Genomic DNA, 72,089 nt, shown 5'->3' on the forward strand with positions numbered 1-72,089 from the left:
GTTAGGGTATTTGATAAGATGTTAAGAAAAGGAGGAAGCAAAGTATGAACTTGGAATGACAAGTTTCTAGAAAGCAGTGGGACATCAGTCAGACAGCAGTCAGTATAGACACAGGAGAGGGAGAAAAACAGCAGGAAGGTAAGGCATCCTTCAGGAAATTGCCTTAGCTCCTCAACAGCTGTTATCTCCCTGGGAGTATGTTGACAGGAAAAGGAGACAGACACATCCAAGTGAAGAGGAGAAAAAGGATAGAAGTAATAAAAAAAATAAAAAGTAATAAAAATCATAGCTCTTATTTTGACTACAGAGGTTGGGAAATATCATCCTCATAGTAAGACCCTTTCCTACATTCTGTGTCAGTACTCTCTTCCTTATTTATACCCCACTTTAAGAGTGGGCAATATTTATGTGAATGACTATTAAATTCTGGAGTATCTCCTACGCTCTAGTGACATCGCCATATGCATTTACAATAGCTTTTTCTTCGGTTAGAGCTCAACCTTTTGCATGTGTGTTAATTCTAGAGAAAAAAAAATATGTGTAAGATTATATAAACACACACATAGACACTCATGCACATCTAATTATCTACTGACCAGCTAAGTAAAACACAACAGAGTAAAACAAGAAGATTCAAACCTTTAGCAGAACATGCTCATGAATTTCATTTGTTTACTTTAAAAATAAACCCATGACATATCAATACTCTCTAACTATAATAAGAGCTGTTTACAGAGTACATGTTTTATAGTTTAAGTTTGATTGAGAATGAAAAGATAGTCAAAAAAATGAATAGAAAATATTTCTCTCTCTTCCCAAGTCAGCTTCTCTATCAATTATGACCACTTTATATCTATTTTTGCAAATATTCTCCACACTCCTACAAAGTATAATTGCTAACAAAATTTTTCATTACAGAAATTTTATTATGGAAAAGTTTATTTAGTTCTCACAATATGCATGACATTCAGTCAAATTCTATTGAATATTGAGTGAAGTTCCTTATTCGTGTCTTAATAGTTTAGGATGCATGTACCCTGGCTAACATTGAGAAAACAAATTCTAGAGTCCTAGGTCTGCAAATGTCAGGTAAAGGAAAAAACCCAATAAACATATTGGGAGTGGCAAATTAATTATGGTACATGAACTGCCCAGATATGGAGGTGACGCCTCAGCTGGGAATTTCTCAGTTCAAAGGTGCCAAGAAAACTGCCCAGTTGTAGAGCGACACTCTGTTCAAAGGGAAATTCTGTGGTTATCATGGAGTTTATCAATTCTTGACTTAAGCTTCAAATGCCAGCGACCTGGGGGTGGAGAATTGTGGGCACAAAGTAATGAATGTTATTGGGCTTTTCAAACTTTTGACGAACTTGGTTCTGTTTTAAAGTAACTTTCTTACAATGAATCCCTTTGATGTTGAAACCTATACCATAAACATGCTAAGCCTGCTTCTGGCCATTAGGAATTTGATTGGTCCAGGAAGTCCTGCTTTATATTTGAGTCTGTCTTTCCTTTTTTTTCCAATCCTCTCACCACTCTGTTTGGAAACTGAATAAACGTTTCACAGACAGCAGCATAAACTTACACCTTGATATCATGTTTTCAGTAGCAAACAATAAGTTTATTAATACAAATGTTTTCTTTTTTGCATTGATTAATGATTTATCATCTCTGTGCCCAAATCCCTACATTTTTCTTGTTATTTGAGAGTAGGCCTAACCTCTTTAAAAAACACATAATAATTATATTTTAAGGTGCATAATGTCATAACTCACTATTATGTCTATATCATATGATGATTAATTCAAGCCAATTATAATTTATCACTCAAATATTTATCATTTCTTTGTGTTGGAAACTCATAAATTCCCCTCTCATTTCTTTATAAAGTATATGATAAATCATTGTAAACTATAGTCACACTAGTGGTCTGTAGAACTTATCTCCTTATGTAATTGTATTTTAGTACCTGTTACCCAAGCTCCCTCTATTCTACCACTCTTTCCTCTGCCTGTCTTTCAGGGACCACTATTTTAGTCTTTCTTGTATGAAAACAACTTTTTTAGTTTCAATTTCTTCTCTTCAGATTACTATGTGGTTTCTGTTTCCTCTTTAGACCAAGATTGATAGCTTTCTATGATACAATTGTGTAAAGCCTGGTTTGGAGTGATTGATTTCCCTTACAAGAGAGATTGTTCAGTATTCCCTGACAAACCATCCATAGTATCTTTATGAAGAGACACAAGTGTTCAATCTGTCTTTATCTGGTAAGTTCATTTCTTTGAGATCCAGTGTTGGCTCTTGGCTTATAAACATTTGAATTCCTTGCTGCTTCTTAATTCAGAATTAATGGAAGCACAGTATTTTTATGTAATCCTGACTCTGCTGTGCATAGTCATGTACTTAAGTAGCTATGTTTTCTTCCTACCATTCAGACAAATACCACTTAATAAAAGTGTTAAGTAGGAGAATAAAGGAGCAGGACAATTAATGGGTGAAAAACATTAATTTACCCTAGTGGTAGCAATTTAGAAGAGAATTGCCAAGAGACAATTACTCAGAGAAAAGGTGATAGCAAGTATATACAAGTCGCAGTAAGGAGTGTTCAAGATTAAACAGCTGTGATTATCTGTCATCCCAACCTATAGTCAGCTACCTTGATAACTAGGCATGTCAACCACCCATGCTACTTGTAGATGCAGAGCAATACTAGTCAGAAAATGAGAACCCTCATGTTACACAATGCATATTAAAGGACAATAATAACTCTATACATTATTACACTGAAAACACGCTAAATTATAACTTCTTTATTGAATTGGCAATATATGTTACTTTAATCACCAAGGCCACAAAAATATGTAATTGAGAATCAGACATTTACAAGGCAGTGGTGTTCAAAACAGTTTAAATTAAGATTTAGATAAATGAAAAATATAAAACAAATGTCTTAAGTCAAACTGTGAAAAACTAGAGATCAGTTGTCCTTTAAAGAAATATGTGAAATCATGAACCTTGAGTTGCTTCCTCAGTACGAAATCTGTGGTACCATTAACCAGAGTCATGCTACCCATAAAAGACAGATTGGACAACCAATAGGCATTTGTCAGTTACATTTTTTGGATTCTCGATGGATTCTCTGTCATGGTTGTTATTTGGTTTGTTGGTTAATTAATTTTTAGGTTCTTTTTTTCTTTTTCCTGGTACTGGGGATTAAACCCTGGGATGCAGATGACCTATGACTAAATTACACAGACATTTTTATTTTCATTTTGAGATAGGATCTCACTATGTTACTTCCTCCTTTTTAAAAAAAATGGGCATGGGCTACTGTGCCCAGCATGGTTGTTTTTCTCTAATGTGATCTATCAATGAGTGTAATTGTTATGAGATAATTTCTCATGTAAATTGCATTTATCTGTATGTCTGGTTAAGTTATAGGATACTTTGACTAACTTTAGGGCTTTGAAGTGTTACAAGACTAGCTTTGAGTCCATGGTCTATCATTTCCTAGGTGTTTGAACTTGTTCAAATCATAAAACTTTCCTTATTTTTACTTGCAAAAGAACAATAAAACGAACATTAATTTATGTTGCATAGATTAAAGGAGAGTAGTTGTAAAATCTTACATTAAGTTCAGCCATTCCTGTGTCACACAATCACAACAAATGATTTTAATGACTGCCAATAATGTCATTAGTTAGCATTACTTAACTTAAGTACATGGTATCTTTATTACATTCAGAATCACTCTTGATTTTCAACCTTTCTCTGTGGATTTTATCTTTTTGCAAAACCACTTATGCTTAATTTTTCTGTCCAGTTTGATAAGATATTCTTATTTTATTTTTATTGTCATGTATATTTTTGCATTCCCCATATTAGTCTTAATATTAATATATTATTTTGCTTCACTTATTGCATAGGGCATGGCATTAGGTGTTTGAGGGGATATATTTTTCATAGTGATATTTATATTTGAAATAACTTTTTATTACAACAGATCTATTTGTCTCTAAATTAGTTATTTTATTTTATGCTCCTTTAATAAATATACCTCCATCAGTTAAATTTTAATGGTTATAGTTCATTCAGTTTTTAATATTCTGGAATGCTTTTCTTTTATTATTTTTTATTTTATTATTTAAAAAGTAATATTTATAAAATCTTCCTAAAGAAAATTTACACTTAAAATAATTATATTTGATTCTTCTGTATTGTTTCATGAGGGAAACTGTACATTAGGATAGGGTATAAATTCTATTCTCACCATCCTCCACCACCACATAAACATCTAAATATCTAAAAATATGTACAGATACATATATACTTATTTCACGTGATTTAAATCCTCTATTTTGCTTAACTATTACATTGTAGAATCTATATTCTTTTGATTTTTATATTGTCATATTTCTCAATACATCAACACAAGTCTTTGAACAACAACAAAAAAAAAATACAATACTTGTGCAGATATAATATTTCCTAAAGAAAAAATGTTCTTAGGTAATAATTTCTTATGTTGATACCCAGTAATCCTTAGACATATAAACAGTGACTGTCTTGATTACATTTCATTAATTAATAGCCTCTTGGAATGAAACTCTGGGTACATTTATCTAGATTCTATTTCATGTAATCTACTTGAACAATGATAAATATTAAAAATTAGAAATAATATATTAAAATATTCCCCAGCGACCAGTTCTGTAACATCACCTAGTTCACTAAAACTTTGCATGATATTGGATGACAGTAAATCCAAAACCAGACTCTAGAATGAGTACCTATATGGCATGCTTGCAGATTGTCAGGGTTTTCATTTAAAAAGAGTTCTACTAAATATGAAATTCAGAATGATTTACTTGTCTCATAGAGGGATATGCACAAATATTTCAGAGCTATTAGTAATGGTCAAAGATTTACCATTTGGTAAAATCACAATACAGGGTAAATTAAATAAATAAGTTTAACAGTTTCAAGTAGACACTTGAGGGATACTGATATTTAGCAATTACAGGCAAAAGAACAAAAAGTAAATCCGTCAAAGAGCTAATCTTAAATGATGTCATAGAAACAAGAGCCTTGTGCTGCAAATATCCAAGAATTCAACAGATGTCATCAAACAGTTTAGGAAAAAACTAGGATTGAGAAATAAATTTTTGGTGATTATTCTACTGAGATAATTCCCTAAAAATTTAAAATACAACTTGATGTGAACTAAAGTTGGCAATGGTTATAAGTAACACTCTGGGTCTTTGGTGGTGCAGAAAAACATATTCATGGGATTCTTACAATTAGAGAAACTTTTAAAGAGAGTCTTAGAGATTCAAAAATGTTTAAGGTTTTATGCTAAGGGATATAAACAAGTTTTAAGGAAATTTGGAATTAGGAAAAAAAATACTGGATGCCACCAATGGAAAATTATGCAGTGTTTTTCATTCTTCTATATTGTTGATTCCAGAATTTCATTGCTTGGAGCTATGTTACTATTTTGGAAGTTTACTATAAATTAATTTTGTATGATATGCAAATAAATAATCTCCAATGGAGGTTCTATTGATTTTTCTTCCTTAATATAAATTATTCCAATTTTTGATTGACTCACACACTTCTTTCATAGTTTTAACATACTTTTGTTAGAATTATCCTTTGAATTTGTTGTAACACCTTACTATTTTCTTCAGTAATTGTGAATGAAATAAAATCTTCTCCACATACTTAATCTGCATAAATCTCATGATCTTATCTTTTTTACAGTTATGATTTAAAAATGGAAAATTAACAATTCAAGAGTGATGAAGAGCTATCCCCTCCGCTGTGGTTGTATGAACATATTCCTTACATTCCAAATGAAACTTTACAAGGAATCTCTGCCAGCTCTTTATTCAGGTGAACTTTAGATAAGTCAATTGTCTCAAGTCATTTTCACCATGATTTGCCTTGAATAAGGGCCAGTATTTTCTTTGCACTGAACTCCCAACTGGAACATCACAACTTGCTAGGGTTGTAGATATTTCCCAGAATAAAATATAGACAGGCCAAAGATTTAACAAGAAATAAAGAGAGGAAATGAAAATGAATATAAGAAATATATGCCAGGCATGGTGGTGCACATTTGTAATTCCAGCGAATCAGGAAGCTAAAGTAGGAGGATCAGAAGTTTGAGGCCAGATTCCATAATACAGCAAGACCACATCTCAAAATAAAACAAAAAATGGTAGGGATCCAGCTTAATGGTGGAGAATGCTTGAGTTCAATAATATGGTACAAGTATATTACATATTCAATAATATATATTTTATTTTACTCTGTGTTATATTGTATGTATTTTTATTTTATATGTTTTTATTTTTATATATTTATATATATTTTTATTGTATATATTTTACTCTATGTGTCATATTGTAAAGGAGCCTCAAAAAAAGTGCTACATGTTAGTCCTCTTTGCTAAACCATCACTGGATCATGAGAATGTTGAAGAGGAGGTTGCTTGAGCCCAGTGAATTATCATTTCTTATTTAAATATTCTTAAATTACTACTCCCCTATATAAATGATCCTAGTTCCTTTAAATATAAAAATTATAGGACTGAATTCTTATTTCAATTCTGTAAGCTGCTTTTGAGATAGTAATATATTGTTAGGAAAATTACATAAAGTATGATAGAATTAATTACATGATATCTTTTCCTCATTTCCTCCCAAAGTCTGCATTGCCTGTCTGAAGTACCATTCATTATTTTATGGAAGTTGAAGAAAAATTCAATGTTTTATTATGCATTCTGATATGTGAATAAGAAATGCACTTTATCTCTCTCAGTGTTTGTTGAAATAAACCTTGGGAAATACTCTTCAACAAAGTTTTAATAGTATTTCTTAGAAAAGTATGGGATGCTACATTATGAACAAAAATAGAAGACTTCTGATGTATATATCAAGGTTCAAGGAAAAAAGAACTCTTTACATGCTCACTAAAAATAGTTAAGAACTTACTTGATTTCAATTTGAAACCATAAATTTAATACATATAGGAAAATGTAAGTTGGAAAAGAAATGATTTGACATCCAAGAAAATTTATATTTTTATTAGCACATACTAATTTTTACCAATTCCTGGGATTCACTGTTACATTTTTGTCTGTGGATACACTACATTGATCATGTCCATCTCCCTGATGGATTAATCTGACACAACTTTCTTATGTACAGAAATGAATTTACCACAATGCATCTAAACATTGTGCACATCCACAAGACTGGGATCTTAATTAGAATAAGGCATATTCCGTGCTTGTGTAAATATAGCAAAGTAGATTCTACTGTCATGTAAAAAAAAAAAAAAAAGAAAGAAAAGGTAAAAATATAATAGTGGCAAATCTTGATTAAAAACTATTCTATGTTTAATCATGCACAAAGTAAAATATACTTTAAAAATATCCTTTTTCTTCTGTTAGATATGAGCATTTGTTTGTTCATTTGTAGAACAGCAATGATATTGTGCACATGTGGTACAGAATCCCAGTTCTTCCCTTTATTGGAAGTATTACCTAATTCATTTCACTTAACCTTACCAAGTCTTATTTTTTCTCATCTGACATCAGACTAATAGAATCTTCCACCCTCACTTGCCCAGTCTACCTGAGAGTCAAGAAAATAATTAACATAAAAATGTATTTTAATATTAAACCTTCTTTCTTTTGGATTCATAAAAAATATTTATTCATTTAACACTCATGAACCAAAAGTTTGATTTAGACATAAACTACAGTTTACAGAGTAAATAAAAAACTGGAGACAGCCTTTATTCCAAGTCAGGAGTGTTACAAGGGAAGATCACTATTTTTTTTTTCTGTTTACATAAAAGGCTTCTTACAGAGCACAGTCTTAAATAATAAACGTGCCAGTCACAAATGTTGCATGATTGTGCTAGGAGTGGGGTAGTGTCCTTATTTCTAATCTGCTTCTAAGGACAAACACACAGGTATTGAAATCTTCATCCATAAAAGAATATTCTCCAGGAAATATTTTCTAGGATTAATGGTGAGCATGGAAAAGAAGAGATTCATCACCCCCACTGAGTAGATTGCATAGGTATATGTCTTCCATGTAAAGACATCTTTCTATGTGATTCTTTAGGTAGAGCAGTGAGTTCATATTTAGGGGAAACATAGACATTGAAGAAAATATTTAAAGAATTGTGAAGGATATTTGCTCTACCAGGCAGCCAAATAGAGATATCTGTAGTATGTAGGTGATAAAAGAAAGAATAAAATTAATGAAACAGGTGAAAAGAACCAAAATGATAATCAAGTGTACATCTGAACAGCAGCATAAAGGTGCATTTAAAAACAGCAGCTAAAAGACTAATGTAGTACATGGTGTTGAGGTACGTAGTTAATTATTTAGATATAAAAATATATTTTTTTTCAGAATATAAAACAACATAAATACAAAGTAAACAAAAAAGTTATAAAAAATAAAATATAAGAAGCAATAAAAGGCTTTTATAAATTTTGTAGGGAAATAATAAAACAAAGATGAAATTAGTACAATATAAAATATAAAGATCTTATATCAGAATAATAAAAATATTAAAATAATAAACTAACATTTTTATCACATATTAGGTTTTAGTTATTCTCATTAAGTAGGGATTCAATTTGTTAGTATTTATAAGTCAAATTTTTTAATTGATTTTTTTTATTGTGGTAAGAACATTTAATACAGTTTCCTCCCTGTTTAAAATTTTCTAAATGCCCAATGCTGCACTGCTATCTACAGACACAAAGTTGTACTTCGGGTCCTGAAAACAGAACTTACACATCTTGATCATTGAAACTCTAATCCTGTTGAGCAGCAGCCCACCATTTTTCTGTCCTCCCAGCCCAAGGTAAGCACCACTCTACCTTATGTTTCTCTGAGTCTGGATGTTTTAATATCTTCCTACTGGTAGAATCTTGTAGCGTTGGAACTTTTGCAACTGGCTTGCTTCACTTTTCTTACTGTCTTCTAGGTTCATCTGTGATGTCACATGGGGCAGAATTTACTTGTTTATTTAAGGTTGAGTAATATTCCATTGTAGTCACGTGCATGCACATGTGTGTACATACAACATTTTCTTTATCCATTTATTCATTGATTGGAGTTATTTTTCATAAATTTACTATTGTGACAAATACTAAAATAAACACAGTACCTTCTCAAAGTCATGAGTTCAGATCTTTCAAGGAAATATCCAGAAATGGGATTAATAATCACATGTGGTTCTATTTTATTATTATTATTATTTGAGAAATTGTTGTATGACTTTTTATAGTACTATCATCACTTTACATATTTATATTTCCATCAATGGGCAATGGTTCCAGTTCTTTTGTTATTAGTTCTTTTTAATTATACATAATAGTGGAATATATTTGGACATATTATACATGGATGGAGTATACCTTCCCATTATGGTGGTTGTATATGTGTGGACTTACACTGGTCAGGCATACATAAACATAAGAAAGTTATGTCTGATACATTCTACTGTCTTTCCTATTGCCATAATCCCCTCACTTTCTTTCAATCCTCTTTGTCTAATATATGAACTTCTGTTCTTCCCCTCCTCCATTGTGTATTAGTGTCTGCATATCTGAGAGAACATTCAGCCTTTGGTATGCTGTGATTGGTTTATTTCACTTAACATGATTGTCTCCAGTTCCATCCATTTATCACAAATGCCAATATTTTATTCTTCTTTATGGCTTAGTAATATTCCTTTGTGTATATGTACCACATTTTCTTTATCCATTCATTTGTTGAAGGGCATCTCCATTGGTTCTACAGCTTAGTAATTGTGAATTGAGCTGCTATGAAAATTGATATAGCTACGTCAAAATTGTATGCTGATTTTAAGTCCTTTGGGTATATGCTAAGGCATGGAATGACAGGGTAAAATGGTGGTTCTATTCCAAGTTTTCTGAAGAATCTCCATACTACTTTCCAAGTGGTTGCACCAATTTGCAATCCCACCAGCAATGTGTACATGTACCTTTCCCCCCACATTTTCACCAACATTTATTATCACTTGTATTCTTGGTTGTTGCTATGCTGGAGTAAGATGAAATATCAGTGTAGTTTTAATTTGCATTTCAATATTGATAGTGATGTTGAATATTTTTCTATATATTTATTGACCAATTGTATTTTTTCATCTGTAACGTGTCTGTTCAGTTTCTTTGTGCATTTATTGATATGCTTATTTATTTATTTTTTTGGTGTTAAGTTTTTTGAGTTCTTTGTATATCCTAGAGATCAATATTCTGAGATGCAAGTGGCAAAGATTTTCTCTCATTCTGTAGGCTCTCTTTTTACATTTTTGATTGTTTTCTTTGCTGTGAAGAAGCTTTTTTTAGTTTGATACCATCCCATTTCTTAATTATTGATTTTACTTCTTGCACTTTAGGAGTCTTTTTGATGAATTCAGTACCTAAGTCAACATGATAGATATCTGGATCTACTTGAACCACTTTCAGTTTTGTGCAGGTTGAGAGATAGGGGTTTTATTTTATTTTGCTATATATGGATTTCCAGTTTTCCCAGCACCATTTGTTTTTGGCACCATTGTATACTGTGGGATAAATGTATTTATTTGGGTTTGTTTCTGTGTTTTCTATTATGTACCATTGGCCTACATGTTGGTTCTGGTGCCAGTATCATGCCATTTTTGTTACTAGGGCTCTGTAATATAACTTTAGGACCCGTATTGGGATGTCCCCCACTTCAGTTTTCTTGCTGAGAATTGCTCTGGCTATTCTAGGCCTTTTATTTTTCCAAGTGGATTTTATGACTATTTTTTCAACTTCTAGGAATAACATCATTGGAATTTTAATAGTAATTTCATTAAGTCTGTATAGCACTTTTAGTAGTTTGGCCATTTTGACAGTATTAATCCTGCCTATCCAAGAACATGGGAACTCATTCCATTATGTAAGGTCTTCTTCAGTTTTTTTTTTCTTCAATGTTCTGTATTTTTCATTGTAGACACCATTCACCTCTTTTGTTAGTTTAATTCCCAAACGTTTTATTTTCTTTGAGGCTATTATGAATGGGATGGGTTTCTTAATTACTCTTTCACTTGATTCATGAGTGATATATAGGAGCACATTTAATTTATAGGTGTTAAATTTATATCCTGCTACTTTACTGAATTAATTTCTGAGTCCTAGAAGTTTACTGTTGAAGTATTTTTGGGTCTTCTAAATATGGAATTGGAAATAGTGATAGTTTGAGTTCTTCTTTTCGTGTTCATATCCTTTTAATTTCATTCCTCGGTCTAATTGCTTCATATAGAATTTCAAGGGTTATGTTGAGTAGCAGTGGTGTCTTGATCTAGTTTTTAGAAGGAATGCTTTCATTTTTCTCCACTTAGAATGATGCTAAGTGGCCTTGGGTTTAGCATAGACAGCTTTTACAATGTTGAGGTATTTTTTCTACTTTTCCTAGTGTTTCTAATGTTTTAAACATGAAGGGGTCCTTTATTTTGTCAAATGCTTTTTCTGAATCTATTGAGATGATTATGGTTCTTGCTTTTAAGTCTATTGATGTGATGAATTACATTTACTGATTACAGAAGTATATTGAACCAAACTTGCATCCCAGGGATAAAGCCCACTTGATGATGGTACACCATCTTTTTAAAATATGATTTTGTATGAGATTTGCCATTATTTTATTAAAAATTTTTGCATTTATGTTTATGAGGGATATTGGTCTGAAATTTTCTTTCCTTGATGTGTCTTTGTCTGGTTTTGGTATCAGGGTGACATTAGTTTCATAGGATGAGTTTGGAATGATTGTATATCCCCAGCCCTGAAATGTCTTTATCTCTTCTGATTAAATTTGACTCACAGTTCTCTTTATCTGATATAAGTATAGAAATTCCTGCTTGTTTGTGAGATCCATGTGAATGATATATTTTTAACTATCCATTTACTTTCAGTCTGTGAGTGTTTTTCCTTTGAGGTGAGTCTCTTGTAGACAGCATACTGATGTGTCTTGTATTTTAATCTCATCTGCCAGTCTATGTCTTTTGATTGAAGAAGTTAGTCCATTTACATTCAATGTTATTATTTAGAAATGATTTTTATTCCCTGTCATTTCTATTTATTTATCATTTTTTCTTTCAATTTGTTTCTCCTTTGATTGACAAATTTTCTAGTGTAGTGTAATTTCTCATTTCTGTTTTTCACTTTTATTTTTCATGTGTTCATCATAATGTATTTTATTGAGAAATGTTATGTAGTGTAGGGTTTCTGGTTGTGAATTCTTTTAACTTTTGTTTTTCATGGAAGATTTCTGTTTCATCATCAATTCTGAAGCTTAATTTTGCTGGGTATAGTATTTTTGGCTGGCATCCATTTTCTTTCAGAACTTGGTATATATTATTTGAAGCCCTCCTAACTTTGAAGGTCTGAGTTGAGAAATCAGCTGAGATCTAGACTGCTCTCCCTATAATGTGACCTGTTGATTTTCTCTGAAAGCCTTTTAAATTACATTTTTATTCTGTATCTTAAGCATTCTCATAATAATGTGTCTTGGAGAGAGCCTACAGAATGGTAGAAAATCTTTACCATATGCACCTCAGATAGAGCATTAATCTCTAGGATATATAAGGAACTCAAAAAAACATAACACCAATAAATATATAAATAACCCAATCAATAAATGGGCTAAAGAACAACTGAACAGACACTTCACAGAAGAAGAAATACAACTCATCAACAAATATATGAAAAAAAAATGTTCAACATCTCTAGTAATTATAGAAATACCAATTAAAATTACCCTGAGATTCCATCTCACTCTAGTCAGAATGGTAATTATCAAGAATATAAGCAAAAAAGAAATGTTGGTGAAGATGTGGGGGAAAGGGACATGCATACACTGATGGTGGGATTGCAAATTGGTGCAACTACTTTGGAAAGCAGTATGGAGATTGCTCAGAAAAGATGGAATGGAACTACCATTTGATCCAGTTATCCCACTCCTTGGTTTATCCCCAAAGGACTTAAAATCAGAACACTACAGTGATACAGCCATATCAAATGTTTACAGTAGCTTAATTCACAATAGCTAAACTATGGAACCAACCCAGGGTCCCTTCAACAAATGAATTCATAGAGACATTATGGTATATATGCACAATTGAATATTACTTAGCCTTAAAGAAGAATGAAATTATGGCATTTGCCAGTTAATGAAAGGAATAGGAGAATATCATGCTAGGGAAAATAAACCAATATGCGGAAGCTAATTCCCAATAAGTGGGGGAGGGGTAGAGTAGTGCTAGTTTGGAACAGACAGAGGGGTGTTAAGGAAGGGTTGGGGTTGTGGGGGTAGGAATGATAGTAGAATTAATCAGACATTGTTACCCTAAGTGCATATATTATTACATGACCTGTGCAACTCTGTCATGTACAACCAGAAGAATGAGAAGTTATACTCCATTTATGATGTGTCAGAATATATTCTACTGTCATGTATAACTAATTAGAACAAATTTTAAAAATATATGTCTTGGTGTGTGTCTTTTGTAATTTTGTATACTAGTGAACCTCAAGCTTCTGTATTTATTTATCTTTTCATTCTTTAGGATTGGGAAAATTTTTCATAATATTTCATTGAAAGAGTTGTGCATACCTTTAGTTTGTGTCTCTGAGCCTTTATTAATCTTGATAAATTTGGTCCTTTCAGGTTATCTCTTATTTAGTGGATGTTCTGTTCATGGTGTCTTAACATCTTTTTTCCAAGGTCAACTTTATTTTCAAGACTATATTTTGTCTTCATTGCCTAAAACTCTGTCTTTCAAGTGGTCTAGTCTGTTGGTGGTGCTTTCCATTGGAAAAAATATGGAATGTTTCATGAATTTGCATGTCATCTTTACACAGGGGCCATGCTAATCTTCTCTATATTATTCCAATTTTAGTATATGTGCTGCCGCAGCAAACACAGGGTACCAGTTCTCTGCTTCCTTGCCAACACTTGTTCCTCCTCCTCCTCCTCCTTCTTCTTTTTCCTCCTCCTCCTCCTTCTCCTCCTCCTCCTTCTTCCTCCTCCTCCTCCTCCTCCTCCTTCTTCTCCTCCTCCTTCCTCCTCCTCCTTCTTCTCCTCCTCATCCTTCCTCCTCCTCCTTCTTCTCCTCCTTCCTCCTCCTCCCCTCCTCCTCCTCTACCTCCTCCTCCTCCTCCTCCTCCTCCTCCTCCTCCTCCTTCTTCTTCTTCTTCTTCTTCTTCTTCTTCTTCTTCTTCTTCTTCTTCCTCTTCTCCTTCTCCTCCTTCCTCCTCCTCCTTCTTCTCCTCCTCCTCCTCCTCCACCACCTTCTTCTTCTTCTTCTTCTTCTTCTTCTTCTTCTTCTTCTTCTTCTTCTTCTTCTTCTTCTTCCTCCTCCTCCTCCTCCTCCTCCTCCTCTTCTTCTTCTTTCTTCTTCCTCTCCTCCTCCTCCTCCTTCTTCAACTTCATCTTCTCCTCTTCCTCTTCTTCTTTGTCTTCTTTAGCATCTTCTTCTTCATTGTCACCTTCTTCTCCTCCTCCTCCTTCTTTTTCTCCTTTTCCTCCTCCTCCATTTGATAATACCTAGGCTAACAGGATTGCAGTGATATCTCAGTAAAGTTTTGGTTTGTATCTCCATGAATGATTATTAATGTTTTGCATATTTTTATATATTTGTCATCCTTTTTATGTCTTCTTTGGAAAAATGTGTATTTAAATTCTTTGCTTACTTTTTAAGCAGGTTACTGTTTGTTTGTTTTCCTCATGTGTTAGTAGAGTTCCTTAAATATTTTAAGAGGTAATAAGATATATGGCAACATTCTTCAGCAAAAATGTACCAATCAATGTAAAATCAATACAGAAAAGATGATTCATTTTTTTCAAAAAGAGGGTGGAATGAAGGAAGGGAACAAAAAAAAGGCAAATGTACCAAAATGGCTTTTTAAAAATATTATCATATATTTTTGAATGGGAGATACCCATGAAAACTAACATGTTTGATTTGAATGAGTTTTATGATACAAGATTTCAGGAAAAATAGAAATTAGAGATATAATAGGGATGATTTTGATTCAGTTATTCTGATTTAAGAGTTTTAGCCACAGTTTATCACAGATCTGCTCTGTTGAATATGAGTTTTTATTCAGGTTTTTTTTCTCTAATATACAAAAATAGAAAACAACTTACATGTTTGTGTCTTGCAGAGTTAGAATATATCCTTAAGTTTGTATCTGAATATCTATGTACAAAGGAATAATATGATAATGTTAGTAGAGAAGAAGGATATTTAATTTACTTTTTAGAATTGATTTGGATTTACTAAGATAGTAAAGATAGACAAAAATTTATATATATAAAGGGCTAGTAGTAAAACTTAGTATGAAGTGTTGTTGTATATTATCTATTAATTAACATACATATTAACTCTATTGATGTTCATATAAAATTTAGTAGAGATAATATTTAACTAGATCCAATAATATATTTAGTAACCTTTTTTAATCTGTGATGAATTTTGCCATATTGATGATTAAAACCTTTATGGTAGATAGAATTCTATAATAAGGCATGCATTATGAAAAGAAAAAACATCCCAATAGAAAGAAAATCAGCTCATGGAATTTTTTTTAACCAAATTCATCTATCTGAAATGCATCACCATAGCAACAAATGAACCTAGCCTGTCCACTGTTGGCTTTGTTGACTTAGAAATATTTACAAATGTGACATTTTCCTTTGCCAAATTAGGCAAACACTAATCATCCTGACATAATTCATATGACTATAGTACTTTAACAATTGCAAGTGTATGCAGGAATTATCTATTGTTATTCTCACAAAAATTCCTGTGTCATGGGCTGGGTTGATGGCCCTACTCCTACTCAAACATAAATAAATGTTCAGAGTACATAGTAGACAACTGATATCACAGTGATAAAAAATGGTAAAAAATTGAACATCTCCCTTTTCCATTAATCATGCCAATTCCATTAATCATGGAACATTTTTCAAGATAATTCTTCATCATTTTCTACTGTGTAAAACAATAGACAAAAATGTGTGCATGCTTGCACGTGTTTGTGTGTGTGTGTGTGTGTGTGTGTGTGTATGTGTATCTATGTTGGTTTACCACAAAGCGCTTTTAATCTAGCTGAATTCAATTGAACAAATTTTAATGAGCATGCAAATCACTTGGGAATTGTTACATTGAGTATAATCTGTTCACAGATTCTTGAAAGAAGTAGGTTCTGTCTTGCTTGTGATAATGAATGTCATCTATTGACTAACTTAATTCTTTCTAGTCTTCAGTTCAAGTGAGGTTTGATGTTATATAGTTGCTTTTACTTTAATCATGCCAGGATATTACATTAGCCTACAACCCCCACACATGTTATTTAGAATAATTCAAGTGAATTTATCTCTCTATATATAAGCGTTAGGTTCTATTCTCCCAACCTTTTTTGTTCTAATAGTAACCACTGAGATGAATTGGCCTTTTCCTTAGGTTCTTCTGTGAAGACTACATTCCACCTGATAATTCATGTAAGTTACTATGATTTGAGCAGTATAGAATCCTGAACTGCTCCCCACCTTTTGTTGTTTGTTCCTGCTAGTGTCTTTCACTATGACTGCCTGCTCTTACCATATTACTAAGTCACACCATACTGGACTCCTTTTCAGTAGGTTTTGCAATGATGTTGAAGAACCATCAATCATAGCACTCACTTGATATGACCTTGGAACTCAAGTTAATGAGTGAAGAGAAGAAAACTGCAGCAGTGTTTTCTTGAACATAATAGTTGGGACTTGAGGTCCTAGGCTCTGTATGATGAATAAGATGGTATGATATTTGAGTTACTGATTCCTGTAGCAACTGAGTTGGATCAGAAAGAGCAGTTTCCTTGTGAGCTTGCCAGTTTGGTTTTGTGAAGTCATTCCTAGGGTTTGACCCAGAACCAGTTCCTTCAGCCCTTAAAATAATTGTGTTAGTTCTTAAATGCGTCACTATATATTAAACAACCCAACATCTTTAAGAACATTCAATAATAAGTATTTATTTTCTATGTGTCTGTGATCCAGCCAGATCTGCTGATTAAGACTGGGATCTTCTCCAGGTGAATCACATGGAAGTCACTTCCTCTTTGGAGTAACCATTTAGTTGAGACATTTTCTTTTCATAACAGTGTCAGGAGGGTAAAAGAACAAACCTAACTACAGAAACATAAGTCAGGCCAATGATTGTGTTTTATCTGCTAACATCTTGTTGTCCACCAACATCAAAGAATAACTGCAAGAAATATCATGGCAGAGGGTCATTCTTTTAGGGGGTAGGAATGATACCCAGCCCTGTTTTGTATTTGATTTAGAAACAGGGTCTCCCCACGTTGCTAGAGCCCCACTGTTGATGCGGCTTGTTTTGAACTCACAATGCTCTGCCTCAGCCTCCTGAACCAGTGTGATTACAGTTGTGTGCCACTGCACTGGCAGAGAGGGTCCATCTTTATAACCCATTATGAAACAGAGAGTGAAGGGTCCATCATGTAGTCCTGTCATTCTATGTAAATTTATTTTAATGACCTGGGTAGAGTGGTTTAAATCTCTGTAACAGAGCCTTAAATAAGGAACACTTTATGACCTCTTGTAAGTTCACCATGTATTGAAGATTCTATTATAACTCCATTCTCATCAATTTACACGTAAAATAATGTGCCTTTTTGAGTAAGAGATACAAGAGTGGATTTAACACCAAGAACAAAGAAAATGTATTTGGAGACACATTGTATTCATGGAAAACATTTAGGATCCCTTCAATGGGAGCCCTTGGGTAACTAATGCAGCAAGTATAAGTTTGACATCTTGGTCTTCTTTCTTGATGATTTGAGCTACTAACCCCTGACAGCACGAAAATGTACTGAAAATTTTGTTTCCTAGGTCCTAACCCCATCTGTATCTGGCTATTTCCAGCTTTCTTGCTGGATTACTCCCAGCATACCACCCAGTCAGGAATACACTGATTGCAGCAGGCTAATTGAATAGTAAAATGTTAGAAGGCCACTTAAATGTCAATTTTTATGCCTTTTAGGGGTTAAGGACTGCCACTGTTGATACAGTTTCGTGTGTGTCATGAGAAAGTGGTTGAGTAGGCAGCCAGGAGAAATTACTTCTAAGGAAAATGGTATTGTCTTTCCTCTCTGAAAAAAAAAAAAAATATATATATATATATATATATATATATATATATATATATATATATATAAATGTGAACAGAGTGGCAAAAAGGGAAATAATACAAAGGAGATATGTGTCATATAAAAAAAGTTTTGAGGGTCTTTGTCTTTTGTTACCTAGGAGTACACAGAGATGACATCTATCACAATTCCTTCTCTCTTATCTCTCTTTCTTCACCCTTTTCATTTCAATTTTTAAAAGGCATTCTACACAATGATAAAGGCCGACAAACAGCAAGATACACAAATCTCCAAAAGATTCTGATCCTTTTGCTCTCTGTAGTTACTTTTGACAAATATTTCTGTTCAAAGAAGAACTGAAAATATTTATCTGAATATTTATTCAGAAAAACATTATTGGAAATTAGTGATTCTTTCAGTATATTTTGAAATCTTTTTATTATAGTTTGATTTAGCATTCTTGATTATAGATCTTTTTAAGTACAGAGATATATATTTTTTAGTTAACTTGGAGATTTAAGAATATTTTCCTTAAGAATCACATTTTTTTCTTTGTGCATCTTTTCTACAACTTCTCTTTCATGGATTCTCCAAAATAGAAATTAATAGCATATCATATGTCCCTGCTTACTACTTAACAATAATTATTCCATGTTTTTTGAATTGCCAGTGTTTGGAGTTCTTTGACTATATTGACTATAGGTTGGTTTGGATATTGTTTTAATCGTCACTGCATATCCAGGTATTATTTTTACCTTTTGGGCTGATGTGCTTGATAAAGCATTGAAACACAGACTTCAAAATACATTATTAGTCTCTTAGAAGTAGCCAAAATAATATCAATCTGTAAATCTTAAAAATTAAGGTAAACATTTTAAGTAAAAAATTAGTTGAACTAAAGATTCAGCAACAATGCAGGAACTCTTAAAATTTGGGGGTAGTCTTATTAAACATAAGATCCCAAAATTAATTATTATAGTTTGACCTTTACCTAAAAAATGAAGCACACATCAAAATGAGAATCATTTCTCAAAAAAGTATTTCTAGCTATTTACTTACTATCATCTTAGTTTTCTCCTCCATCTGATATTATCAAGAAGATAAGACTTGATTTTTAAATAATTATTATTCTTTATGATTTTTGTATAATGCTTTCCCCTAAGTCTTGCAAATCTTATACTTTACTTGAATTATACAAATACTACTATAAAGAGGTGGCTGTAGATATGAAGAGGCTATTAGAGATTAGTAGTCTTATTTAACTATGTTTTTGTATGTGTGTGGCTATGTGTGGGGAGACTTTTAACCTAATTCTCCAATTCCCAGTCTGGTTCTGAAACCTGCCCAACATGCAAACCCCTATGAGTAATGCTCCTATGAATCCATTCATCAGCATCAAAGGCCAAAGGGATAAAGTTACCAGATGATATTGGTCATAATAAACCTTCTCTTTTTCATTAATGTTTTCATTTAAGATCCTATTCTTAATAGGGTTTTTTTTTTAAAAATAGATTCTCCCACCTTGAAGTGTTAGGACCTAGCAAAAGACTCTAATATTTTGATTCTGTGATTCCATTTAAAAATAGGATACATATCAGGAAAAGAAAGACAAATTACATAACGCTAGATGTTAAATAATATGTAGTATCCAACTGTTACTATTTGGATATGAGGGTTCCCCCAAAAGCTCCTGTGTTAATGCAGAAGGTAAAATGGTTAGACTTTGCAAGCTGTAAACCTAATTAGTGGATTAATCCATTTGATGGATTGATAATTTTAGTGGACTAACTGGCAGTTAGTTTGTGGCTGGAGGGAGTAGGTTCCTGGGGGCTGACCCTAGGTGTTCACTTTTCTTTTCCTGTGCCTTGCTTGCTTTCCCTGTGTTTTCACGCTGCCATGACTTGAGTAGGTTTTCTCCTCCATGTTCTTCCACCATGATCTTCTGCTTCAACTTGGGCCCAGAGCAATGGAGTGGGCTGTTCGTGGACTCTGAAACATTGAGCCCAAAATAATCTTTTCTTCCTCTAAGTCATTTTTATCAGGTATTTTGGTCACAATGGCAAATCATTGACTAACCCAACAATATCAATAGCAGTTACTGTTTACAGTGTATTCTTTGTGCCAAATATCATGCTAACAATATAATTATATGTAACTATCATAATTAGTGTATACAAGAGTCATATCATCTATTTTCTGGAAGGCAAGAGGAAGACATCAACATTTTTCTTAGGGAAACACATTAGAAAGGAGTGTTTTTTGGCTTAAGTTTTAATTATCCCCGATTTTTCTTTTTCTCTTTTTTTTTTAATAAGGCAAACCTAAGAGAAAAAATTAATAAATGGAAAGAGGTTACAGTTTGTCTAATTAAAATCCTTCTCTGGTACTAAGAAAGCTTTATAGCAAATATGCATGGCTGTGCAATCACTGTGCAAGCAACATACTAACTGAACTAATAAAATGTATTTTATCCTGTCAGCTCAGCTTCAGGTGTGGGGACTAGGATATCCACTCAGACCTGTTCATGATTTAATAAAAATACCTGTCCTGTTCTCGAAGAACTTAACTAACCAGGGAGTGAACTCTGTCTTTGCCTGCTGGGATCATGGATTGCAAATCAGATTTCTCTGCCTAAAAGCAATCACCTAAGCCAGTGGTGATGTGAGACTAGGGTAAAGAGAAAAAGCCATAAAAATTAATGAGCCTACCTGATGTCCAGGCTTTCAGACCATAATTCTGGGCATGAGAGAATTGAAGTCTTACTTGGCACTGGCTCAGGTGGGTACAGAGTCTAGTGTACACTAGTGGTTTTAAGACTTTTCCTCTATGTGTATTACTTTTGAAAAACACTTCTACATCTTCTTGCAAAACCAAATTAAACAAGGATGAAATAAAATGCTCCATTAGCAAAACTAAAGTGAGATATCTTTTGGATATAAATAATAGAAAACTTTCTCAGACTGAACTAGGCAATAATGTTGGCTTATGTAACTGAAAAAGTTCAGTTATAGATATTAGTCTTAAGATTTAACGGAGAGATGATACAAGGCTCAGGTTATTACAACTTCTGTTATGCTCAAATTCAGGACCCCTAAAGACCACCAGAGACCCAAGATCAATGTAAGCAGCAAAGAGGTGTTTATTGCGAGCTAGCTCGGTCCTCTGCGTGCACACACAGCAAGTGGTGACGCTGAGATGCCCCAAGCCCAGGGTTTGCAGCAGTTTTATACATTCTTTGGAGAGGGCAGGGACTTCACATACATCATAGCATCCCTTAGCAAATCATCACACACCGCGGGAAAATCAAATAACAACTCTAAAACATGATTAGCACATTCACTGGCGGGAACAAGTTGGGTAAGGGTGATTGGTCAGTACAAAAGGGGTATTCATTTGAACTGATTGATTTGAGCCAAGAGGGGTGTAGTGCTGGACTACATGGTTTCCCAACTTGTTATCAACCACCATAAACCACTGGCATCCCAGGTATTTCCCTGTCTCATGCTGATTGGTGGCTGCTAGGGGGCTGTTATGGATCCCCACCTAGCCTGACTGAGTCAGGGACACCTGGCACAGGAGATCTCTCCTGCTATTGGTAGATAAACAACTCAGCAGGGTGGGAGTGTGCTTAGGAGTGCTCTGTGGGTCTTTCCAAGGACAAAGGCCATGTCCCTTCCTTGGACAGGCTTTGCTCTGAGATAGAGGCTGGTTTTTCACTTCTTTCTCCCCTTCTCACCCACAATCCACACCCATCCCTCAGTCTCATCTTTGCCTTTTTCTGGGATCTTCTCACTGACATCTATGGTGTTTGCCTTGCAGAATGAGAGCTACGCCACTCTGTGAGATGTCTGCCAGGAACTTCTGGAGATACCCTTAGTCTTTCTCTGGAGTCCCTTCTGAATATCAAGGAAATTTTTCTTTTAAAAAGACAATACTAAACCAGGCCTTTTGGCATATGCCTGTAACCCCAGTGGCTCAGGAAGCTAACACAGGAGGATTGAGAGTTCAAAGTCAGCCTCAGCAAAAGTGAGGGCCTAAGAAACTCAGTGAGACCCTGTTTCTAAATAAAATATAAAATACAAAATAGGGCTGGGGGTGTGGCTCAGTGGTCAAATGCCCTAAGTTCAACCCTTGATACCAAAAAAAAACCCCAAAAAAACTAAACATTTATTAATGCCCTTAAGTGGACCATATGCCCTGAACCAATCTAGTGGCTATTTTATGAAGCCAACTTCCATCCTTCCTAGAGGGTAGGTTAGGAATGGAATGTGGTCTTAATGATGGTGTCATGAACTCCCAAACTCATTTTCTTTTCTACTAAGCATTTATAAGTCTCTTTCTGAGCACTCTTAATTTTACAACACAGATTTTGATAAGTTATATTTTTATAGTTGTTCCGTTAAAATATTTTGCATCTCTCTTTTTACTTCTTTTTTGATCTATGGATTATTGAGAAGTGTGTTGCTTAATTTCCAAATGTTCTGTGTCTTAATGTCTTACTATTGTTGATTTCTGTTATGCACTGAAACACTGTTTTAGGTTTAATGAGACTCATGAGAGCTTAGCTGAACCTGTCTAAATGAATGCTGTTCATGGGAAAGGAAGGTTGGCTCCCAGTTGTTAGCATAGTGCTTTCTAATCATCAAATAAGTCTAGGTTTGCAAGGGTTAGAGTTATATCAGTTCAGCCTTTCAGTTGCTTTTTATCTAATTTTACCATTTGTGGAGAGGGTTTGAGATTTCATACTATGATTATTGTCTCTTTCATGTGTTTTGTGGCTATTACAAGGTAAATACATATTATGATTTCTAAATCCCTAATGAAAAGAATAAATTTCCAGCTTTATATTTATGAATTTGTCTTTGTCTAATAATAATATTTATCTTAAAGTCTATTTTATTGGATATAAGTGTAGGTACCAATTTGTGTTTTTATACTTACTTTTCATATGAAACTTTTTTTTTTTTTACCAATTTACTCCATTTCCATCTTTATTGTAACATATAAAGTTCATTTCTTGTAGATAGCATTCCATTATGGTCCTGCTTTTTGAAATCTATTCTGATTAACTCTACCTTTCATTTGGTATGTTTGGTTCAATGATATTTGATGTAATTATAATTTTTTATTAATTTGTGGTGTGTACTGGGAATTGGACCCAGAAGTACTTTATCACTGAGTCATCCCCAGCCCTTTATACCTAGAGTTATATTTAAGATAAGGTCTCACTGAGTTGCTAAAGTCCTTGCTAAATTGCTGAGGCTGTCCTCAAAATTGCTATCCTCCTGCCTCATCCTCCCAAGCTGCTAATGTAATTATTGATACAGTTGGATTTAGGTATAAAACATTTGTTTTGTTGTCTCTTTTTTGTATATTTTCATTTTCTTACCTTCTTTGGGATTATTTCTATAATTTTCAATTCCAATTCATTTATTCCCTTCTTATCTCTTTTTCTTGTTTATTTTTTAAATTGCTTTATTGTGAATATACACCATGTAAATTAATTTTCCACAGTATATCTGAAGTTACTATTAACCGGGCTCAGTGGCACATGCCTATAATCTGGCAACTCAGAGGGCTTACGCAGGAAGATTGCAACTTTGAAGCCAGCCTCAACAACGTAGCAAGAACCTGTCTCAAAATTTTAAAAAAAGGACTAAGGATGTAAGGTCAGTGTTAAACTATCCCTGGATTCAATCCCCAGTACCTAAATAAATAAATAAATATTACTATTATAATACTTTACGAGAGATCATGTACAAATTTACAGTAAACAATTTTGACACCCAACTGCAACCCTTTTTACTATATTTGTTATATGTAGTGGATCTACCTATGATTTAAGCCCCTTGAGATATTGTTTTGCTATTAATGATTATAAACTTGCAAGAAATTAATGGAAAATGAAGTATTTTACATGTGCCCATCAGTAAACCATATTCAATGTGATATATTCTTACTTAAGATTCTGAGTTTAGCTCAGAATCTTCAGTTTATTTAGTTTATTTCATCGCTTAGACGTATATAAACAAAAAAACAAGCAAACAAAAAAGAATTGACAAGAGAAAAAGTGCAACAAAAATTTTTAACTAAAGTCTTACATGACACAGGAACCTTCAGAAATGAAGACCCAAAGAGGCAGGGAAGTATTTTTAAGGGCAAAAAGAGTACAATCCAATGGCAAAAATGTGGGTGTTGTAAAACAAAACAAAACTTTTTTCTTCTGATTCTTGGTTCATGGAACAGAACACCTGACATTCAAGGTGTTGAATGTCTCTCTTCAGAAGACAGGATTTGGCAGATGGTTAGAAATACCTTTCTGCTTCAATTGTGTTCTGAAGTTCCTTCAGTTTAACATAGTATCCCACACTGACATTTTGGGGTAGTCATTGCTGCACACCACCACTACATTCAAGATGTTCTGTTTGCTTTTAAGTAGTGTGACTTTGAAATGTCTAGTCACAGCTTTCTTCATATTTGTCCACTTGGAATTTGCTGAAGTGCATTAATCCACAAATCCATGCCTTTCATGAATTTTGGGAAAATATTGGCCATTATTTCTTTTAAAATTTTAAAATTTAATTCTTTCTGTCTCTGTCTCTCTTGATGGTTCTCTTTGACATTTTCCTAAATGTCCCTGTGTAAGAGTAAAAGAAATTGAAGTTAAAAAGTGAAGGACCAGGTATTGTTAAATTCCTCTGCTACACCCTGAGGCAGTTAAGACAACGCCCTACTAGGCTATTTTGCTGATTCATAGCCTAGAGCATACAGGGCCTGAACCAATCAGTTTGAATGTGTACCCGCTTAGGAATAACCAATCACCCCTGCCCAATCTGTTCCCGCTAATGAATGTACTAATCATGTCTCAGATTTTTTGTTCAATTTTCCCGCGCCTCATGCTGATTTGTTCTGGTGTATGCAAAGCCCCCGCCCTCCCCAAGAAGTGTACTTAAGCTCTGCTCAACCCCTGCTTGGGGCTCTTGGCTGCTCACCCTTCTTGAGTGGGCCGGGAGCCCCAGCGCGTTGGAATGGATCCCCAATAAACCCCCTTCTGCAATTGCATGAGTCAGTCTCTTGGTGGTCTCTTCCTCCGACGTTTCGCCAGACCCTTACATTTGGTGCGTTGGCCGGGAAATGCGCATCGCCGGACAGGGAGACCCCAACGGACTCCTTTTAGGGGGTAAATAAGTAAGGCGCCTCTTCTTCTTCTTCTTCCTCCTCTTCTTCTTCTCCTTCTTCTCTTTCTTGTTTTTCCTTTGCGATCGCTCAGGGCTTGGTTTTTGGCTCAGTGGAGTGAGTGAGCTCTCAGAGCTTTTCTGGTTTTTCGGTTTGGGTTGGCAGGGTGGCTGCCAGCGGAGAGCGTAAGTTCTCCCTGGCGGTGGTGGACAGACGTGTCCTGAAGCCACAGGCCACGTTCTCCAAGGGACGCCTTGGAGGACTCGGGGAGGGACGGAAGAGCCCTCATCTGGTAAAGGGACGGAAGTGCCCTTAGAGGGACGGAGGCGCCCTCGTCAGGTGTTCTGCTGCCAACCCGTCTGGCTTTGCCGGCTATTCTTTTTTTTCAGGTTAAGTTGACTGTCTGTCTTTAATTTTTGCTTCTGAACTTGTGTTAAACGTTTACTGTGTGTCTGTGTCACGTTTGTATTGTCTCTGTTTGAGCAACATCCAGTATGGGACAAAACCATACCACGCCTGTCTCTGACTCTTGAACATTGGACTGACGTCCATTCAAGGGCCCAGAATCTTTCTTTTTCAGTGAAACACCAGACCTGGCAGACACTCTGCACTTCAGAATGGCCCACCCTCGGAGTTAAATGGCCCCCAGGAGGGTCCTTCTACCTCCCTCTAATCTGCAAAGTCAGGGATATTGTCTTTCGGCCGGGGCCGCGTGGCCATCCAGATCAACAGCCATATATTTTAACCTTGCAGGACCTCTGTGAATTTCCTCCCACGTGGGTGAAGCCTTTTCTTGTCCCAGCTCCCATTCCAACCCCCTGCCCCATGATCCAATCACTCAAACCTTCCGCTCCTCCCCCTGGTCCCTTCATTCTCCCTGAGTCACAGGACTCTTCTCCCCCTCCTTATCCTCTACCCATGCTCCCAAACCCCCAACCCATCCTAGATGACCCTCCCGCCGCTGACTCGATTACCCCGCCGCTAGAGGTAATTGGGTCAGACCCAAGCCCTCCCAAGGATTTCCCCGTGGCAGCAGCGGCAGCAGCCCCTCCCCCACCGGAGGAACCTGAACCAGCTAAAGGAACCTGCAGGCGGCGGATAATGGAGAACTTGGAAGCCCTGGTGATGCTTCCTCTTCGTCCCTATGGGCCCACAATAGATGATGGGCGTGGGGGAGAAATGCAGGCTTACCAATACTGGCCTTTCTCCTCCTCAGATCTATACAACTGGAAAAATAACAATCCCCCTTTTTCTGAGGACCCCAGCCGACTTACAGGTTTAGTCGAGTCGCTGATGTTCTCACACCAGCCCACATGGGATGACTGCCAACAGCTTCTGGGGACTCTCTTTACAACAGAGGAACGGGAGAGAATCCTCTTGGAAGCCCGAAAGAATATTCTTGGACCAGATGGGAGACCAACTCAACTCCCTAACATCATAGAAGCTGGCTTCCCCTTAAACCGACCCAACTGGGACCCTAACACCTTTGAAGGTAGGGAGCATCTGTCCACTTATCGCCGGGCTCTTGTAGTTTGTTTTTGAGTGGCCGCTAGGCGGCCAACTAATTTGGCCAAGGTAAGAGAGATAATTCAGGGACTCAATGAATCTCCCTCCATGTTTCTGGAGAGAATTATGGAAACATAGGAGATACACTCCCTTTAATCCTCAGGCAGAGGACCAAAAGGCATCTGTTGCAATGGCTTTTATTGGGCAGGCTGCCCTAGATATTAAAAAAAAGTTACAATGTTTAGATGGACTACAAGATATGACCTTAAGAGATTTAGTCAGAGAGGCTGAGAAAATATATTATAAGAGAGAAACTGAGGAAGAGAAGGAACAGAGGAGGGAGAAGGAAAGGGAACGCAAGGAAGATGAGAAAAACATAAGGCAGACTAAAGCATTGGCTAAGGTCCTGGTCACAGCCGCAGACAGGCCAGAAGTTAGAAAGCAGGGAGACAGGAAGGGATACCTGGGCCCACGCCAAAGGCTGTCCCTGGCCTCAGATCAATGTGCCTACTGTAAAAAAAAAAAAAAAAGGACACTGGGCCAAAGAGGGCCCAAAAAGAGGCAATCACGTCAGCCCGCCATGCTGACTCTAGAAGATGATTAGGAAAGTCAGGGCTCGGATCCCCTCCCCGAGCTCAAAGTAACTTTTGAGGTGGAGGGGACCCCAGTGAACTTTGAAGTAGATACAGGAGCCGTATATTCAGCCCTCAAGGCCCCACTGGGCCCTCTATCTAATAAAAGATCCTTAGCTCAAGGGGCTAATGGCAGTAAATATCGGGCTTGGACAACAAAGAGGACTATGGACCTGGGAAGGGGAAAAGTTCACCACTCTTTCCTAGTAATCCCAGAATGCCCAGCCCCATTAATGGGCAGGGACCTACTCACCAAGCTCAGGGCTAAAATAACCTTTAACCTCGATGGTCCCCAAGTGGAGTTTCTAAACCCTTCAGTAAAGACCCCCATAGTCACAGCTCTGACTATGTCAGTAGAAGATAAACATCAACTCTTCACGGCCCCTGGGACCGATCAAACAGGTAGACTACCCCAGAGATGGATAAAAGATTATCCTAATGCCTGGGCAGAAACTTCTGGGTTAGGTCTAGCCATAAAACAACCTCCAGTAGTAGTAAAATTAAAAGCCTCTGCCTCTCCAATCAGTGTTAAACAATACCCTCTAAGCAAAGAAGCTAGGGATGGGATAAGACCCCATATTCAGAAATACCTGGCTCTTGGGGTCCTAAGGCCCTGTCAATCGGCCTGGAATACCCCCCTGTTACCAGTAAGAAAGCCAGGAATTGGGGACTACCGTCCTGTTCAAGACTTAAGAGAGATCAACAACAGAGTGCAGGACATTCACCCCACGGTGCCTAATCCATATAATTTGCTTAGCACTCTGAATCCGGAGCAGAAATGGCACACTGTGCTGGACTTAAAAGATGCTTTCTTCTGCTTGCCCCTGCATAAGGACAGTCAGTTGTTGTTTGCTTTCGAATGGATAGACCCAGAAATAGGAACATCTGGCCAACTAACCTGGACTAGACTCCCACAGGGGTTCAAAAACTCCCCCACTCTCTTTGATGAAGCTCTCCACAGGGACCTCAACGACTTCAGAACTGCACACCCCGAAGTCACCCTACTCCAATATGTGGATGATCTGCTGCTGGCAGCCAACACCAAGGAGAACTGTGAGTCTGGGACCCAAGCACTATTATCCGAGCTTGCTCAGCTCGGATACAGGGCTTCTGCCAAAAAGGCCCAAATTTGTCAACAAGAAGTAATCTTCCTGGGTTATTCACTTAGGGGTGGCAAACGATGGCTTACTGAACCCAGAAAACGAACTGTTGTGCAGATACCGCCCTCATCTGATAAGAGACAGCTCAGAGAGTTTCTTGGGACTGCCGGCTTTTGTAGGTTATGGATTCCTGGGTTTGTGTCTTTGGCTGCCCCTTTATACCCGCTGATAAAGGGGGATGCCCAATTCCAATGGACCCCTGAACACCAACAGGCTTTTGATAATATCAAAAAGGTGCTGCTATCCGCCCCAGCCTTAGCTCTCCCAGATGTAGAAAAACCCTTCACTCTCTACATCGAGGAAAAGAAAGGAATAGCACGAGGAGTGCTCACTCAGACTTTGGGACCTTGGAAAAGGCTGGTAGCATACTTATCAAAAAAAATGGACCCAGTTGCTAGCGGGTGGCCCCATTGCCTAAGGGCTATAGCAGCAGCAGCCCTTCTAACAAAGGATGCTGATAAGTTAACACTGGGGCAGAAGCTAACCATCATAGCCCCCCATGCCCTGGAGAGCATCATCCGTCAGCCTCCAGACAGGTGGCTATCAAACTCCAGAATAACCCATTACCAGAGCCTCTTGCTTGACAAGGACAGAATAACGCTGGGACCCCCTGCTCCACTCAACCCGGCTACACTGCTGCCAGAAGAATCATCAGGACCCGTCGCTCATGATTGTCAACACATACTGGCAGAGGAGACCAATGTACGACGAGACTTAAAGGATCAGCCACTGCCCCGCCCTGAGGTCCTATGGTTTATGGATGGGAGCAGCTTCCTCCAAGACGGTAAGCGGCAGGCTGGAGCAGCAGTAGTTAGCAAAACTAATGTTATCTGGTCTTCTGGTCTTCCAGAAGGAACATCAGCTCAAAAAGCAGAGCTAATTGCCCTTACAAAAGCATTGGAGCTAGCATCAGGCAAAAGAGCCACCATATACACTGATAGCCACTATGCATTCGCCACTGCTCATGTGCATGGGGCTACTTACCAGCAAAGGGGGCTATTAACTTCCCCTGGGAAGGAAATAAAGAACAAAGATGAGATCCTCCACCTTCTCTCGGCAGTAAAAGGCCCTAAAGAACTAGCTATAGTGCACTGTCGGGGCACCAGAAGGGGAATGACCCCGTGGCAGTTGGAAACAGACGGGCAGATGAGAAAGCTAAGCTGGCAGCCCTAAACGGAGTGACCCTGTTAACTGTTTCCACGCCGGGGGAACAACAACCAGGAAACTTGGCTGCGTGGGAACATTCAGGCAACTTATGGCCTGAGGACATGGACACCAAACTGCGGGATCCTACAGAGCCAAGTTCACAATTCCAAAAAGCCCAACTTTACATCAAAGATGTTCACCAGCTCACCCATTTAGGCTCAAAGAAGTTACAGGCACTCTTGAAGGACAAAAGAAAGGACTTATTGTTGACTGGCTCACAAAGAAAAAAAATAGCTGAGCAGGTGACCAGAGCTTGTCAAGTCTGCCAATTAGTTAATGCATACCCATCCAAGCTTCCTGTAGGAAAGCACTTATGAGGGACCAGACCCGGACAGTTCTGGGAAGTGGACTTTACTGAAATCAAGCCAGCAAGGTATGGACTTAAGTATCTCCTAGTCTTTGTAGATACTTTTTCAGGATGGGTCGAAGCCTTCCCCCACGAAGAAAGAAACTGCTCAGATGGTGGTCAAAAAGATTCTGGAAGACATCTTTCCAAGATTTGGACTGCCTAAGGTAATGGGCTCCGATAACAGACCGGCATTTGTGGCCCAGGTAAGTCAGGGATTGGCCAGGACCCTGGGGATAATTGGAAGTTACATTGTGCCTATAGACCCCAGAGCTCAGGACAGGTAGAAAGGATGAATAGAACCATCAAAGAGACCTTAACGAAATTAAGCTTGGAGACCGGCATAAAAGATTGGACTATGCTCCTACCTTATGCACTGTTTCGTGCAAGAAATACCCCCTCCATCTCTTTGTGTAACCTTACCCCCTATAAAATTCTCTATGGTGCCCCTCCTCCAATCAGGGACTTGACCCCAACCCTGAGACTTAACGATTCCTTTCACACCCCCTTGCTTAACAGACTTAAAGCCCTTGAACACACCCAGCGATACCTGTGGAAACAGTTGGCCACTGCTTATCAGCCCGGAGACAAGGGAACCCCACACCGATATCAAGTGGGAGACTTCGTCTTCGTGAGACGACATCAGGTGTCATCCCTGGAACCCCGCTGGAAAGGACCATACCAGGTGCTGCTTATAACGCCTACAGCGGTAAAAGTAGATGGGATCACTCCCTGGATCCATGCCTTCCATCTCAAGCCTGTGCCCTGTCCAGACTCCGGCTGGAAACTGGAACAGACTGGTAACCCTCTCAAGTTGTGTGTCCGTCGTGTGGGTAGGGCTATGGATTCTTCCCCTGATCACCTGCAGCCCTAATCCCCATCAGCCTGTTCAACAACACTGGCAGATTATAAATCCCACTGGACAAGTAGTATGGTCTATTTCACATATAGCCCCCCTATGGACTTGGTGGCTATCTCTCCATCCGGACATTTGTCAACTGGCCATAGGCCTCTCTGACTGGGACCTCCATGACATAGAGGACCCCACACAGATCCCGTTTGACCCCAAGCCAGGGCAACATTCCCCACACCATATGTATCATGGATGTCATTGCCCCTATCATAGGTGTAGACTAGCCAGTCTTGATTATTATGTGTGCCCAGCTGATTTCCGAAGCCGCAAACAGGTCCGAATCTGTGGAGGGCCCAATGACTTCAATTGCAAATCTTGGGGTTGTGAACAAACGGGAGCTGCATGGTGGAAACCAAACTCCCCAGACAGCATGATTCAGGTAGGGCGAAATGACACCTGGATACACCCTAGGAACTGTTTAACTAGCCGAGTGTCAAACACTCGCTGTGGAAAAAAATATTCTATGTAACCCCCTCAATATAACTTTCATCTCCAAAGCAAGGGGCTACCTCAGGACAACATGGCTTACAGGAAATAACTGGGGAATGCGGTTCTATGTTTATGGCCCCACTTATGACTTTGGTCTCTGGTTCACCAGACTTAAGCAGGAAGAAAATCCCACAATAGGGCCCAATCCCCTCAAGCCAGGAATTAAGCATCCCAAACCCCCTTTGCTTAGAACTACCAGAACCCCTCTTCTATCTCAATCCTCCAGGTTTCCGTCTTTGTCTACTTCCCCAGTCCGGAGTATAGCTGACTCCTCCCCCTGGGAATTAATTAAAGGAACCTTCGCGGTACTGAATTCCACACAGCCAGACCTCACCCAATCCTGCTGGCTATGCCTCTCTGCCGCGCCCCCTTATTATGAAGGAATAGCAGTTAATGGGACTTATGCTGTGAAGACGCAGAGTTCCACCTGTAGTTGGGGCAAAAATCCAAAAGTTAACTCTCCCAGAAGTAACCAGGACAGGTTTATGTCTAGGGTCCCCACCCAAAAGTAAACAGCACATATGCACCCAGATAGGAGAAATCAATGTCACGCAGGGCTTTCTAGTCCCTGAGAAAGGAACCTGGTGGGCTTGTGACTCAGGATTAACTCCTTGCATTTCAGTCCAGGTGTTTGACAGCTCAGTAAATTATTGTGTGATGGTGCAAGTACTACCCAGGGTGCTTTTTCATGATGCAGAATCATTTGAAGGTCTAGTAGGGGGACAAATAACCCGTTTCCACCAGGAACCAGTGTCCCTCACTCTAGCCATATTGTTGGGGATAGGAGCTGCTGCAGGAGTAGGTACGGGAGCAGCTGCTATGATCTGGGGGTCACAACAAATGGCCCAGTTAGAAACAGTGATAGATCAGGGCTTGAAAACATTAGAGACTTCTATCACAGCCTTGCAAGAATCTTTAACCTCTCTCTCTGAGGTTGTTTTGCAGAACAGGCGGGGGTTAGATCTTCTCTTTATGAGGGAAGGAGGCCTCTGTGTAGCACCAAGGGAAGAATGTTGTTTTTATACTGACCATACTGGAGTTGTAAAAAAATCTATGAGTAAATTAAGAAAACGCCTTGAAGAGCGCCAAAGAAAAAGGGAAACTCAACAAGGGTGGTTTGAGTCTTGGTTTGCCCAGTCCCCCTGGTTAACTACACTCCTATCAGCCCTAGCCAGACCCTTGATCATTCTTATGCTGTTACTGACTGTGGATCCCTGTGTGCTTAACCGCATAGTTTCTTTCCTCCAGGCTCAGATAGGACAAGTGAAACTCATGGTAATCAGGCAGCAATATGCTCCACTGGCAAAAATGGAAAATGAGACCCCTCAATAATTATGATCTATCACTTTTAAGATTAAAAGTAGTCGGAAAAAGGAGTGGGGAATGTAAGAGTAAAAGAAATTGAAGTTAAAAAGTGAAGGACCAGGTATTGTTAAATTCCTCTGCTACACCCTGAGGCAGTTAAGACAACGCCCTACTAGGCTATTTTGCTGATTCATAGCCTAGAGCATACAGGGCCTGAACCAATCAGTTTGAATGTGTACCCGCTTAGGAATAACCAATCACCCCTGCCCAATCTGTTCCCGCTAATGAATGTACTAATCATGTCTCAGATTTTTTGTTCAATTTTCCCGCGCCTCATGCTGATTTGTTCTGGTGTATGCAAAGCCCCCGCCCTCCCCAAGAAGTGTACTTAAGCTCTGCTCAACCCCTGCTTGGGGCTCTTGGCTGCTCACCCTTCTTGAGTGGGCCGGGAGCCCCAGCGCGTTGGAATGGATCCCCAATAAACCCCCTTCTGCAATTGCATGAGTCAGTCTCTTGGTGGTCTCTTCCTCCGACGTTTCGCCAGACCCTTACACCTGATGCTTCCTAATTTTTTTAATACTCTCTTTTCTTCCTTGTCCTGTAGCTTGGATCTTTTGTATTTCCATTTCTTCAAGTTCATGATAAGCTGATAATTAACTATATTAGGAAGAAGCCAGTGTGTATATCCAGGGCTAGGGATGGATTGATTATTTGTGCTATTAGCTCTATTTAGTTATTTCTAATTTAGAATTGTTTACAGCACTTAACAGCAATAACCATAATGCTTCCTCATGCACACAATTTTCCCCTTCTGAAGGTGTGTGATGGAAGCCAGATGGACATTCAAACATGTATGGGGGGCTGGGGATGTGGCTCAAGTGGTAGCTCGCTTGCCTGGCATGCGTGTGGCCTGGGTTCCATCCTCAGCACCACATACAAAAAAAGATGTTGTGTCCGCCGAGACTGAAAAATAAATATTAAAAAAATTCTCTCTCTCTCTCTCTCTCTCTCTCTCTCTCTCTCTCTCTCTCCCCCTCTCTCTTTAAAAACAAACAAACAAACAAACAAACAAACAAAAAAACATGTATGGGGGACACACCACCATGCCAAGCAAATATAAATTGAAGATCTTATATACTTACTATCCCTTTTCCCTCAGAAGGAGAGAAACTCAATCTCTCTGTCTCCCAGGAAACAGGAGGGGAAGAATCCTGATTATTTTACCTTTTGGAATGTAAATGCATATCTGGTATGTGAGGGATAGAGTAAACAAGCCACCCTAGTTCCTCCTTGGAAGATTTCCAGAACTACTTATTTCATCCCTTTGAAATGCAAACACAGGACTCCCAGGTGTTCTCTCAGTTTATAAACAATACCTCAACTCCCAACCTCTCTTCCATTAATACCCAATCCAGGAAAGTTTTCTAGAAAGACATAACAATTAGTTTAAAAAACTCATTTCCTGATATTTTACTTTTGTTTTTTCTCTACTATGTCCATTTTTACATATATCACTCAGATTTTTTTTTTGTATTTTAAATGTATTTTATTCTGTTATTTTGAAAGTTAGATACTTTATTCCTCTGCTGAGATTTTTTTTTCTTTCTCATTCATATTGTTCTTTACCTCATTGCTTAAAAGTTTAAACATGATAATTCCAACATCTAAATCATTTCAGGGTTGGCTTCATTTTTCTTTGTAAGAATAGGAAATACTTTTTTGGTCTTTTGTTGTTTTCTTTTTCTTTTTCTTTTTTTTAAGTTGATTACCTTGGATAGCATTCTAGAACCTTTGAATTTCAGGTTGGTGGTCTCTGCATAATCTTGCATTATTTTAGTAATGCTTTTTTTTTTTTTTTTTTTTTTTTTTTTTAGTTTAGTTTTAGGGAAGATTAACTCCATTCATCTGAATTGCAAACTTGTTGCAAGATTTTCTAAGAATGTATAGTTTAGGGGTCAGCAAAAGACTCAGGGAAAAGTTACACACAAAAAGTAATCTCTTTTATTTCTTTGATTTCCTCACATTCCAGTAGCTGTGGCCTCCCTGGGCTGTGTCTTCCCTATACCAGAAAGTTAGCATTTTTCTATTGGAGTTTCAGTAAACCAACAGTATATTTAACTCCAGCCTGTTCTCAGATCAATGCTAAAAGAACAAGACCCAACTACGCATATACCTGTAATAGCTGAATCAGTGATTTTATAACCTAGAACTCAGGGTTCCTCTCCAAAATGCCAATCAATTTAATAATGAGAACACAGTTTTGAAAAAAAAAAAAAAAAAAAAAAGAAGAAGAAAACAGTTTTATTGCTTTACTAGCAAAGGAGAAACACAGGGGACTCCGTCCCAAAGTGTGTCACTCTCTCCATCAGGAGGGACAGGGGGCTTTTAAAGGAACTTCAAGGGTTACTGGTAGAGGACCCCCAGGGTACCCTGTTGGTATGTTAGGATTCACTTGTTAATTTGGGAGATACTTACTTCAGAGATCCTCAGCAGGTATCTCCTTCCTATAGTGGATGTGTTCATGGGCAAATAACTAGGGGAAGAAAAGATAACACTGTCTCCCTAATCTTGATAAGGAGGGGGAAAGGGAAGAGAGCAAAAATAAAATAAAATAATAAAATAAATGAGATGAAATAAAATAAAATTTTAAAAAGAAATAAACCTTAGAGCAAAAAGGTCTATATTCAAAAAGTGAAGGACCACAGTTACAATTTTGCTTTGTTTTGTTTTCTTTTAGTACTGAGTTTAAATTTGTATGTGTGGGAGAATCAACCTGCTCTAGACTAGTTCAATACCAAAGATGGAACTACTGTTTTTAACAGAGTATCTGCTGGTGTGACTAGCACGCCCAACCTAGCTGGTTCCACCAAGAGGTGATGGGAGATTGGAAAAAAGAAGACTCAGACACACAATATCTTGGAGATAATATGGCTGGGATCGGTGGAGTACTCTTCTCTGATGAAGGAGCAGGTCCAAAGAATTATACCAGCAATCTTTATTATATATGTCTCATAAATCAGATTAATGACTATGCAAGCATTATTCTTTGTATTCATGAAAGTTAACAGAGTATGCAGGTGTTTCCTCAGTTACATTCTACAGTTGCAATGTGCAATGTTAGGAGAATTGCATAGCTCTCAAGAAAGTCCATTGTTTAAAGTTACTGATTCGCAGGTAGATTCAAGGAACTGGTGAAACATTGTGGTTGTCTTAGCAAGGAAGTTACTTCATTCTCAGGAGCTGTGTGCCTGAGAGTAAGGATGAAGCTGATAAGACTCTAGCAGCAGAGTCTCCCCATGGAGAGCATTGCCATAGCAACTGGTCATTCTACACTTTTGCACAGAAACTTTCCCAGTCACCAAACATGCCACAGCCATGAAGTCATCAGGGACCCCAAACTCAGACACTGGTCTCCCAATCACTATCACTGCTCTCCACAGTCTGCCACATTTTGAACTTATATACTAAGGGAAGTTTTAGTGCCTGGTATGTGGTGTTACATTAAGTGTAGTTAATTTTAAGTAAACTATATATTGATTCTGATGTGATTCATTGGTAAGTTTCCTCACATGAATTACCTACATTTGGACCCTACCAAGATTAACTTTGGAGTAGGTCACAATATTCATAACTACTCAAATAAAGCTTTCTTTCCTTGCTCTGCCTGAGTAGTTTTTAACCTTCTCTGTCTAACAGAATCATCCAAGATAATGTTAAATGAGACTGATTCTCAGTCTTCACTCCAGACCAATAGTTGGGGATGGGATCAAACACCAGTATTTTTGAAAATCTTCCCAGGTAACTCTAGTATGCACTCAAGTTAGGACCTCGGTTTTATTCAAAGCCAAGAGCACAGGCGTAGTTTGCTAAAAGATTACTAGTGATACTATGAGAAAACAGCTAAAGGATTCAGAAACCATTAGTTTTTTAGTCTTTTAGAAGTTTACACAGATTTTACTGTTAAAGATATCATTTTCTACCATCTTACTATTTCTAAAAATGTAATTTGAAGGTTCACAGGAATTTTTCCCAATATTTCAAAGTAACATAGGATAAGGAGCTGCAAATATAAGATAGTGTAAAGAGTGTGGAGGGCTCAAGATCTCAGGGTAGATTTTCAGACTAGATTCTGCTATTAACTCTTTGAAAATTTCTGATTGGTGTAGTCATGTGTGTATGTGTGTGTGTATGTACACAGGCATGGAGAAGAATACCTTGGCAGTGATTTGCAAGATTTATCAGAGAAAACCTACAGATAGTGATAATACAAACAAACTTAGAACTCTGGGCCATAAGACTTTTTAACAGTGATGAATCTTCAAATATGATTTTAGACCAGAAACTTTCTAAATTTCTCTGCATATCAGAGTAGAATGTGCTTCTGGAGATTTAATATTATTCTGTGTAGTGTAAGGGCAAAATTTCTAAGCTGCTTCTAAGCTGCAAAGCCTGAGTTAAAGTGTAAAAGACCGGGCATTGTATTGTTAAGTTCCTCTGCTACACCCAGAACCTGAAATTCCTGAGGCAGTTAAGACAATGCCCTACTGGCCATTAAGCTGATTAATAGCCAGGGCCCTGTGCAGCTTGTCACGTAGGCATTGCAGGACCTAAACCAATCAGTTTGAATGTGTACCCTGCTTAGGAGTGACCAATCACCCCCGCCCAATCTGTTCCCGCCAATGAACGTACTAATCATGTCTCAGAGTTGTTGTTCAATTTTCCCGTGCCTCATGATGATTTGTTCTGATGTATGCAAAGCCCCCGCCCTCCTCAAAAAGTGTACTTAAGCATTGCTTGACCTCTGCTCTGGGCTCTGGGCTGCTCTCCTTTCTTGAGTGGGCACGGAGCCCCAGCATGCTGGAATCTCAATAAACCCCCTCCTGCTTATTGCATAAAGTCAGTCTCTTGGCGGTCTCTTCTTCCGACGCTTCGCCAGACGCTTTCATTAGTTCTTCTTAGGTGTATCAACCTAGATAACATCTTGACAACATGCTTCTCCCCCCAGAGTGGCCTCTGACACCTCTTTTCCTCATTTCAGGATCTGAAAGGAAACTTAATCTCCTGAGGATGGATCTCAAGGGTAGAAAGCACTACAAAGGAGTTGAAGAGTTGACTAGCTGAAAGAAAACTATCTACCCCTCGTTTCTTTTATAAAAACAGATTGCACAAGGATTAATAAATTTATTTTTTCAGACTTAAAACTGAGAATCAGTTCCACAAAACCTTGCCTTAGATTATGCCATCAAAGACACTGCCTGTCTTTGGTTAAATGCCTATATGCCTAGGAGATATTAAACCTTATTAGTTATTTCTTTGGTTTTTAGATAATATCTAATCCTGTCTAATATGATCAAGTTGATACACTCTTTTAAAGTGCTCTAGGGTTCCTAGTAGCTTTTAAGAAAAAGGAAAAAGGAAAACTCAAACCTCTTTTGTTAACACACAAAATGTTTACTTACTTTCCTTTCCTAATATTCTGCTAACTGTTCTCTCACCACCCACTAACCTTGACTTCAAATGCATGAGCAGATACACTTGTTTTCATGATGATATTCTACACATCTGTGTCTTTGAAAATGATATTGTTTGGGACCAGAATAAATTTCCATGTTTTTTTTTATATGATACAATCAACCCTTTTAAAGGAAAGTATTAGTATATACATGCTTCTTTTCATTTGCATGCATCATGGCCTTTATTATACTGAGCATAGTATTGAACATGTAGTTCTCTAGTCATTTTGTTAGTTCCCTTTTCCTAGTCAGCCCTAAATTCCCTGAAAAGGATATTATCACACTATATTTTTATACCTGAGCCTAGCAAAATGCCAGGATATAATAAAACCCTTTGAAATGTTCTACAATTAATAATTCAAAAGCATTTTATTATTAATTAACTTTAATTATTAAAACTTTTCCAGCAACTGAAGTCAGTTCCTATAGACACTGGATATAGGAAGGATAAATAGATGGTAGTAAATACGGGGCTGGGTGAGAGTACCATACTCAACCTTTATCAGTTTGATAACTGGCTGAGGCAAAACTGAGATACAGTTACAGAATGAATGGCAGTTTAACCTTACTCAAGCTTAAAGGGAAGGAAAGTAAAAAATTGCTGTGATTTTTCACAGGGCAAAATTGACATTATTGAATGAATCCAAATATCCCCAGTTAACCAGGCCTGTGACAATATTTTCTCCTAAGGTTCAAATTTTCATAGTCCAGATTCCCATTAAAAATATCATTTTTCCTTCTTCCAGTTATTTCTGGGTTTTTCAGTTATGAGTTTTGTCTTAGCTTATTCCTACTTCGGATACTTGGAGTGAGGATGAACCCCTCCACACAGAGAACTTAACAGATAAAACTGTATTTATGACAACTTGTGATTCACCCGAGTCTTCATGACAGCAGCCTTTGGGCTCACATGATAGATACTATGGGTAGAGACCATTGCCTCTGACTCTGTACAGAATCCAGAAATTCTTTGGCATTTCCTAAGAAAGAAATTCTCATAACTGTCACTGACAACACTGGCACTTCACTAACTAGAATTAAGGGCAGCCAAAGATTGAATTGGACAGGAATAATAAGGTCATTTTTCTTAGTTGACTGCTGTTCTTATTTTTTTTGGGGGGAAGGGGGTCATGAGATGAATATTGGTGGAGACTACAGGCATATGAATGAAGGGACCATTTTATATCCTGGGGATAGTAGAAGCTATCAAAATTTTATAATTAAAAACAGATTTTGCATACTTTATAATCACCATGTGGAGTAGAATAGGAATGTCAGAATAATTATGAAAAAAATGATGAACTCTCAGTTCTTCTATGATTAATTCCACAAAATGCTGATGGAGTTTATAGTTTACAAAATTAATATTTAAAAATGTTTCAACTACTTGAAAGAAACATGTTAATTGTAAACAAGCTTGCCTATTACACCTTAAAAATAACTGAATAGTATGTAAACTGATTATCTGTTTTATATTAACATAGGAGGCAGTTTTAGTGTTGTCCATCAGTGATATCAAGATACATAAGACTTAGTATGTCTCTGTGCAGTTTTGGAAAACTGATAACTTCATTATGAGGACAGAATATGTGTATAAATGGCATTGAAATACATTATACCCTAAGACATCATTAGTGCCAAACATCCATTTCTCATATCAAATCCCATGATGTGGGAAAAGGGTATTGCCAGGGAGCAGGTAAACAGACTTCTGGTAAAGAGATTTGAAGACCATCAGTAGTCACAGACAGTCCCACGTGTTCTGGAATATTCGACTCTTCATTCTCTAGGGGGCATAGTGGTTTAGGAAGGCAAGTGTGATGGAGATAATGACCTCACCTCAGAAAGACATCCTTAAAAATTGTATTGTATATAAGTATGAAATAAAATTTTCTATTCATCTTATTCATTGATATTTAGAATGTGTAACACAAGTTTAGAGTTTCTCTGGTAAACAAGGAATTTGTAATTATACAACAAGTAAGTTTTGCCCAATCAAGAATCAATCCACACATTCAATTTCTTCTACATCTCTGATCCTTATTTTTCCTGTTTTTCAACAAATCACCTCTTGTCTATGATAGCAAAGGTATCAGCATATATTAAAATTACTCTGTTTATAGGCGGACTTCATTTTGAGGCATTACTAAAAACGAGGGAATGAGTTTCTTGTTTTTATGCTTTCATTTTATGGTTGTATATTTATTTTTAAATGCTGGCTGGAAATATAACAATTGTACATATTTAGAAAGTAGAGAAGACATTAATGGCCATGATATCAAACCTGAGAATAACAATTCCTCCTTATGATGAAGATTTATTCGTTTGTGCCTATGGTTAAATTAGAAATTTAGATGTTTCCATAATTTTGAGATAATATCTTGATATTTTTCTCTTAAGCATGTATGCTTGCACAACATTCAAAGGCCCTGTGTAAGTGTGTGGACAGAGACACTGTGTGTGCATTTTATATAAACTTGTCTGCATATTATATATATGTATATATATAATATGCAGACAAGTTTTTCCATAGCATTAATAATAAAGAGAATTTTTTAGCAGTGAAAGCTGAGGTAACAAGGCTGTAAAAGGTTAACAGAGTTATTCAGTCTCTTAAAATTATGAGGTATTCTATGATTTAGGTCAGAATCCCTAGAAAGAGAGTCTAGGACTGACACTATTTATTTGAATAACTCCTCTTAGGAGAATGGTTATGAAGAAAAGATAGGGTAGAAGAGAAAAAGGTATCAAGAATCTGGTCCATAAGTAGATTTATGAAGCGAAAAGTTCACCGTAGACTTAGTCTTGGGAGTAAGGCCCTGTCTTTTATGCTCTGTTGTCAAGCAACCATTGGGCAATGTGGTGGTAGTGGGGCTGTTTTTTTTTTTTTTTTTTTTGTGTGTGTGTGTGTGTGTATGGCATTTGGCTGAGAGTAATTATTCAGGAAAAGGACATCTGAATTATCAACTAACATTCAGGGAGATTGGAATAGGAGCATGAACCTGACCAATAATGGGGATCAGAAGAGGACACAAACAGCACTCACCAAACAATGTAGAAAAATGCTTTCTATTTTGTTACATATGACTTATCCTGGCATGCCTGACTAATCCTGTCAGTTTCTGTCACTTAACCTCATGGGGTATTATTATCTAGGTATGAGGTATCCTCCGGAAGTTTCTGTGAGAGACAATACAAGAATATTCCTAGGTGAAATTATTAGATTATGAGACATTAACTGGGCAGTAACTACAGGCACGTGGGATATGACTGGAGGAGGTGGGAGCATGCCTTTGGGTTTTATACTTTGTTCCTGGGGAGCATAACTGTCTTGGATTCCTGATTGTCATGTCTTCAGCTGCTTTCCTCCGCCATGCCCCGATGGGTTAGCCAGCACCCCGCCAGAGCAGGTTGCTGCTCAGGAAGTATGAGCCTCCTGGGAAAATAAAAAGTCTGAAATAATCAGTAAGAAATAAAGACAAATTCAAAGATTGGATTTAAGAGTGGGTCTTCTGATGGGTCTTCCAGCTCTGGTAGGAACTTGAACTGGACCACTGAAAAAGGTTCCAATTCTTTATTTAAGGGGTAGTAGGTCAAAGGCAGGGGATAAGATTTCCGTGGAGGGGTCTTGTTTCTCTGTGTGCGGAAGGCTTGCAGTACTTAGATTGTTTGGTTTTGGGAAGATTATACCCATCACTGGGAGGCTGTTTGATCCTAAGGCTGTGAGTTAAGACAGGGCACCAGCATTATCTGAGCACAGGAGTTTTCAGAGAAGCAGCTTGCCTGCCTTAATTGTTTGAATAAGCCCATAATTTATATATGGCTTCCAACAATTCCCTTCCACCAAGATGTTCTGCATCGCCTTGGGCCCAGAGCTATGGATGCGACCATCTTCGAACTAAGATCTCTAAAACTGGGAGACTCAAATAAATGTTTCCTCCTTTAATTGTTTTTGTCAGATATTTTGATCATAGCAATAAAATATTGACTAAAATAGAAATTCGTATTTCTAGAGTAGGGCCATTGTTGTTACTAAACTGAAAACATGGTCCAAAAACCTTTGGAAATTATTTATAAAGGTAGAAATTTTGAAAGTTTAGAGATACAAGATGGAAAATCTTTAGCTTGTTGTAAGTGGAGCTTAATTGGTGATTCTTGTGGAAGCTCAAAAAACCTGGATGCTGATAATGCTGTCCACAGTAAAGACTGGGCTCATGATTTTTCAAAGAAACAATGGGAAAGATGTCTCAAGAGCATCTCAAGAATTGGCAACACCACACTTATCTCAGGCTCAAGGGTGTAAAAGTAAAAAATTCTTTGAGAAGAGATCATAGGGGCACTCTGTTCGCATGGGGGACATAGGAAGTTTTTTTCACCATATTTAGCTACCCAGGAACTCAGAGGCTGGTGCAGACATGGCTCTTAGAAGCTTAGCTACTGCTTGAAATGATGACAGACCTTGGTGAAAAGCATAGGATGCTGGTGCTAGAGTTATGGTGTCATGGAGACTTCCACTGAAATTTCAAAGGAAGGCTTGAGAGGTCAGGCAAAGTTTAGTAGAGTCAAAGTCCCTACAGGCTGCCCCTAAGAGGGTAAGGAATGAAGATGAGAGAAGAAGGGCAAAGCTGTAATAGAGACCCGTGAGACAATAAATGCCAGAAACATTGTCCTGAATAAAACTGCGGGAATTGAGCAGAAACAAGCCAAAATAGAGGCCATATGGGCTGCAATCAGCAAGGCCATAGTGGCAGAGCTACACAAGCAGTTTGGAGAGAACATCATGATATGTACCCAATTGCTGGACCTGGGGCTATAAGACTTATTTGTTCAGCTAGATTTCAGGCATACCTTTAGTCTCCTTCCTCCTTCTAAATGCCCGCATTTATCCCTTGTAGAATGGAAACGTTTACTCTGTGCCATTAAACATAGGATGTGTATAGCTTGCTTTTGATTTTTATGTGGGCTAATATTGAGAGTTTGCTTTGAGTCTCAAAGAAGACTGTGTAGTTGGACATTTGGATAATGCTGAAACTCTTGAGAATATGGCAACTCTAGAAAATGGACTAAATGAATTTTACATTGTTACGTGGGCATGAGCTTTTAGGGGGAAGGGGCAGAATTTTATGGTTTAGATATGAGGTATCACCTGAAAGTTCTTGTATGAGACAATGCAAGCACTTTCAGAGGTGAAATGATTAGATTGTGATAGTTGTAACTAGGATTAATCCTCTGATATAGATTAACTGAGTGCTAACTATAGACAGGTGGGGTGTAGTGAAAAGAGATGGGTCACAGGGGAGTGCTTTTGTGTTTTATTTTACTTTTTCCTGGCCAGTGGAACTCTTTTCTGCTACTTGGTTGCCATGTCCTGAGCTATTTTCCTCTGCCACACCCTTCCACCATGATGTCCTGTCTCATCTTGGCCCCACAGGTATAGAGTTGGTTGATGGTGAACAGAACCACTGAAACCATGATCCAAAAGAACTGTTTCCTTCTCTGTGTTGTCTTGTCAGGTCTTTTGGTTGCAGTGATGAAAATGCTGTCTAAAACAAGAAGGAAAGAAAAAAAAATGATCTAGCAAAGTTGGTCAACAATTGACACTAAACTATGATTTCCACTATCTTAACATGTCCCTTACAAATTATCACAAAATGATCATAAAATCCAATCTATCCTCTTACCATGAGGATCATGCTAACCACGTGAACTTAAGGATTTTGTAAAGAGGCAGTCAATTGGTTGGAAAGAATTAAATCGGATACCTCAAGCTCCTTATTCAAATTCTTTATAATATTTACTAGTTTCTCACTAGAAACCGTTTGCTGCACCATCCAGAAAGGAGCTATTTTAATTAAAATAAGCTCAACGCTGTGTTATTTTGTCATTGTTCCACATGCCAAGAATGCTTTATTTTATGATCAACCATTTAATGTGTACTTTCATGGTCAATTTCACTGACAGTGATATAATATGATAATAAATAGCCAAGCAAACCAATCCAAATTCCCCCACATTTTTTTTGAGGTTGTTGAGAGAGAGGTATAAAAAACAAATGATAATGACAAATAAAATAAATGCAGGATTCTAAAGGGGAAACATAAGCATTGATTAAAGGTTTAGCCTTCAAATAATTATTATTTTATAATATTTGTCACATTTGAGAGAACTACGAGTAAAGGGAACTGCTTAAGTAGCTGAAATTTACAAAACCAGCAAATCGTGCTAGTTTGAATACTTTCAAGATTAAAAAAAAATTTTTTTTTTTACTCTGTCTTAGAATCTAGGGAAGCACATATCCCTTGGAAAGAAGGTAAAGCAGACAGAGTTCCTCCAAGATTAAGTGCAAAATATTGTGCATGTGAATTTAGTTTGCTTTCTTTAGTAAATTATCAATCATACTAAAACACAAAGACATAGAAAATTAAATAATATTTTATTTATATTAAAGGGAGATGGTCAGGGATCTAAGGTCTTATTACAAAAAGTTTCTTACTGAAAATTGCTACAAATTGCACCTTCATATAAATATTTTAAACTTGGAATAGCAAAAAGCAAAACATGGTATAAGATTGATACTTTGAGTTCTGGTCCTTATTATGGATGTATTTCATTCTTCATTGGTTTGACCACTTAAGACTTTAATAGTCTTACCATAAGACAAGTAATCCCAAATGTTGAAAGGACCCTCTCCTCCTCTGCTTCAAAATTGGTACTAGCCCAAGTGGACAAGATGGCTGAACACACAAAATGATCTGCAGGAATGCTTCAGTCTTTATTTGTGTCACAAATCTCTCATTTTCCATTAATAATAATGATAGCTACTATTCATTGAAATGCTACTAAATGTATGGCACTGCTAAGTTCTTTATAGCACTTAGTGCTTAACATTATCCAATTTGATTAAGAACTTCAGTGGGATAATTTTGCTTCCTTTAAGCATCAGAGAGAACACAAGTTCAGAGTGATTAAATGGCATAAATATAGTCATACGGTAAACAAATACCAAATTCATCATTCAGAACTAGTTTGCAAATCTGAGCTTCTATGCTGTAGGGTTTCTCCAATTTTCTTGCTCCCTCAGCTTTCAGTCTCTTAAAATCCCCCATTAGAGACATTAATTGGGGTATTTCTGACACACTGACTGTCAGTGAAGAGCATTCATTTGGTAAATGGTGTTTCAATTGCATGTCAAATACAGTATACTTTGTAATCCTTATAAATTGTGCATACAAAAATGGAACATCACTACCTAGAATGTCCTATTATTATCTTCAAAAATAATAACTGCTTAGTGCACTCATTGCTATCTTTCCTGCATCTCCAGATAGCTACAATGGAGAAGCACATGTGAATTTGTATATTCATGACCTGTTCTTCCTCTCCCATCCACATGGTCACATGTGTAATCTTGCTAAGTAGTATAGATAGGGACTTTCATCTTGGCTGCGATATATGGAAAGACAAAGCTGAAAAATCTTTGGTGGTAAGGAGGTTGTGTTTAGCGGTAAAGGACATATCGACAATTTCTCTGGATATTGTTGTCAGGGGTTCTATGAGCTGGAATTGATTGGAAGTCAGCGCAGAAGGCCAATGATGTGATGAGATCAACTAACTCTGACCTCCACTCAGCTACTGGATCTAACAGTGGGACTGGATGGAACTCCACATATTTAACCTCTAGTTTCCAGAGAGCTACTAGTATTGGCTCCTTGTAATGGTTAATAATGATATGACTCAATAAAGTATACTTTAGATGACTGAATATAAACACTAGTCAAAATCCATGATTTACAGAAGGAAGCAGACACACACAGTTATAAAAGATCAGTGTGTGCTGCCTTCTTTCACATTTCTCTCTGAAGTATATGATCACAAGGGTAAAATTCTGTACCCTATGTTTGAAGTATTGATCCAGAGACACACCAATAATCACGCATTTCTTTTTCTTCTGAACCTTTCTCAAATATAGTCTGCTGGGTGAAGAGTTGCTGTGCCTGGAGTCCTATTACCTGTGAATGTCAAGGCTCAGGGGAAGTGAGAGTTCCTGTCCTAGGTCACCTGATAGCAGCTCCTCTCAGCTTTCCTTTGACATTTGCTATCTTACAATAGCAAATGTTGTCTTATTCATTCCTTTTGTCACTCTGATTTCATCTGTACCCCTGTGAAAGAAATGGTCCAAATCTTATCTTGAAATGCTAATATCAACTTATCCTGGTACATATTTTCTTTCTATTGCTTCATCTGATACTGGCTGCCATGAATCATACTTAAAGAAGGAGAAGTTTATTGATAACTTTAAATTTCCCAACCTATGCTAAGTATGGAATAAACAAACAAACAAAAATCAAGGCATTCTTACACTAATGAAGATTACATTTAATTATGCACTGAAATCTTTGTTTTAATCTCTTTTCTATAACTATAAAAAAAATCTGAGAATGCCTAATTAAAAAAAAAAAACAAACCGGTTTATTTGGTTCATAGTTCTAGAGACTAGGAAATCTAAGAGCATGGTACCATCATCTGGTGAGGGACTGGTGTGGTGTCATTCTATGGCATACAGTAGAAGAGTAAGAAAAAGTAGATGTAAGAAAATGAGAGAATGCAAAACTTGCTTTTATATATAATTCAATTCCCACAATGACCAGCCTACTTCTGTGAGTGCCCATCCCTTATCCCTTAAATACTTCTCTTTAGGATCCAGCTCCCACCACAGTTGCATTGGGGATGAAGATTCCAATGCACAAATTTTGAGAGGCACATATAGTATCCATATGAAACAAAGGCCCCTCTCATTAAATTTAAGGTAGACAATGAATTTTTCACAACAAAATTATTAAAAAAAACACAAAATCAAATACTTTGGCATAGCATATAACTAACCAAGTATGGATATGACTTAATATTTCCACTAGTTTTGCTATTCCTTAGCCTGGAGGAAATGATTAATGTAATTATTGAGAGACACCGGATTGGTATCAGGATATATTTGGGTACATAAAAAATAATATAAATTGGTGGAAAACTTAGCAAGCAAATTTGTGTTTTGAAATGACTGTTCAAGGAATGTTCATTTACCCATTTTAAAATGTGTGATCCTGAGCAAAAAACAAAAAACAAACAACAACAAACAACAACAAAAAAAAACAAGGCCAGGAGGCATATCACTACCTGATTTCAAAGTGTGCTACAAGTAGTAGGGATCACAGCAGTGTGTGGTATTGGTATAAAAGCTGACACAAACCAATAGAACAGAACAGAGGGCCTAGTAGTAAATCAATGTACCTACATTCAACTAATGTTTAAAAAGTTGCTATGAACACACACTGGAGAAAGGAGTGTTTTCTATGAAGGGTGCTGGGAAAATTGAATATCCATATGCAGAAGAATGAAACTAGAGTGCTTTCTTATTCCAGTTAAAAAATAATTGAAAAATGGGTTAAAGATTCAACTATAATGCCTGAAACAAGAAATTAGTTAAAAAGAAAAGAAAAAGAAGAAAAATGAAAAGCAGAGAAAATGCTATGGAACATTAGAATGGGCAAGGATTTTATTTTTTTGGAGGTGGAAGACCCCTAAAACACAACCAACAAAAGCAGCAAAAATAGATAAGTGGGATTACATCAAACTAAAAAGCCTCTGCAAAGAAAAAGGAATCATCATTAAAGAGACCACCTATCTAATGCAAGAAAATATTTTCAAACCACACAACAGACAATGGATTAATATATAGAATATATAAAGACTCCAAAAATGCAAGAGCAAAAACAATTAATAAAAACCTGATTAAAGACTGTACAATAGACAAAAACAGACATTTCTCAAAAGAAGACATACAAATGACTGCAAAGTATATGAAATAACATTTAATATCACTAATCAACAAGGAATTACAAATCAAAATCACAATGAGACATCACCTCATTCCATTAAGAATGTCTGTGATCAGAGAGACAAGTTACAAAAGCTGACAAGAATGTGGCAAATAAGAGACCCTCAGACACTTTTGGTGGAAATCTAATTTAATACAGCTTTTATCTAAATATAATGGGGGCTCCTCAGAAAGTCAAATAGAGAACTACTACTATATGGCTCAGCAATCCCACTGCTGGGTATATATCCAAAGGAAATGAATCTCCTATTTATTTATTTTTGATTCTGGGGATTGAATTGAGCTAAATCCCCAGTCCTTTTTTTTTTTTTTTTTTTTTTTTTTTTTAAATTTGAGACTAGGTCTCTCTAAATTGCTGATGTTATCACAAAGTTGCTGAGGCTGGCCTAAAATTTATGATCCTCCTGCTTCAGCCTGCTAAGTCTCTGGGATTATAGATTTGTGCCACCATACCTGGCTTCCATGTTTTTCTCATTGTTTCAGGTCTTATATTTAAATATTTTTAATCCAGTTTTAACTGGTGGGTGGGATTGATATTCATAATAATCAAGAGCTAGAAACTAAGTGTTTATCCTGGCTGACAGATGGATATAGAAAATGTGGTTTCTATATCCAGTAGAGTACTATCCCACCATAAATAAGAATTCAAGCACTTGTGGCACCATCAAGATCAATATATGAAATGAAATAATCCCTGTATGGAAAGACAAGTATAGCAAGATCTCACTCATATGTGGAATCTGAAAATGCTACTCTCATACAAGTTGACAGTAGAATGTTAATTACCAAAGGCCAGTTATTGAAAACCAGGTATTGTGTTTTACCATTGTGCTACAGTTCTGAATAGGGACACTCCAAACAATTTAACAATTTAACAAAATAACATCAATTCATTCCTTCTTTTTTGACATCTTGCTAAACAAACATGTTTTGCTTCCTATATTTACTTAGAATTCAAATGCCTTGCCAAGTGTGGTGGTGCACTCCTGTAATCCCAGGGTCTCAGGAGGCTGAGGCAAGGGGATCACAAGTTCACAAGCCAACCTCAGCAAAGCGGGAGGCGTTGAGCAACTCAGTGAGACCCTGTCTCTAAATAAAACAAAATAGGACCAGGCATGTGGATTAGTGATTGAGTGCCCTGAGTTCAATCCCCAATAACCACCCCCCACAAAGGAATTTAAATGCTTTACAATAAACTGCAAGTCTTTAAGTAATGTGAGTCCAATAAATTCCTGACTTTGTATCCTCCCTCTTACCTAGTTCTCTCTTGCTCCATCTCAGGGGTGCTGATTTCTTCTGTTTCTCAAACAGACTTGGACAGCCCCCATCATGGACCTTCATGGGTTCCCTTCATTCTGGATAAAAGTATCTTCTTTTCCCTCTTATATCCATCAGGTCTTTTTTCCAAACTTGGTCATCTCAGTAAGGCTCATTCATAGGAAATCTCCCCATTTGCTACTTAAGCCTCTCACAGCAACTCCCCCACCGATACTTTAATTCCCTTTTCTTACTTTATTTTTTCTTTCCTCTTTCTCATCACTAAAATTTGAACTACCTAAGTACACACAGACTTATGCTTCTGGGATTCATCACTAAATTTCCATTGCTTATAATATTCCCTGTCATCTGTCATCCACTAGGTACAGTCAGTATTATTGAATGCATGAATGCACACAATAGGTTGAGCTTTTTCCTAAAAATCTGTACATCATTTTTGGAAGAAAAAACATGTATTTGGAAAAAAAGTGTATATATATACATATTCACTCAAAATGTGTGTTTGTGTGTGTGTGTGTATATATATATGTGTGTGTGTATATATATATATATGTGTATGTGTGTGTGTGTGTGTATTCATCCATCCCTTTAGAATAGCACTGATCTGCCTAATAGATATTTCTTTAATAAAATAAGTGCTGTGTTTTTATACTGTCCAGTATAGCAGTCATAAGTCAGGTGTGGCTGTTGGCCACTTGAATGTGTGTACTGCCACTTAGAGACTGATTATTTTGTTTCATTTTATTAATTTACATTTGAGTAGATATAGGTGGTTAATTACCAGCTTTTTCACTACTTATTCACATTGGGTTGGAGGAACATTTGTATGAAATTTAAATAGCCCTGCAAAAGTATTTCTAGCTTCTGATTAAAGTATAGGTTTAACTACAAATATATTGGTAATATGAAAGGTCAGAATTTATCAGGCAATGTTGTTTTTATGTAGTCCTTGCTGTCTGCATGGAACATTCTTTGTACAGATCTGGAGTTGACTCCTTCAACATACATCTCTCTTCTCAATTAGTTTGTCACAGAAATCTCTCCTGCCTACACTATCAAATATAGCCCTCCACAGTCAGAAACCTAGTCATGATTATGCTGTCTTATTTCATTATTGGAATTTTAAAGTATCTTCTATTACAAAAATTGTTTATTTGCTCTGGTGTTTCTTAGCAATTTTGACTCAACATTATGGAAGGCACGAAAGAAAAGGGGCCTTTGTCTGTCACATGCATTGCTCTCTTAGTGCCAAGAAGAATGTCGAGTGTTAGAAGGAACTCAATACACACTTGTTGAATAAATAAATAATGTAATTACTTTGTATCTCAGTACCTGTAGTTATGATTTTAGGTAGTATCCAGCAAGACAAGTGCACACTCAAGGAATGGCTTACTGCTTAATACTGAATTATATAACAATTATCTTTTAACATTTGTTTTAAAAATGTGTGTGAGAGAGAGAGAGAGGAGAGAGAGAGAGAGAGAGAGAGAGAGGGGGGGGGGGTTGATTTTGGGTTATTAGGAGGTTTGCCTTTCATTTCTGAACTTGCAAATTTTTTCCATATGATTAGAGCTGAATTCAAATCACTGCCCAGAACCTTAATTTCTTCTTCATATAAATGTAACAAGAGACCAGATAATCATTCATAAACTGTCTGGCATGAACTTTCTCATTGTCTGGCTATTATTACATTATTCCCACTAAAACCCAGGTCCTGTAGTGAGTGTAAAGTATAAAGAGATAAAGAAGGTTTCAGACAGTGTTCAGACTGTGGTAAGAAAAATTAGGCATATATCTTGTGGGCAGAGTTGAAGGGGCACTTCATACTCAGTACTGGAGATAAATAATATTTAATGCAATATTTTAAAAAGTTAAATAGAATCAGTCACCATGCTGTACAGTGCTATATTAAATCCTGGGGAAAAAGGAAAATTCAGTATGGCTTACCTTGACTCTATTTAAAAAGTAATATTATTTTCATGATGGATTTTTTTCATTAATTTTGACTTTAAAAATGGTGCATTAAAGTTAGCATTGTCAAATTTGGCAGATAAACACTTAAATTTGAATATTAGAAAAACAGCAAGGACATTTTCTGAACCATACCTATGAAAAAATTATCTGTTGTTCATCTGAAAATCAAATCTAACTCCTTGCATATTTTCTGACAACCCTAACTGAAATGCTTTTTAAAAAATAAATATTAATTTATACCCCTTGGTACCCTTTGAATTTATAACCCTTTAAATTTTGCAATGGAAATCTAAAAATATTTATTTCTCCCTTTTTTTCCAGGCACATTATGCTTCCCATAAATCAGCTCCCAATGAGATAACAAAATTATTTTTCAGCAGCAAGGAAACACTGAGCACCTAGTTACCTCAAAGTCAACATTAGTTACTTTACAAAACTGAAATAGGTAAGTCAGTCTTGAGCTTTAGATGCTTGAGCAGAAGTTAATTAAATATTTTGATCTAGAAAAGAAGTATTTTAAAAAATTCAAAGACACAAATCAGATTAAATGTAATTTTTGCTTTTCTTTGAAGATTATAAAAACGAATTTTTATTTCATTGATACACACGACATTATATTGAACAGCACAGACTATAAATAAATCCCTTAATTTTCTTTTATTTTTTTTTCTCTTTGTACTGGGGATTGAAACAAGGTGCACTTAACCACTGAGTTACATACCCAGTCCTTTTTTTTTTTTGGAGACAGGGTCCTGCTAACTTGCTAAGTTGCAGAGGTTCTCACTAAATTGCTGAGGCTGGCCTGGAACTTGCTATCTTCCTGCCTCAACTTTCTAAGGTGCTATTATTATAGACATATGCCACCACACCCAGCTAAATCCCTGTAATTTTTAATAAACCTCCTTACTGCATCTAATATATTTTTAGCAGATTCAGCAATATGATTGTCAGCTGTTAAGAAACAATTTTAGCAAATGGCAAAAGCAAAACAACATTTAAAAATCCCAAGATCATCATTTATAAAGAGACATACTTGTTTGCATTTATGTGGTTGCATTCTTTATTTTTTTAAAAAAACAATTGCTCCTGTTACTTTAAAAGCTTCTGAGCATTAACATATACCATTAAGTAACTTTCTGAGAGAAAAATGTAAGCTGTAGAGGTGATAATTGAGCAACATTAAGGGAAACATCTGTAAACAGTTCACAGAAAATACCATCAGCTGATCATTTAGCTATAAGCTGTAAGGAAAATGGGCTTTAAGTTGGAAAAAAAAATCATTATAGCTATCCCGTTACTTCTATGGTAGCCATGAAAAACGAATACAGTAGGTTCAGAGAATGCAAGCCACAGCATTACATTTCCTTAAAGTGACTGTAAGCAGATGAATCTAAGAAAGATTATCGATTTCATAGTTACTTAATGGGAAGGATAAATCTCAAAAGAAGCCAGAAGTTTGTGCGGATTTCATAACCATGTTTTAGAGTTAGAAAGATATGTGTGTGTGTGTGTGTGTGTGTGTGTGTGTGTGTGTGTGTGTGAGAGGGGGGGGGTAGTGATCACTTTCAGTTTTGGATTTGTTTAAGTGGGAAATGGTAGCCAAAATACACCCCGTTTTATTCTCATCAGCAAACACTCATCCTTTCTGAGTTCTGGGATATGAGATGAGATGAGAGTGCTCATCACCTTTATCTATAATGAAAAATATATATAATAATAATTTAGATCTTTATTTTACATAGATGTAGTGAATTGAGTAGTGTCTTCCCAAAATTTGTGTCCACCTGGAACATCAGACTGTGACCTTATCTGGAAATACGGTCTTTACAGATGTAATTTCTTCAAGATCTTGAGATGATTTCACCCTGAATGTAGGGATTCCAGTAGCATGCAATGACTAGTACCCTGCTGAGAAGAGGACAGAATGCAGACAGAGACAGAGAAGCAGATAGTGTGCACATAGAGGGAGAGATTGGAATAATGCATCTACAAGCCAAAAGAACCCACCGAAGATTGCCAGAAAATCCTCAAAACTCTGTGAGAGGCGTTGGGTGATTTTGCACTCAGAGCCCACACAACATAGGGAACCAGCCTTGCTAGCAACTTGATTTTGGACTTCTGGCTGCTGGTCTTGTGAGCAAATTTTAAGTCAGCAAGTTTGTTGTTGTAATTTGTTATGGTAGTCATAGGAGTTAGCAATCACTCAGTGGGCATTTACAGAGGGCTAATACATTTTAGGGCAGTACTTCAAATTGTAATGTTCAAAAGACTAAAGATATTTAAGGGAGCAGGACACAATGATCCAGATATGTAATATGTACTCATTATAAAACAAGTATTGATAGAATAGAAGAGTTATTTGGAATAGTTTCACCTGAGAAGTCTGTTGCACTAAAGAATCTGATTCACTGGGTTTTGGAAGGTTTCTGAGATAGCATGTGTAACAAATTATCAGGTGATGCCTATTTAGATGGGTCTGGAAGGGCATTTTCAGTAACAAAGTTACAGTTGGCCACAACAAAAGTCTCTAAGCCATGAATCCCATTCTAATGGAGCTTGCAATCTATATGGAAAGGTAAATCTTATCACCATGAACAAATAACTGAAAAATTATATGATAGTCAAAGATTAAAGACAGTAAATGATAAAAGGTTTTAGAAAATCAAGTAATCAGTGTAAGTTGGATAATCAGGGGATGTTTTAATAAAGGGATAGAACTTAGTACAGAGTTTAAGTCAGCCAGAATGAGCAACAGTAAAATTGGTAAAATAGTAAAAAATAAAAATAAAAACAGTAAAATTAGCAGATCCATGATAGGCAACACTAGAGAATAATATTAGAAAGAACAATGGAATGTGTTGTGTAGGAATACAATTATTGTTTAATATAGTTACCATTGATAGGTGTTTCTGGTAACCAAATATTAATGAAAATTTTGAACATGTTTGCAAATATTTATAGGATGCAAAGCTTTTCTAGTTCACAATGTAAGTAACAAAAAGCAAAATATGATGTGTTATAGAGTATTGCTATATAAAATTATCCAAGAAGTGTGAGAGGCTTTGGATTTTTTAGAGTGGAAACAATATGAATTATTTTGTTTCATTTTTTAAATTTCAACTATTGTTTTTATTGTTTTCAATTCTGGGTCTGCTATTTCAAACACCATTGGGTCTTGTAAAGGAATATAAATACAGATGCCAATTTAGTTCATATATTCATAGGGAATTTTCCAAATATTACAATACCTGCCACAGAAAGCTAATAATGCTTCCAATGTGTTTCAAGGGACACATTTTGACCAATGTTATATAAGTTAAAAAAAAAAACAACATTTATTAGTGAAGTATTTCATAGTCTTTTTGCATTTTCTGCTCTTACCAGGAATGCTATGACAAAGAGCAGGAAGCATTTTCAGAAGTGGTGGGAAAAGTAACGTTAGTACAAATTTTAGTTTTGGAGCTTTTGTCTTCTGATGAATATTCACAGCTTATGATAGATTGGCATCATCCAAGAGACTTGTAAATATTTCAGAACTAAGTGTTGTCTTCTCCATTGTTGTTAGGACCAATAGTACCATCAATAAATCAAGTAGATGAAGGGCTAGTGATAAGTTCTATTCAAAAGTTAGGTATGAGTTGTCACTACTAAAAAAATAAAAGATTGTTTTTAATAGGTAAAGAAATGTAAGATGATGGAGATTAGCAAGAATATCTATATCTACAAAAAGAGCAGATAGATTATATTAAAATATCACTCTATATCCCCTTCTTTGAATAGGGCTTGGTATATATTTCCTCCACTTCCAAATGAAACCTTTTTCCTCAAGTAGAGATTATTTTTGTTATACAATTTTACATATAAATATAAATTTTACATATAAATACTTTCCAATGAGAGAATGTCTTACCCAATGAGTTTATAAACACAATCAATAAGTTTATTTTATAAGAAACCACCAATAAATATATGATTTTTTAATTAGTTGCAGATATTTGGATACCCTGAGTAGTCTAGCAAGTTTATTAAATGCAAGACATTTAATTTTAATTAATTAATTTTCTAGCCCTTGACCAATACCACTAGCTATCTAAGAAAGTTTGAACATTTCAACATTTTTGAACACCTTTAAATTCACATAAATAGCTATTTTTATAGGTTCCCATATTTCATAAATACACAAAATATTTTGTTTAGATTTATGTGATGTCTAATATCATGTGATTTTCTTCATAATAAGAAAGGCAAAAAAGTAGATGTAAGTTTGAATGAGATATTCCTTCTACTTTTTAAAGTATGCTCAAAATTCTACATAATATTTAAGGGAAATATTATTGTAAAAGATTCATAAATTAAGTTTTTTCTCTTCCTCATTCTCCTGAGTACTTTTTAGTGCTATCACACTTTATCACTATCGTTTGCCTTTTATTCTAAACTACACATTCTGTGATGGAAAGAACCATGTTAATTTTTAGACCCAGTAATAACCACAGCAATTAGCAGAGCATCTAGCAAAAATTTGGGCGTTACTTTATTCACTGAATGAAAAAAATTATGAGTAAATCACTATAAGCACAATAGTTGTTTGATGGTTTTCTGTGATTTTCAGGATTGAAAACCCCTGACCACATTTTGGTAGGAAGATGATTTTTAGCATCATCATGGAAATCAATCTCACCTTTTTCCTTTTGTCAACATTGCATTTGGGCTACATCAAATAAAACAGATTGAAATTGAAATAAACCAGCAGGTGATTATGTTTTTACTTGCCAGAGGAAACTATTTTAAGTAGCTCCTCTATTCTGTCAATATTTGTTTTAAAACATTGTAAATATTACATTTCTGGATCATTGTATCCTGCCCTCTTAAACATTGTTTGTCTTACACAAATGATAAAATATTATTAAATAGGATAGATTTTGTACAGACACCTTAAATCAAGTGAGTTTTAGAAGGTCCAAGTCTTGCAATAGGCAGAATCATTAAGTTATGAAGCTTCCAATTTACCCACCAGGTAAATTGACAGTATTTTTTTTTTTTTAAGGGTTTGCTTTACCTCGATATCTTGCAAGAATTTCCTCTTCGCTTTCATACTTTTTTCTTCCTTATAGAACACCAAGTATCCTTTTCTGAAGCTAAATGGAATATACGGCTCATTAAAATCTCAATGTTCATTCCCACCCAGGTATAATTCAAAGATCTATGTAGAAAACCTAATGTGTTCTTGGCTGCACATGTCCCAAAGGAGAGAACTTATTAAGCAAGTCATACATTTTTTTCTTGATCTTTACATTGTTGATCAATGGGAAAATATAGATCTCACAATTTCAAAACTGTAGCAAGTCAGTACATGAAAAATATGCCATGTAAAATAAAATTTGACATAAACTTATATATACTTGAAATCATATGGTATGTTTAGTAGCAATGTTTTTATTTAATATTTTAGGACTCTCGTGTAAAAATCTCAAAAGGAATAGAATAATTAATAAAGTTTGATAAGCAATTTCTCCATTTATGGGTTTATGTCGCTCCCTTTCTTTTACAAAGGGTTGGATTAAATAATCCTCTTCCTTTCATGATACACTATTGGTGTCTTTATTGGTGCTTCAAAAGCCTCTTTTGTGATTTACCAATTTATTTATACCTTTAACCTTAATCTCCTACTCCTGTTTCCTCCTTCCCCATATACATTAAACATTAATGCGTTTAATGTGCATCACCTATTGTAAAATGTGTTGTTTCTGTGTGTAGACCTTTTATTTTATCTAACTGCTATTGACTTCTAAGACTGTTTTAGCCAACTTTTCTGCCACTGTGAGCCAAAGAACTGACAAGAACAATTTTAGAGGAGGAAAAATTTATTTGATGCCCACACGTTCAGAGGTCTCAGTAGAGGCCCAACTCCATTTCCGTGGGCCTGTGGTGAGACAGAACACTATAGTTAAAGAGAGTGGAGTAGGAAACCTGCTGAGCACATGGCAATCAGAAAGCAGAGCTAGTGTTCCAAACACTAGGGACAAAATATAAACCCCAGGGCACCCCCCCCCCAGTGACCCCACTTACTCCAAACATGCCCTACTTGCCTATGGTTATCACCCAGTTAATTCTATCAGTGGATTAACTCACTAAATACATTAAGGCTCTCATAATCCAATCACTTCACTTCTGAAAATTCTTGCATTGTTTCACACATAAGCTTTAGAAGGACATCTCATATCAACCATAATATAAACTCATTATTTAGATGCTTTCATTAAAAAATGATATTTCTAAGTGGGGCATGGTTGAACCCAACCTTATTCCTAGACTTGGAAATTTGAGACAGGAGGATCACAAGTTCAAGGCCACCCCAAATAAAATCTAAAAATAAAATTTACCCCAAAAATATTATGAAAAAGTGTAAGAATAAAATTTAGAAAAAGTTCAGGACTATCAGTCAGGGGAAGATTGCATGCATAGCATGCATGAGGACCTAGGTTTAATCCGCAGCACTAAAAAAATAAAAAATATGTTTCTACATTTCCATCACTCTATGTACATGTTAAAACCTCTGACTTCTTGTTCTTGATCCTCCTCTAAGACTTCTGAGCATTCCATGAATCTCATGGTACTCCACATTTTACCTATGCCTTCTCTTATGAAGATATCCAGATTGTTTCTAAATCCTGACAACCAAAGTGATACCCCCTGAGCATCTTTACTCATGTCTAGCCATATACCTGTATGTGGATGCATATTTGTTTGTGTGTGCAACATTCAGAGAAGAAGTGATGTTGGGTCAGAAAATATTTCTAATCTTAAATAACTAAGTAGTCCCAAATTGTTCTCCAGAAGGGCTACATTATTTTCTACTCCAATATACATGTATTTCACGATTTCCCAAACCAAATTTGGCATTCTCTCGCTTCCAAATATTTTATAAAGTACATGGTAGGCAATCCTAATCCAGAAATCTGAAATCCAAAGTGCTCCAAAATCCACAATTTTCAGAGGATCAACATATAATCAAAAGTTGAAAACTCCTCACTTGACCTTATATGATGGAATGCAGCCAAAATACAGCTACAAAACAAATTATATAAAATTAACTTTTTATAACTTGTGTATATAACACACATGTGAAGCATAACTAAATTTTGTGTTTAGACCTGGGTTTCTTTCCCACGACATCTCATTATATATAGGCAAATATTCCTGAAAATATCCCTAATCAGAAACATATCTGGTTCGGAATATTTCGGATAAGGGATTTTCAACCTAGAGTTGAAAAGTGCTACCACATTGTGTTTTACTGGGTACTTAACCAATTATTCTGTCCATATATTAGCCTTTTTATTTTAATTAATTAATTAATTATTTTTTATACTGGGGATTGAATTCAGGGGCACTCAACCACTGAGCCACATCCACAGTCCTATTTTGTATTTTTCTTAGAGACAGGATCTCACTGAATTTCTTAGTTCCTAGCTTTTGTTGAGGCTAGCTTTGAACTCACAATCCTACTGCCTCAGCCTCCTTGTGCAGCTGAGATTACAGACATGTAATTACAGACATATGCCACCATGCCTGGCACTCCACATATTAGCCTTTTGGGAATTGTTATTGTTTAGAAATGGTGTCCCTCAAAAGCTCACATGTTAGACAATGCAATAAGGTTTGGAGGAGAAATGATTGGGCTACAGCCTCAATATAATTAGTGAATTAATCCCTTCTGGGATTCACTGAGTGGTGACTGGAGGCAGGTGCAGGATGGCTGGAGGAAGTGGTTCATTGGAGGCGTGGCTATGGGCTATATATTTCGTATCTGAAGAGCGAAATCACTCTGTTTCCTGATCACCACGTGAGTTGCTTCATTCACCAGGCTTTTCCACCAAGATGTTGCGCCTCACCTTCAGCCCAGAGGAATGGAGCCAGCTTTCTAGGGACTAAGACCTCTGAAACCGAAATCGTGAGCCCTCAAATAAACTTTTTTTTCCCCTAACATCGGTCTGGTCAGATCTTTTAGTCACTGTAGTAAAAAAGCTGGCTAAAACAGGGATTTACTTAAATCAGCTTTTTATTTGTCATTATTTTCAATTAGAGTTTTTAAAGGGGTTTTTAGCATTTTTGTGGGTGATTTCTCTTTAGATATTAATTCTATACTGGTTTTAGATTTTGCACATACTTTCTCCTACTTTACCATCTGTATATTAACTTTATTCATAGTTTATTCATTCAGGAGAATTCTTTATTTTTTATGTAATAAAACTTGTCTTTTTTTTGCCATATGACTCAGTTTTAAAATTTTATTTAAAAAGCCCTTACCCAGGCATAAATCACTATGCCTTTATGCTAACCTATTTTAAGTCTGTTCTTTTAGTTGGTTTAAGGTATATATCTTGTTTTATTTATCACCATATAGAAAGCCAGTCTTTACTATTTATTAAACACTATGCTCCATCCCAATCAAATTACTCTGATTACTGGATATTACATTCCCAAATACAGGCACACACAGAATTTTCCCAAATGAAATGGACACTAATAAACTTTGTCAAAACTTGTCCATGAAAAAAAAAAAAAAAAAAAACAAGGAAAATATTTCAATTTTCCTGGCAACTTTCAATGCTCTTAACTAGAGGTTTGAAGTTTTCTTCAAAGACATTACTGTGGTGTGAATGAGACTATTTTCCTAAAATGGAATATTTAGCTTTTGGTGGCAGAGCCCTGGTGAATAGCATTAGTGCCTTTATAAGAGGCCTGAGGGATACCCACTCTTTCCACTCTTTGAGAACACAGGAAAAGGGTGCCATCTGTGAAAGCTGGCCCTCCCCAGACACTGAATCTGTCTGCTGCTTGGTCTTGAATATCTCAGTCCCCAATCTTGTGAGAAATCAATTTTCATAGTTTATATGAATGCTCAGTTTATGGCATTTTCTTAAAACAGCCCAAACAAACTAAGGAAGAATTTTTGTACACTCCTGGTAAATGCACTTCTATGTAATTTATAGTTCCCAATGCTATGCTTAATGGAATCATATTTAATTTTATGTTTATTTTGTTGCTGTCAGTTTAGATAAATGCTCTTGAATTTTTTAACTTTATCTTTCATGGGGAAACTTGTTAAACTTCCTTAGTTCTAAAAATTTGTTTGGCTCATTCTTTTTGATTTCCTACATGGATGATTATAACATATTAGGTGTTTTCTTCAACTCGCCGTATAAAAATCTCCCAATATTGATGTTACATAAAACAATAAACGTGATTCATAAATATGAATCACAAATTCAGATCTCTCTTCTGAGTTGCAGTATACTCTGAGAGAACCTCAAATTCCACATGAAATTTTTTTTTATAATATTTACCTGAAAAGTTGGTCTTTTTCTGCAGTTCTTCAAAATGACTGACTCAATTTTCAATTCAACTGTAGGAAGCATAAAATTGGAAGCCTTGCTACTTAAGAAAACGGGAAGCTGGGCACAGTGGATTATGCCTGTAACCCCAGAGGCTTAGGAGGCTGAGACAGGAGGATGTCAGTGTCAGATCAGTCGGGGCAGACAATGACCAAAGGAGGCAGATTTAAAAGGGCCGCTGAACAGGCTTTATTGAGATATCACTCCTGGGCAGAACTCGATCAGACCCACAGAGGGGACAGGGGAAGGGGTCTGAGGAGAAACCACATGGAAGCTCAACTGGACTGAACTTTTATGGGGCTTCCAGCAGAAAGGGAAGGGCTTGGGACAGGAAAAGGTGTCTCTAGGGTCCCGTGCCCCCTTGGAGTTGGTCAGGGGAGTTGGCTGAACTCCAGGATTGGCCAGGGGGTCCTGCTGATTGACAGGAGTTAGTCAGGAGATCTGGCTGATTGACAGGAGTTTCCACTGGCATCTGATTGATGTTCTTTTCCGGTGCGGGCTGCTTTGTTCTAAGTCGTTCTAAGTCGCCACCACCGACCTAACAGTCGGTTTAAAGCCAGTCTCAGCAAAAGTGAGGTGCTAAGCAATTCAGTGAGATTCTGTCTCTAAATAAAATACAAAATAGGGCTGGGGATGTGGCTCAGTGGTTGAGTGCCCCTGAGTTCAATCCCTAGTATCTCTCCCTCACTCCATACCCCGCAAAAACAAAACAAAACAAACAAAACCCAGAAGCCTGAAGAGAATTCTTATATTTAAACCCCATACCCTGCACATTATCAAATTCTGACAATGTTATCATCATTTTTTTAAGTTCTTATTAATTGCAATCTCCCCCATCCTTCTTTTCCTTGTCTTTTTGTTTACTATTTTAACAGTGTCCTAATCATCTTTCTGGTATCCCCATCAGTGATTTTCTTCATTTTGTATTTTTTAAGTAGATAAATCTTTTTTTAGGGTAGCAAAGTTTGTTAAATCGGCAGTCTTTCGATATCTGTTACACGTTCCTATGATTTTTGGAAGAAAAGCAAAAAGTCCTTATCACCTGAGATTCCTCTAAGGCTATTTAAATATAATACTTGACTTCTGTTTCTTACTATGACTTCTGCTCTTCTAAACTCTACGACTAATTATTAGGCTTCTAATAATTTTGACCTAACTGCATGCACAAGGTCTTTGTGTCAGAAATTTCTTACTATTTTCATAACACCAAAAATAGCCAGGGTATTTTTCGGTGTTGGTTCCACAATGCCCAGCACCTTCCCATAATTACATGATGACAGCCCAGCAGAAAAAATGCTCTGTACTCCCCCTTTATAAAAGGAGAAAGAAATATGGATTTTCTCTATTTTTTAATGGGAAAGAAGATCATTTACCCACCTCCCTTATGAGAGAATCTACTTGGAGATAGAACTGAAGGGCTTTATTCTTTTACTCTCTAAACTTCTCCGGGAAAAGGATAATCAGTGCCTCTAGTGGGGGACAAAAATTTCCTAGGACCTAGGCTTTAGTCCCATCTTTGAAAATTAAACAAATATTGTCCTAGTGAAGTTCATTTCTCAGGAATTATCTCACTATTTAATTTTTTGTAATTTTATAACAGCATTATTAATATATTTTAGAGAGATTTCACATAAATACATAGATATATGTCATCATACCATTTGTCTAAAGTGTAAAAATTAATTTTTTAAATATACTCAGAGTTGTTCAAATATTCCTGCAATTGACTTTAGAACATTTTCATCCCACCTATTTACAGTTATTTTCCATTTACCCATTCGTCATCCCAAGTTCTACACAACTAATTGTTTAATTTCTGTCTGTATATATCTTAGTATTCTAGGTATTTCATAGAATTATAGAAAGGAATCATTCAATGTGTGCTCTTTTGTTTGCCTTTTTCAAGTATCATGCTGTGTTATGGTTTGGATGTGAGATATCCCCCAAAAGCTCATGTGTGAGTCGATGCCAGAAGGTTCAAAGGAGAAATGATTGTGTTGTAAAAGTCTTGACCCAATTCTTGATTTAATCTCCTGATACGGATTAATCTGAGGTATTATGGTGTGGCTAGAGGAGGTGGGACTTGGGGAGTGGCTTTGATATATATTTGTATCTGGTCAGTGGAGTCTGTCTCTGCTTCATAATAACCCTGACGTGAGCTGCTTCCCTCTGCCACACTCTCTCGCCATGATATTCAGCCCCACCTAGAGCCCTGAAGAATGGAGCCAGCCTTCTATGGACCAAGACCTCTGAAACTGAGAACCCTCTAATAAACTTTTCCTCCTCTACAATTGTTCTGGTGGGGTCCTTTAGTCACAGAAATAAAAAAATCTGCCTAAAGAATGCTGTTTTTAAGGCTTTTCTGTATTGAAACATATATTGACATTTCCTTCCTTTCTATGGCAAAAATAGTTGTCTATTATACAGATGTGCAACATTTTACTTATCCATATATTAGATAACAGACATTTGGATAGTATCCACTTTTGGCTGCCACAGATACTACCAATATTCATTGACAACCTTCTGTATGGACATGCTTTAATTTTTCTTGGATATACACATAGGATTGGCATGGTTGGGTGACATGGCAACTCTGAAAGTTTGAGGAACTGCTGGACTGTTTTCCATAAAAGCTACACTATTTTGCATTTTCATCAGCAAGATATGAGGGATTAATTATATGTCTGTCCTCACAAGCATTTGTTGTTTCTGTCTTTTTTTGTATTACCTATCCTAGTAACTGTGATGTGGTACCTCACTGTAGGTTTGATTTGCATTGCCTTGACAGTTGAGGATGTTGAGTGTCTTTAAATTGTCATGGAACCCTTATCAAGTATCAGATGATTGTTGATGGGCAGGGGTGATTTCTGGACTGTCAATTCTATTCCATTGATCCATCTCTCCTAATGTCAGTACCATGCAATCTTGATTATGGTAGCATTGGAGTATGTTTTGAAACAGGAAGTGTGAAATCTCTAACTTTGTTTTATTTATTAAAATGTATTAATTACTTGCATTTCCATGAGAATTTTAAGTTCAGCCTCCATGTTTCTGAAAAAAAACAAACAAAAAAAATCAAAAAACAGTTGGGATGTTGAAAGATATTTGTCAATAGATTAATTTGGGGAATATGTGGAGTATGCCATGGTCATAGTAGTAAATCTTCCAATCTATGGACATAGATGGTCTTTCTATTTATTTAGAACTTTAATTTCTTTTGACAATGTTTTATAGTTTTGCACTTCTTTTGTTACATTTATTTCTAAGTATTTGATTTTTTATACTACCACAGACTTTTTTATTCTTATTTTCTTTTGAGATTGTTTATTACTAGTTTATAGAAATTGCTTATTTTTGTATATTAATCTCGGATCCTGCATGCTTGCTGTACTCATTGATTAGTTGTAATAATTCTATTTAGAGAATCCCTTTGAAGTTTCTGCATACAAGAACTTGTTATTGGCTAACAGAGATAATTTTTTCTCTTTCTCAAATCCAGAGGCTTCTTATTTCCTTTTCTTTCCTAATTGTCCCGGGAAGCCCCTTCAAAGTAATGTTGAATAGAAATGTCAAGGGAAGACATCTTGTTTGTTTCTTGATTTCTTTTTTCTTTTTAAGGGAAAGGCTGTTTCTTTCATCACCAAAGATGATGTTAGCTGTGGGATTATTATTATTATTCTTATTTTGTAGTTTCTTATATCAGGCTGAGAAAATTCCTCCTATTTCTCATGTGTTGAGTACTTTTTAATAATGAAAGTTAAATTATGAAAATGCCATAGTTTTCGTTATTGTCCATCTTTTTCTCTTTTCATTTGATTGCTTAATTTCTATCAATCTGAGTTCACTGATTCCTTCTGACTTTCTTTCTATAAACCAAACAATACAAATGTTTATGCTTGTTATTATCTCAGGATCTAGAGACCTGTTCATTTTGGGGGACAATCAGTGTGTGAATTTACTATTCATCTGTTTAACTTCTTGTTCTTCTGTCTGTTGAGCACCTGTTTCCTTAATTGTTATGCACTTGAACTTAAATTGCTCCACATTATGTTCAATTAAAAGTTGAAGGGATACTTTTCCAGGCTTAAGGTTGAGGTTTATTCAAAATCCAGAATACTCTTAGCTGGCGCTCTTTCCACCTTGAACTCTGTGTAAACTAGCTGAACTACCTTCTATCTTGTTGCTTTCATGGATCTGCCAGCCTCTTCTTGGCTACTTATCATCAGACTACACTGTTTATGAGGTTGGTATGTTCTTAGTAAAGTCAGTTACTTTGAGAAGAGCACTCTTTGTTCTTATGGCCTGTCTCTCCCTCTGCATGCAATTTCCAAGACAATACTCTAGAGCTTGGAGCATGGAGAGCAGTCTGCTTGTTTCTGATTGATGCCCCTGGTTTATAAGCAGGACACTTAGTTGCATGGTAGTTTATGATTTTTTTTGATTTCTATAGGCTGGTATGGAACCACTGCCTTATCAGCAAAGTGGATTGAATACAATCAGGGCCTCAGTATTCTCAATGTAAAGGGCTAGAGGAATAATATCTATCTCAGATAGGGGATAGGTCGATTAAAGGAATCCCCAACATTTCAGCAACACTCATCTAGAATTTAACTTCTGAAATGTGGAGCTAGAGGGATGAGAAATGCTAGTGGTCTGGCCATCGTGGAGAGACACAATAGTACTTGACTGGAAGGAGGTGACTGAGGGACTTCCTGTCCATTCCTGTCCAGAGTACAGCTATGCCATGGTGGACTGCAGAAGGGAAGGGTCAGAAGGAAGGAGACAAAGTGGTAGATGCCAAAGAGTCTTTATGTTATTTTGAAAGTTTTAAAGATTTTCTCCAATAAATTATCTTAATTTTCTGTATATCTTTACACAATTTCAAAAAGAAAAATACATATTACTATCTATAATTGTTTCACTGAGCAGTGATCCTATGCAGTTACTCACAGTACCATATTTTAGTAGAGAATCTTTCCTGTAACGAGTTGTCGTCCAGTGATTACTTTACCATAGAAACCTATTATGAAAATTACTGCAGAAAATCCTAACTGCAGATATAAGAATATTTTTTTATATTCACACATGAATTAAACCTGTTTACTCATTAAATCTTTAATTAAGTATCACTCTCATTCCAATTTTCCTGACTATCCAGGATTGATGAAATTGCTAGTATATATACTTTAAATATTTATGACTAATGATTTTCCATTTTCCAGTTATTAATCAATCATTAATATGTTCATCATCCACTATCTCAAATCTCTGTCAAGGTATGATCTATGGAGTTTAGGCTTTTTAAAAAATGTCCTTTGTACTTGTTTTTATTGTTACCATCATGTTATGACGAGCTAAAATAACAATGTCTGGTATCTGAAAATTTCCCAGTAAATATTTACTGAACTAATAAATAAACCAAAGGGAGGAAGCAAGTTTCAGTTCTAACAAGTTCTTTCAAACTAGCCCTATATTAATTGTTTTAGACCTATAAACTGCTATGGCAAAATAATTACTTATTACCACCTTTAAAGTCTGTTAGCCAGACCATTTTAACAAGGGATTATGAAATGTGATGATGTGTCTATGTGTGGGTGTTTTTATGTTAAAGGAAATTGAAACTTAAGATTATTTTATTTTATTTTTTTAGATATGAGAACATAACCATAATTATCTGAATAAAGAAGTCAAAGATAGACTCTTTAAAAACCTATTGGTATTTTGAAAGAAGATAGAGATTTGTTTTTCTTTTCTCACATATGCCATCCCCAAAGTAGTGTGATCAGAAGCTATAGTGTAAGTGTGCAAAAATGATCAAGAAGGGGGGAGAGGGGAGAAGACCATGGGTCATGGTGAGGCTTCCTATGACTCTCTAGCTCTGGAACTACTTTCCAATTAAGAATATTGACATTGTGCATGTCCATGATGTAGTTTTCAAATGTGTTGGAGAGAAAAACAAAACATTAAAAAAAATAGTAAGAATTCCCAATTAGGAGAGTGATGATGAGAAGCATTGGTGTACCATAAATAAATCCATGTGAGTCACATGTAAATTTGATGATTTAGTTACTTCTTAAGTAGGTATTGCTAATGTTTGGAAAACATTTGCAAGATATCCTAAGTGAGAAAAGAGGAATCTTGGGGGTTTTGATGAAAAAAGAATTACTTAATATTTAAAAATTTTTGGTACATTTTGTATGCTTAAATCAAAGTTTTATCTACTTAAAGATCCAGCCATGTCCTAAGCATCAATGTTGTTTCTTTTTTCTTTTTTGCCTCAATTTTGCTTTTTCCTTTAGTTTTCTTAAAATACTCTAGAATTTGCTTACTTAATATTTTGTCTTTCTACATTTTTTTTTTCTACAATGTCAACTGACTAATACAGATTTTTGGGTGGAGAAAAATGATCTATTATTTTATAAGAAGTAGGCTTTATTAATGTAAATGTGCTAGTTGTTATTGCTTTGAAAAGAACAGAAAATCAATTGAGGTGAGGAATGGGTTGCTGGCCTGTGAATTTTTATGTTGTTATTCTGTGTTTCTCCAATTAAGAAAATCACACTGAGGAATAGAATAAAAATTAAAAGGAAAGTTGTTATTTCTTCATGTAGATTGAAGGCTTTTTTTCTTTCATTTTATTTTCTTAGAGGGTAATCATTTCTACTTGCTACAAAAGACCTTCTTGTTAGAAAAAGAAGGAAATTGATTTTCCTTTTATTTCCAACGAAATAGAGAGGTCTGCAGAATAAAAGCACAATTATAACGAGTACAATTCTGAATTTTCATAATAACCATAATACCTAAAATTGGTATTAATCAAGTAAAAAGTATGTTGTTTCCATGTAATTTTAAGTACTTACAGCTAAGAGCCCACTGGATCAGGCCATAGAAATTTCCAAAGGAAACAAATTACAAAATTACTGGTTATCTCTACTAAACTCAGAATGATCAGTTTGTGAATTTACCTACTCATAATCAAGAGAAAATTTGTATACAAAAAAAAACACAAATAAACAAACAAAAACAACCATGCTTAAGTATTAAGTCTGTTCTATTAACCAGATAATTTAAACCTAAAGTTTAAAGAATTTTCCGTTACTTCCTGAGCTTCCCAAGTTTCTGGGATGACAGGTATGTACCACCTTCCCTAGTTCAGCCATTCTTTTTGAATATATTTTCTGTCCTATATTATCTGACTTTTTTTTCTATAAACCAAATGATACAAATGTTTGTTTGTTATTATCTCAAGATCTAGAGACCTGTTCATTTTGGGGGATGATCAGTGTGTGAATTTATTATTCATAATCAAGAGAAAATGTCCTCACATCTGTATGTGAGAAAGCTCTGCAGTCATTCTTTCATTCTCTTCTCTTTCAGCAATTATTTAGTAAAACTAAGCATAAAGGGATATCTTATCACCATTTCTTAATTGCTTTGGAATTTATAGAAATGGGTTTAAAAATATCTAAAACTAAAGAATTACATTTCTGGGGACAGCATAATTGCTATTGGTCTACTTATGGTCTTTAAAAGCTGTGAAATTCATTGCATAGTGCACATATTTATTAAAATGCAAAGAATAGTTAGCATAATTCAGGTTAAGTAACTATGCCATATTTAGTAATGGTATGTATCCAACGTCACATTTTATTTGCACAGTTTATCACCTAATTGGAAACACCCAGGGATTTTTCTAAATATTTTGATTTGCAAACTCTACCTGGAGATTGTGATTTAATTTAATAGTTAACAATCTTCATATTTACATTTTCAAGAAGTCGTCTACACAGGACTTCTGGCCTAGCCATGCCACAGTCCGGCTGTAGCAAAATAACGGGGGTGGGGGTGGGTGGGGGGGGTGACGAGCAACTTGTGTACATCAATACAGCAGGAGTGGGAGCCGTTTATTGTAGGACAGCTTATCTTAATTAACATAAACTAGATACAGCAGTCAACCAATAAGGAATCTCCACACTTAATGGCTCCCTGGGTTACTTCACAAACCACTCCCTCTGGCAAAATGCCAGGTGCCATCTTGACTTGTTTACAGACCCTAACATAGCCAGACTACATAAACCCATTTTCTCTACTTTTCCACACGTATCTATAAAATTTGGAACTGGGCTAAGAGAAAACTGAAGAAAAATCTGGAAAGGTAATAACTGGTCCAAAAGCCTATTTCTGAGTATTACTACAATAAGGTGTCTTACCCTACAACCAGCAGAGGATGGCTTCTCAGTCTTAGCATGTTCTGACCTCCAGCCTGGCATCAGAGGATTCTTGACCTGGAGTGAAGGGAAGTCCTTCTGACAGCATCTAATGAGCCTTAAACTACGTGAATACAGTAGGAGCCTGGCCAAAAGAAGACAGAGGGCACTCTCTTGCACTTGACATTCTCCTTTTTGACAGAGATCTGAAATGGCTAAGCCAAGACAGCAAAAGAAAACCAGCTACAGAAAGTGGCCTGGTGTGTAAGAAATATCTTCATATTCATGAGCCTCAGATTTCCCTCCTGGCCTTAAAAACACCAGAGTAAGCATGCAGACTAGGAGAAGGGGCACAATCACTGCAAGCAGGTTGGGTAGCAGAAGCAATAAAATGATGGAAACATCCAAGAAGCCTGGTCTGGGAATCCTTTTTTGTCTCACTGGCTTAGTCCCCCACTTAGTGGGAAATACCTAGAGGATATTTTGTTGTGGTAATGCCACCTCTTTCATCAAGAATCACCTGATCCTGGGAAACCTCTTCAGCCCCAGTATGTGTCCCATCTTGTCTATCATAGCAGAAACCAAGGGGATTGCCACTTGAATGAGAAATGACAATCACTTAATGCAATCACTATGACAAGAAGGATGTTGGGATTACATGACAAGGAACTGAAGCAACTGTCTTTAATTGAAACCAATAAAGCAAAAATATGAAAAAGGAAATAGGTTTTATTATAAATGAAATGAAAATTATGGAACTAAAAACACAATAATGAATAAAATAAATAAAATAAAAAATAGGCCAGGCATGGTGGTACATGCCTGTAATCCCAACACCTTGGGAGTCTGAGACAGGAAAATCATGAGTTCAAAGCCAACCTCAGCAAAAGCAATGTGCTAAACAACTTGGTGAGACTCTGTCTCTAAATAAAATACAAAAAAAAAAAAAAAAAAAAATAGGGCTGGGGATGTGGCTCAGTGGTTGAGTGCCCCTGAGTTCAATCCCTGTTACCCTCCTAAAATAAATAAATAAATAAAATAAAAATAAGCCTTTGATTGGATTCAGTAATAGAGAAGACACAGGATAGACTAAATTTAAGATTAGAAATTGTAGATTATAGCTCAATTTAAAAAACAGAAAAATATATTGAAAAAATGAAAAGGTCTCTAGATCCTGAGAGAATAACAAGGGTATATCATGTGGTTTATTGAAAGAAAGTCAGATAATATGGATCAGAAAATATATTCAAAATGAATGGCTGAACTGGGGATGGTGGCACATACCTTTTATCCCAGTAACTTGGGAAGCTCAGGTGGGAGGATTGCAAGTTTTGTTTTTTCTTTTTTCTTTTTTTTTTTTCTTTTTTGTTTTTTGTACTTGGAGTTGAACTCATGAACACTTAAGTACTGAGCCACATGCCCAGCCATTTTTTTAATATTTTATTAGAGACCAATTTGAATACTAGCAGATTTGCCACCTGATCACATGGAGGCCAGAAGGAGGTACACAGTATTTTTCAAGTGCTTGGAAAAGAACAATCACCCACAGATTATATAACTGTCTAAATCCTTCTGACAGAATTCAAGAGAAATTGAAGCATTCTCAAAATTCTCAGATAAAGGAAAATTAGGAAAATTTTCACAAATTTACCTTTACTTAAAGATGGATTAAGTAAATTATTCAAATATAAATGGAAATAATAAAAGAATTTGCTTTGGAGCATCTGGAAATAAGTGAAATAGTTCAAAATATCCTATACAATACTATGAAAGGACTGGTATTGTGATGCCTCCTCCTTCATTCTTCTTGCTAAGGATTGCTTTGGCTATTCTGGATCTCTTACTTTTCCAAATGAATTTCATGATTGCTTTTTTTTTCTATTTCTATAAGGAATGATGTCGAGATTTTAATTGGAATTGCATTGAATCTATATAGAGCTTTAGGTATTACATCCATTTTGACAATATTAATTCTGCCTATAAAAGATGTGAGATCCTTCAATCTTCTAAGGTCTTTTACTATTTCTTTAAGTGTTCTCTGGTTTCCATTGTAGAGGTCTTTCACCTCTTTTGTTAAATTGATTCCCAAGTATTTTATTTTTTGAGGCTATTTTAAATGGGGTACTTTTCCTAAATTCTCTTTCAGAGAGTTCATCACTGATGTATAGAAATGCATTTGATTTCACGGGTCTGGATTTTATATCCTGCTACTTTGCCAAATTCATTTATTTATTCTAGAAGTTTTCTGGTAGAGTTTTTTGGCTACTCTAAATATAGAATCATGTTCAAAGCAAATAATGATAATTTTAGTTCTTCTTTTCCTATTTGTATCCATTTAACTTCTTTAATCTAATTGCCTGGCTAGAGTTTCAAGGATTATGTTAAATAGAAGTGGTGAAAGAGGGCACACCTGTTTTATTCCCATTTTTAGTGGGAATGCTTCCAATTTTTCTCCATTTAGGATGATGTTGGCCTTGGGTTTAGCCTAGATAGTTTTTATAGTGTTAATGTATGTTCCTACTCTCCCTAGTTTTTCTAGTGTTTTGAAAATGAAATGGAGCTGTATTTTGTCAAATGCTTTTTCTGCATCAATTGATATAATCATATGATTCTTATCTTTAAGTCTATTGATATGATGAATTATGTTTATTGATTTCCATATGTTGAACCAACTTTGCATCCTGGAATGAACCCCACTTGATCATTGTGCACTATTTTACATATGTTTTTGTATGCAATTTTCCAGTATGTTATTGAGAATTTTTCCATCTATGTTTATGAGGGATATTGGTCTGAAATTTTCTTTCCTTGATGTGTCTGCCTGCTTTTCATATCAGGATGATACTAACCTCATAGAATGATTTT

At 36.2% G+C, this 72,089-nt stretch overlaps 1 non-coding gene across 1 annotated transcript; it reads right to left on the reverse strand.

The window, feature by feature from the left end:
- Window positions 1-13,894: 13,894 nt before the first annotated feature.
- Window positions 13,895-14,001, reverse strand: LOC143380883 (U6 spliceosomal RNA). Its single transcript, XR_013088752.1, has one exon. It is a non-coding gene; the product is annotated as a U6 spliceosomal RNA (small nuclear RNA).
- Window positions 14,002-72,089: the final 58,088 nt, after the last annotated feature.

Source organism: Callospermophilus lateralis, chromosome 14, assembly GCF_048772815.1.
Source record: "Callospermophilus lateralis isolate mCalLat2 chromosome 14, mCalLat2.hap1, whole genome shotgun sequence".
Taxonomy (NCBI): domain Eukaryota; kingdom Metazoa; phylum Chordata; class Mammalia; order Rodentia; family Sciuridae; genus Callospermophilus; species Callospermophilus lateralis.